The sequence below is a fragment of the Balaenoptera physalus genome (assembly GCF_965194825.1).
Source record: "Balaenoptera physalus genome assembly, chromosome: 4".
NCBI lineage: Eukaryota > Metazoa > Chordata > Mammalia > Artiodactyla > Balaenopteridae > Balaenoptera > Balaenoptera physalus.
Window position 1 is genome coordinate 136,131,101 of NC_138891.1, and position 60,948 is coordinate 136,192,048.

The 60,948-nt window shown below is 44.3% G+C and overlaps 2 protein-coding genes and 1 pseudogene across 6 annotated transcripts in view; 1 reads left to right on the plus strand and 2 right to left on the minus strand.

Annotated features, from left to right (window-relative positions):
* Window positions 1–7,874, minus strand: part of SMIM34 (small integral membrane protein 34) — a 14,555-nt gene extending 6,681 nt beyond the window's left edge. Inside the window, exon 1 of one of the 2 annotated variants that reach the window (XM_082459428.1) lies at window positions 872–7,874. In XM_082459428.1, the coding sequence (XP_082315554.1) occupies window positions 872–881 (10 nt within the window). In that variant the 5' untranslated portion in view covers window positions 882–7,874. Of the gene's footprint in view, window positions 57–871 lie in introns of those variants that run through there. The other variant, XM_082459427.1, reaches the window with a different exon arrangement.
* Window positions 7,875–25,614: 17,740 nt separating this feature from the next.
* Window positions 25,615–31,277, minus strand: KCNE1 (potassium voltage-gated channel subfamily E regulatory subunit 1). 3 transcript variants are annotated; one of them, XM_082459430.1, is made up of 3 exons: window positions 31,169–31,277; window positions 30,083–30,177; window positions 25,615–26,150 (listed from the first exon to the last, which is right to left on the minus strand). In XM_082459430.1, the coding sequence occupies exon 3, from the start codon at window positions 26,079–26,081 to the stop codon at window positions 25,692–25,694; it is 390 nt and encodes a 129-aa protein (XP_082315556.1). In that variant the 5' UTR covers window positions 26,082–26,150; window positions 30,083–30,177; window positions 31,169–31,277; the 3' UTR covers window positions 25,615–25,691. The 3 variants fall into 3 exon arrangements, with proteins under 3 accessions (XP_082315556.1, XP_082315557.1, XP_082315555.1); XM_082459431.1 differs by lacking the exon at window positions 30,083–30,177 and adding an exon at window positions 30,198–30,300 and having other exon boundaries at window positions 25,615–26,132; XM_082459429.1 differs by having other exon boundaries at window positions 25,615–26,132; window positions 31,169–31,276.
* An 8,958-nt stretch (window positions 31,278–40,235) lies between these two features.
* On the plus strand, window positions 40,236–45,381 carry LOC309659779 (ubiquitin-conjugating enzyme E2 G1 pseudogene; annotated as a pseudogene). The gene has a single exon. The product of its transcript is annotated as a ubiquitin-conjugating enzyme E2 G1 pseudogene (transcript).
* Window positions 45,382–60,948: the final 15,567 nt, after the last annotated feature.

A 60,948-nucleotide genomic window follows, 5' to 3' on the forward strand; every position in this document is an offset into this window, starting at 1 on the left:
CAACACCCACCGTGAGAGGTGAGAAGGGGCAGATTGGAGATCCTTCATGATAAAGGGCAAATGGGAACTTCCCTGGTGGCGCAGTGGTTAAGAATCCACCTGCCAATGCAGGGGACACGGGTTCGAGCCCTGGTCCGGGAAGATCCCACATACCGTGGAGCAACTAAGCTCGTGCACCACAACTACTGAGCCTGCGCACCTAGAGCCCGTGCTCTGCAACTAGGAGAGGCCACCGCAATGAGAAGCCCGCGCACTGCAACGAAGACCCAACGCAGCCAATAAATTAAAAAAAATTTTTAAAGGGGGGGCAAATGGCAGTGAGGAGGGCTGGGAGTCAGGGCTCTAGTTCCCAATTTGTCCTTTTTGTGTAACCCTGGACAAGTCCCCACCCCTCCTGCAGTTTCCTCCCCTGCAAGGTGGAGGAGCAGCAGGGTCAATATCCTCAGGTCCCAGGGAGACAGGGAGGAAGCCTGGGGTGTAGGGAAGAGCTGCTCCTTGAGAGGGTGTCTGAACAGGAAGGCTGCCAGCACTGGCCGCCTCGGGAGAGGAAGAACACGCCTGGGCAGCTGGCGCCCACGAGGTGCAGGCTTTGGAGCGTATGTCATCCGTGAAGTCAGAAGTTTTCGGCATTCAGCTCTACAGGATGTTAGTGTGGGACGTTGGGAGGGATAAGCTCCAGAAAAATAGGGGAGATGTAAGGAGAGGTGGCCTTTGGTCTCATCCGTACCACCAAGGGAACACTGACATTAGGAGATAGCTCTGTGCCAGGCGTTTTCTTCCTGGATTCCGCCTCTTAGAATTCCTGCAAGGCGGGAGTATCATTCCCAGTTAAAGAGGGGAACGCTCTTTCAGGCTCAGAGAAGAGACTTACCCAATGTCATACAGCTTGTAGGTGCCAAAGGCCTTCTCCTTCCACACCATGAATGTCATCTTCAAGTTAGACCCAGAGTCCCATGAATTCTCCCGACTGCTTGTCCTACAGGTTGACTTGTAGACTGTCATTGCTGAGACATATCCATGACCTTGAAACCCTCCCTGTTGGCCGAAATTAAACTGTTATGTTAAAAGTCAAGGTAATAGGTACCTTACAGTTGCGGGTGACTAGAGGGGGCAGGAGGGGGGCTCTAGGGTGCTGGTCATGTCCTGTTTCAGGGGTTTGTTCAACTTGGGGCACGTCCTAGAATTGTGTTCACTTTTCTGCATGTATGTTCTACTTCATTGCAAGCCTCACCTTGCTGTTTAACATGGAAAGCCCTGATAGGCGACGGGAAAATAAAGTTGAAGGCTTATCTAGAAAAATACAAATGGTGTTTTTAAAAAGGGTTCTATATTCTGTCATGGCTGTGGCCACATGATACCATCTAAGGAAAAGTGCCCTGTGCCTGGGGTGGGGATGGTCAAGATCATGGTCACAGGGGCTGGGCAGCTGCCTGCCTTCTTATGCAGTGTGGGTGATGCCAACTATTTGTCATTCCCGAATGCTTACATAACAGCGAAATGTACCACCACGTGGGCCAAGAATTTCCTTCCCACTTATGTTATGTCTCCTCTGGTCTTCTGGTTCAGTCTAGACAAATACCAACCTCAAGGCAGTCAAGGAAAGCCACTCACTCAGTAAATATTTGACTGAGCTGGGACAAATATCCTCCTTCCTCTGGGAGGAAGGACCCCAATACCCTCTGGCTCCTTTGACGTTAGAACCTGAACTCTCCCAGAGGGCCATGGCTTTTTTTGTTACTGAAGAGCCAGTCAGCTTAGAGAATGGCTAAATTGGGAACCAAGGTGGCAGTGATATGGATTTGACATTCCAAAACAGAGAAAAAAAGAAAAGAAACAAGTGCTTTTGCATTTCATAGGGACAGAAATGGTATTTTTAAAATGTCAATAAATAAATGCCTATATCTACACTTGACCTTCTTTCTAAGAAGTATTTTCTGGGTGTGGGAGGAAGACCCCACCAACCAAGTCTGACACCCTGCACTGTGAAAGGACATTAAAGCTGATGTCCGGGAGTCGTACGGCCAAGAACACAGATTCCAGGTGTTTCTGCCTTTGCAGGGGGTACAACCTCCTAGAGGACTTTTAAAAGATGTTTTGCATATTTTAAAAAGTCTCTAACTTATATGTCACTCCTGCCCTTCCTTTCACCTTCATTGTCGTCTTCTAGCACTTAGGGACATAACTCTTCTCTGCTGTCTCCAGGGAGTTACAGAGGAAAGCTCAGAGCCTTTGGAATTGGAGGACCCAGGTTCTAGTTGGGGCTTTCTCACTTATTAATTGAGGGACTGTGGTCAAGTCACTTCCCTGACCTGAACTTCTGCTGTAAACAAAGGATAATAAATTGTGATGACATGAAGGACTCCAAGGGGCAAATACAGTCACACCTCATTTCTTCTCCCAATTAATTACTTGAGCCCTTGGTTGTCTGATTCATAGGAAATCTTATATTTATTTCCCTCTTAAGGGCTCCCAGGTTGACCAGGACTCCCAGGAACTTTGTCCAGAGTAGGGAAGGAGGGCAGCCTGGCTCCCTCAGCCAAGCCCAGAGGACTAGAGTCTGAATAATCCTCTGCCGCTGTTGCCTCCAGCTGCCACATGGGGCCGCTGTTGAACACTGACCTTGCACAGTCTGTCAGATGAGGATGCGCAAGTCTTCAAAGACTGAAAAAACGAACCCACAAGAGAAGGCATTAGCTCTAAACACCTGCCTGTTGCTAGTTCACACCACAGAACTGACACAGAAGACTGTTCTGCTCCCTCTCTGGTTCCCTTGCTTCAGCCCTGGGGAGGTCAGACACCACAGTAACAAGGCAGGAGCAGAAACAGAAGAGCAGTGATGGAAGGAAGAAGGCGGCCCCCACTGCCCCCCTGCAGTTCTCCTGCCCCTGCAGCCTGAGCTGGAGACGGGGGAGCTTCAACCTGAGATCGAGCTCAGAATTTTGATTATGACATGAGACTGCATGATCTTAATTACCGAATTAAGGTTCCCCAACCTGACTATAGGGCAGGGGAGGTCAAACCCCACACTGTGTAGAGCCCACAGAGCAGAATTAAAGAAGTGGGAGCACAAAAGTGTGTTACTATTATGTCCCACGAGTCTTGTCTGTAATGATGGATCCCATGCTCTGGGATGCAGAGCCAAATTTAAACAAGAGTTAGCAGAAAGGGAGATTTTATGGGTTCAAGCAAGCAAGAGAGAGGGCGGTATAGAGCTGGCTTACAAAGCTAATGCAGGGAGGAAGGTCCATTTCTGTCTTCCTTCTCAGCCTCTCTCCATGTATTGTGGCATGTGGCACTCAGACGTACACCCAAATAGTTTCACCACCAGATGGGAAAGGGGGTACTTTTCTCCCTGTTTAGCCAGGGATATCCCAGGGAATGGCTCTGATTGGCCAGACTGAGTCAGGCATCTACTGTGGGCAGTCAGAATTGGGATGGGGTCCAGTAATTAAACCAGTCTATAGCACATGCTCAGAAAAAGACAAAAGTCACCTGTTCTAGATCACACAGACTGCATTGTAGAGCATGGGTTGAAGAGGGACAGGACTGGAGGCAGAGAAACCAGTCAGGCAGCTGTGGGCTTAATCCACGCAAGAGGGTAGTGGGAGTAATGCTGGAGAGAAGTCATGGATTCAAGAGACATTCAGAAAGAACAGAGCTTGATTAGCTCATGCAGTAGGTTGAATGATGTCTGCTATGAACTGAATTGTGTCTGCTCAAAATTCATTTGTTGAAGCCCTTAGCCCCCAGTGTGATAGTTTTTGGAGGTGGGGCTTTGGGAGGTAATTTGGTCTAGATGAGGTCATGAGGGTGGGGCCCTCATGATGGGATGAGTGCCCTTATAAGAAAAGACACCAGAGAGCTTGCTTCCTCCTTTTCTCTCCATCACGTGAGGACACATCAGGAAGGCAGACACCTGAAAGCCAGGAAGAGAGCTCTTACCAGACACTGAATCTGCTGGCACCTTGATCTTAGACTTATCAGCCCCCAACTTTGACAAATATGTTTCTGTTGTTTAAACCACCCAGACTATGGTATTTTGTTATGGCAGCCCAAACAGACTAAGACAGTCTTCCCTCAAAAGATAGGTTCACCTGGAATTTCAGAATGTGACCTTATTTGGAATAATGGCCTTTGTGGATGAAATTTAGGTAAGGATCTCAATCATCCTGGATTAAAGCAGATTGCAAATCCAATGGTGAGTATCCTGTTAAGAGACAGGAAAGGAGAAGACACACAAAGACACAGGGAAGAAGGCTGTGTGAGGGCAGAGCAGAGATTGGAGTGATGCTGCCACAAGCCAAGGAATGCTTGTAGCCACTAGAAGCTGGAAGCAAGGAGAAAGAATTCCTCTCTTGAGCCTCCAAAGCATGTGTGGCCCTGCTGATACCTTGATTTTGGATTTCTCACCCCCAGAATTGTGAGAGATTAATTTCTGCCACAAAGTCAGTGGCAATTTATTGACATGGTGCTTGGACACTAATATAGTTGGATATAAATATAAGTACTTGTATCTATCATTATCATGATTATCATATAGGGAATCATTGTTTATAAAATTGGACTAGTTTTGTTCCATTCATTCAAACATACATTCAAAAAATATTTATTAAGGACCTACTATATGCCAGTCAGACACTGTACTAGGTAAATGCTGGAGGTACAATGATGACAAGACAGATTCCCGGCCCTCAAGGAGCTTATATCTAGTGGGAAGAGAGAAAAACACAAATAAGCAAACAATAAACTAATAAAAACTGGACTTCAAGCCATAAAGGAAAGAAATAAGATGCTGAAATAGGGAACAAAGAGGTAGAGAAGGAGAAACTTCTTTAGAAAATATCATCAGAAAAGGTGGTCAGGATAGGCAGGACAGTTAGTATTCTAATTTTATTTTCATCCATATTAGATAATTAATGGGTATTGTTCAAGAAACAGGATTAACCACATTATAAAAAGTATGTTTAAAAATAACCAGTGGAACAAATGGCCAACAGACACATGAAAAGATGCTCAACAGCATTAGTAATTAAAGAAATGCAAATCGAAGCCACAATGAGATATAACTTCACAAGAAAAAAAAAAAAGGAAATGATCATGTGTTGGTGAGAATATGGAGAAATTGGAACCCTTAAACACTGCTACTAAGAATGTAAAATGCTGCATCCACATCCACTGTAGAAAAGAGTGTGTCGGTTCCTCAAAAAGTTAATCATAAAATTACCATGCTATCCACCAACTCCACTCCTATATATATAACAAACACTCATACATGAATGCGTACAGCAGCACTACTCAAATAGCCAAAAGGTGGAAACAACCCATATGTCCACCAATGGATGAATGGATAAACAAAATGTGGTCTCTATATACAATGTAATATTATTTAGCCTTAAAGAGGAATAAAGCACTGGTAGACTATACTACAAAGCTACAGTAATCAAGACAGTATGGTACTGGCACAAAAACAGAAATATGGATCAATGGGACAGGATAGAAAGCCCAGAGGTAAACCCACATATATATGGTCACCTTATCTTTGATAAAGGAGGCAAGAGTATACAATGGAGGAAAGACAGCCTCTTCAATAAGTGGTGCTGGGAAAACTGGACAGCTACATGTAAAAGAATGAAATTAGAACACTTCCTAACACCATACACAAAAATAAACTCAAAATGGATTAAAGACCTAAATGTAAGGCCAGACACTATAAAACTCTGAGAGGAAAACATAAGCAGAACACCCTATGACATAAATCACAGCAAGATCCTTTTAGACCCAGCTCCTAGAGAAAAGGAAATAAAAACAAAAATAAACAAATGGGACCTAATGAAACTTAAAAGCTTTTGCACAGCAAAGGAAACCATAAAGAAGACGAAAAGACAACCCTCAGAATGGGAGAAAATATTTGCAAGCAAAGCAACTGACAAAGGATTAATGTTCAAAGTATACAAACAGCTCATGCAGCTCAATATCAAAAAAACAAACAAAGAGGGGTGGGATAGGGAGGGTGGGAGGGAGATGCAAGAGGGAGGAGATATGGGGATATATGTATATGTATAGCTGATTCACTTTGTTATAAAGCAGAAACTAACACACCATTGTAACGCAATTATACTCCAATAAAGATGTTAAAAAAAAAAAACCAATCCAAAAATGGGCAGAAGAACTAAAAAGACATTTCTCCAAAGAAGACATACAGATGGCCAACAAACACATGAAAAGATGCTCAGCATCACTAATCATTAGAGAAATGCAAATCAAAACTACAATGAGGTATCACCTCACACCCGTCAGAATGGCCATCATCAAAAAATCTGCAAACAAGAAATGCTGGAGAGGGTGTGGAGAAAAAGGAACCCACTTGCACCGTTTGTGGGAATGTAAATTGATACAGCCACTATGGAGAACAGTATGGAGGTTCCTTAAAAAACTAAAAGTAGAACTACCATACAACCCAGCAATCCCACTACTGGGCATATACCCTGAGAAAACCATAATTCAAAAAGAGTCATGTACCACAATGTTCATTGCAGCTCTATTTACAATAGCCAGGATATGGAAGCAACCTAAGTGTCCATCGACAGATGAATGGATAAAGAAGGTGTGGCACATATATACAATGGAATATTACTCAGCCATAGAAAGAAATGAAGCTCAGTTATTTGTAGTGAGGTGGATGGACCTAGAGTCTGTCATACAGAGTGAAGTAAGTCAGAAAGAGAAAGACAAATACTGTATGCTAACACATATATATGGAATCTAAAAAAAAATGGTTCTGATGAACATAGGGGCAGGACAAGAATAAAGACACAGATGTAGAGAATGGACTTGAGGACACGGGGAGGGGGAAGGGTAAGCTGGGACGAAGTGAGAGAGTAACATTGACATACATACACTACCAAATGTAAAATAGATAGCTAGTGGGAAGCAGCCGCTTAGCACAGGGAGATCACCTAGGTGCTTTGCAACCACCTAGAGGGGTGGGATAGGGACGGTGGGAGGGAGACACAAGAGGGAGGAGATATGGGGATATATGTATGCATGTAGCTGATTCACTTTGTTATACAGCAGAAACTAACACAACATTGTAAAGCAATTATACTCCAATAAAGATGTTTAAAAAAAAATAAAGTACTGGTACATGCTAGAACATGGAAAAATCTCGGAAACATTATGCTAAGGGAAATAAGTCAGACATATAAAAGGTCACATATTGTATGATTCCATGTCCAGAAAAGGTAAATTCATAAAGATAGAAAGTAGATTAGTGGTTGCCAGGGGCTAGGAGAAGGAGGAATGGGGAATAATGTTTAACGGGTATGAAATTTTCTTTGGGATGATGAAAATGCCTTGAAACTAGATAGAGGTGATGGTTGCACAATATTGTGAATGTACTAGATGCCACTGAATTGTACACTTTAAAAGGTTAATTTTATGTTTTGTGAATTTCACATTAATAAAAAAAAGCCTACTGGAAGCAGATTATAAAGATTTCAAATTGTCAGAAGGTGCACACATGCAAAGCAAAGAAAATACAACAATAAGAAAAATGAAAAATAAAAAAGCATTGAAAACAAAAAGTGGGCTTCCCTGCTGGCACAGTGGTTAAGAATCCGCCTGCCAATGCAGGGGACATGGGTTCAAGCCCTGGTCCGGGAAGATCCTGCATGCCATGGAGCAACTAAGCCCATGTGCCACAGCTACTGAGGCTGTGCTCTAGAGCCTGCGAGCCAGAACTACTGAGCCCACGTGCTGCAACTACTGAAGCCTGCGTGCCTAGAGCCCGTGCTCTGCAACAAGAGAAGCCACCGTGATGAGAAGCCCACACAATGCAACAAAGAGTAGCCCCCGCTCGCTGCAACTAGGGAAAGCCCACAGATAATAAAACAAGACTAAATAAATTTGTCCTATCTATATATTGCAGATGAAAAAAATCAACACAAACAATAGCTAATTATACTTTGCATTCAGGAAATGCAAAAGGGCTTTGTTTGTTTTTATCTTCAGCAAACTCTTAATTAACACTTACTACGTGCCAGGCATGTTCTAAGTCAGCTTACAATTATTAATTAATCTAAATCACTTAATTATATCAAAAGAAAAAGAATAGGCACAGATACACAAAGTAAATACAAACATAAAGAAAGCAGAAATATCCATGTTAATATCATGTATGTTGAACTCAATACATAAAGCATTAAATAAAGTAAAAGGAGGCACTTAATAATCTACTCTGATCATCTAACATCATGAGTATCTATGCACCAGATAATACAGCATCAAAATTCATAAAGCAAAACTTACTGAAAATAAAAGATGACAAAAAATATAGAAGCAGGCAATTTAAATTTACCTCTTGGTCCATAATAGAAAAAATAAACAGGATATTTTAAGTAAAGTTATAGAAATCAAAATACATAATTGATATATTTAATAAGGCAGAACTAATTTGATATATATATATATATTGAACTCTATGTCCTGAAAATACAGAATACAGGTTTTTTTCCAAGAACCGTTAAATTTTCACATACACAAAAATCATATATTTGGCTGTAAAGGACACTTAAGGACATTTTTTTAAAGTAGAAATATTCTCTACTAACAATTATTAAGAACAGAAATTAATTTAAAAAATTGAAAAATATAAGTCTTGCTACTGGAAATTAAGGCTCAGGAAATTCTTAGTTAAAATGAAAATCAAGACTAAAAGTAAAATGATATCTAGAAAATTAATTAAAAACAGTGCATATCTGAATCTATACAATATGGTTAACATTAGTAAAGAAGAAAAAATAAAAGTAGATTTACCAAAAAATGGGGAAAGTCCAGTCTTTTCAACAAATGGCAGTGGAACGATCAGATATTCATATTTTAAAAGCAAACTAAGACCCTTACCTTACACTATACACAAACATTAACTCAGGATGGATCATTTAGCTTAACCTTAATGTAAGAGCTAAAACTATAAAACTTCTAGACAAATACATAGAAGAAAATCATTGTGATGTTGAATTAAGCAAAGATTTCTTAGATATAACTTTAAAAGCACTATTCATGAAAGAAAAAAACTGATAAAATGGACTTCATCAAAATGCAAAACTTTTGATCTTCAAAAAACACTATTAAGAAAATGAAAAGACAACAGACTGGCAGGCGATATTTGCAAGTCAAGTGTCTGATAAAGGACTTGCATCCAGAATATATGAAAAAGTCTTACAATTTAATAATAAGAGGACAAACAACTCAATAAAAAGTCAGAAAGAGATTTGAACAGACATTTCACCAAAGAAGGTACACAAATGGATGATAGGCACATGAAAAGATGCTCAACGCCATTAGTTGTTAGCGAAATGAAAATCAAAACCACAATGATGTATCACTATACACCCACTAAAATGGCTATAATTTAAAAAGTGGACCATACTGAATGTTGGCAAGGATGTGGAGCAACAGGAACTCTCATACATTGCTGGTGAGAATCATAATGGTACAGCTACTCTGGAAAACAGTTTGACAATTTCTTAAAAAACTAAATATATACCTACTACATGATTTTGCAGTTTCACTCCTAGGTATCTACACAAGGCAAACAAAAATATATGTCCACACAAAGACTAAATGTTCATAAATATTTATACATAAACATAATATACATAAATATTCATATCAGTACCTTTCATAATAGCTCCAAATTGGAAATAGTCCAAACGTCCATCATCAGGTGAATGGAAAACCAAAATGTGGTATATCCTTATGAAGGAACACTGTTCAGCAATAAACATGCATGAACCTCAAAAGTATTATTCTGAGTGAAAGAAACAAGACCCATAGGACCACACATTGTAATGTTCCATCTATATGAAATTTCTAGAAAAGGCAAAATTACAGAGACAGAAAGCAGATCAGTGGTTACCTGGGGCCAGAGGTGGGAATAGGAATCGATTCAAACAGGAACAAGGGAACTTTTTAGGCTGATGGAAATGTTCTGAAACTGGATTGTGGTAAGGGTTCACAATTGTATAAATTTACTAAACATCATCAAACTGTACCCTTACAATAGGTAGATTTTATGGTATGTAAATTATATCTCAATAAGGCTGCTTTAAAATTGTAAATTAAACACCTAATTCCAGATGTTAGAAAAAGGAAAACAAAATAATCCTAAAGAAAGCGGGGGTGGGGAGTGGTTTATTAAAAAGGATAAGAGCAGAATTTAGAAGCCAGAAAATTGATAATGCTAATAATACATCTAAGACCTGCTTCCTTGAAGAAAGAAAGAAAGAAAGAAAGAAAGAAAGAAAGAAAGAAAGAAAGAAAGAAAGAAAGAAAGAAAGAAAGAAAGAAAGGAAGAAAGGAAGGAAGAAAGAAAGAGAGGGAGAGATGGAGGGAGGGAGGGAGGGAGGAAGGAAGGAAGGAAGAAAGAAAGAAAGAGAGAGAGGGAAAGAGGGAGGGAGAGAGGAAGGAAGGAAGGAAGGAAGCGGGGGAGAAAGAGAAAGAGAGGGAGGGAGGGAAGGGAGGAAGGAAACGGATAAACCATTAGCTACCCTAATAAAGAAATAAAGGACAAAGAACAAATATACAAAATAAGAACTGTGATTGGAATAGCAATAGATATAGAGAAAATCAAAGAAATGATTCCTCAATTCATCTGCTCAATTCTGTGCAAATAAATTTGAAAACTTTGACCAAACTAATGATTTTCTAGGAAAATATAGATGACCAAAATTGATCCCAAAAGAGATTTTAAAAATCAGAAAATATCGGTTACCATAGAAGATGCTGAAAAACTTGTGAAAGAGTCATCCACCCAGAAAAGAATCTGGTTCTGCTGATTTCACAGGTGAATCCTACTAAACCTTTACTGATAAAGAAGGCTGCTTTTAATCAGCTCTAGAGCATGGAGAAAGGAAAAATCCTCCCAATTTTTCTGATGAAGCCACTACATTGGTGATAACCTAGCCCTATAAAACCACCATGATAAAAGGTAACCACAGACCAGCTTCACTTCTGGATAAAGATGTAAGTATTCTAAATACAATATTAGTCAGTAGACCCCAATAGTACACTAAAAGAATAATACACCACAAACAAATGCAGACATGCCAATTATGAATGAATTGTTTAATATTAGGAATCCATTAATGTGATTTACCACAAGAATAGTCAAATAAAATGTGTTCATCTTTATAGATGATAGATAGGTATTTGTTCAACTTTAATTCCATCCTGATTTTTAAAATCTTGATAAATAAGAAGATAGATATTTCTCTAATATGCTAAATTAAATATATCTAAAGTCAGAAACTGGACTTATGCTTAATGGTAAGACACTAGAAGGACATCAATACAGTCAGGAATAAGACACAATCACCCCACACCTGTCAGAATGGTTGTTAACAAAAAGACAACAGATAATTGTTGGCAAGGGCGTGGAGAAAAGGAAACCCTTGTACACTGCTGATGGGAAGGAAATTGGTGCAGCCACTGTGGAAAACAGTATGGAGGTTCCTCAAAAACTTAAAAATAGAACTACCATACAATCCAGCAATTCCACTCCTGGATATTTATCCAAAGAAAACAAAAACATTAATTTGAAAAGATATATACACTTCTGTGTTCATTGTAGCATTGTTTACAATAGCCAAGATATGGAAGCAACCTAAGTGCCCATTAATAGGTGAATGGATAAAGAAGATGTGATACACACACACACACACACACACACACACACAGAGGAATATTACTGTGCCATAAAAAAGGACCAAATCTTTCTATTTGTGACAACATGGATGGACCTAGAGGCTATTATGCTAAGTAAAATAAGTCAGAGAAAGTAAAATACTGTATGATTTATGTAGAAAATAAATCAAATATTAAATCAAATATTAATATTAAACTATTACTGTATGATATATGTGGAATCTAAAAAACAAAACAAATGAACAAACATAACAAAACAGAATCAGAGTCATAGATACAGAGAATAAACAAGTGGTTGCCAGAGGGGAGGAAGGTGACAGGATGAGAGAAATAGGTGAGGGAGATTAAGAGGTCCAAATTTACTGTTAAAAAATAAATGAATCCTGGGTATGAAATACACAGTGTGGGGAATACAGTCAATAATAAGTAATATCTTTGTATGTTGATAGATTGTAACTAGACTTATCCTGGTGATCATTTTGAAATATATAGAGATATTGAATCACAATGTTGTAGACCAAGAACTAACATAGTTATAGGCCAATTATACTTCAACAACAAACAGACTCATAGAAAAGGAGTTCAGATTTGTGATTACCAGAGGTGGGGGACAGGCAAATTGGATGAAGGCAGTCAAAAGGTACAAAATTCCAGTTATAAGAGAAATAAGTACTAGGAAGGTAATGTACAACATGATAAATGTAATTAACACTGATACATGTTATATATAAAAGTTAAGAGAGTAAATCCTAAGAGTTCTCATCACTAGGAAAAAATATTTTTTTCTTTTATTTTGTATCTGTGTAAGATGATGGATGTTCCGTAACCTTACTGTGGTCATCATTTCATGATGTAAAGTAAGGCAAACCATTAATTATTCTGTACACCTTAAACTTGTATGGTGCTGTATGTCAATTATAGCTAAATAAAACTGGAAGGAAAAAAAAGAAAGAAAAGACACAATCACCCATTATCACCACTGTCATTTAATATTATACTGGAGGAATTATTCGATTCAATTAGACAAGAGGTACTAAAACTGGAAAAGAGAAGGCAAAAATTATCATTGACTGTATGATTAGAAAAATAAAGAGAATCAACTGCAAAACTATTAGCAACTATTAGCAAACTATTAGTAGGATAATTCAGTAAGCTGAGTGGGTACAACATAAATACTAAAAAAAAATCAATATCCAAGAATCTATATTAACGGCAATAACTTTGTAAATATAATTGAAGACAAGATTCTACTTACAATTGGAACCAAAGAAGATAAGACAGCTACGAGTACAATAAATGCATAAGATTCATACAGAGAAAATCTTTAAAAAGAGGGACAAAAAGGAAGATTTGACTAAATGCAAACATTTCATGTTCTTAGAAAGACTCACTTGTGTAAAGATGGTAATTCTTTCCAAATTCATCTATAGATTTAGTACAATCCCAACAAAAGATCAACAGAGATTTTTGGTTTTTTGTTGTTCTCATTTTGTTTTGTTTTCCAAGCTACACTGAATGCCAAGTTTTCAGAGCCCTTACTCCATTTGTTAATGATCTTATTCTTGTCTTTTCCTTTCCAGTGATATATTTCGTGTTTTCAGGCCCATCTTTCTTTCAGTTTCAACGAATAGATTTCCAACTTTTAGGCTTGAAAAATCACAGCAAAATCAAAAGGAGAAAATGGTCCTTCTTCCCCTGCAGCTGCAGAGAGCAGCAGACAGCATCCTTCATCATAAACACCCATCCTTTCAGGTATTATTCCAACAAACGAATAGGCGAATCCCCAGGATTTTCAAGGTTGCCTCTGAGAAAAGTAAACTTGACTTCCCCCAAAGCTATCATTCGAACTGGTCGTTTTACTTAATTATGTTGACCCTGGCAGAGACATAAATTGATAACTGTTTCCTCAAAGGAAATATCTTTGTTAACTTTCTTTGTTTGGCTTCCCTCCTTTCACCAGAAGCATGAGGTAAATAAATTTGCTAAATTTCTTATTTAGACAAAGACTTTGAGAGCCTTGCTCCATTCAAATTCACACAGACAAGTTGAGTCTAAAATTTACATGTAAAATTGAACATGCAAGAATAGCCAAGAAAATTATAGGAAAAAAACAGTAATGAAATATCCCTGCAAGATGTTAAAACATATTGTAAAGCCACAGAAATTAAAAGGGCTTGATTCCAGCATATAAACAGGCAGACAGACCAGTAGAACAGAATAAATTCCAGAAATAGATTCAAAAACATTCAGGAAAATAGTATAAAATAAAGAGAATGTTTCAAATCAGTGTAGAAAAGATTGGTTATCTAATAAATGCATGAGACAACTGGGTAAACATCTGGGAAAGAGTAAAATTGGATCTCTGCTATACGAAAATAAATTCCAGATGGAGCTAAATTATAATTTTTAAAAATAAAGCTATAAAAGAACTAGAACAAACATGGGAGAGTTATTTTTATAATCTCAGACTGTGGCAGTCTTTCCAAGCATGACACAGAAGTCAGAAGTCACAAAAGACAAGACTGATAAATCCAACTACATAAGAATTAAAAATGCCTTCATGGGGACTTCCTTGGTGGCACAGTGGTTAAGAATCCGCCTGCCAATGCAGGGGACATGGGTTCGAGCCCTGGACCGGGAAGATCCCACATGCCGAGGAGCAATTAAGGCTGTGTGCCACAACTACTGAGCCTGCACTCTAGAACCCACGTGCCACAACTACTGAGCCCACGTGCTGCAACTACTGCAGTCCGCCTGCCTAGAGCCTGTGCTCCGCAACAAAGAGAAGCCACCGCAATGAGAAACCCACGCACCGCAACAAAGAGTAGCCCCCGCTCGCCGCAACTAGAGAAAGCCCGCGTACAGCAACGAAGACCCAATGCAGCCAAAAAATAAATAAATAAATAAATTTATTTAAAAAAAAAAAGCCTTCGTGGCAAAAGCAAAATACTGTCAATCGAGACAAGATATAAATAAATGATAAACTTGGGGGAAGCATTGGCAACACATATGGTAAAGTGTCACATTTGTTAATATTTTTTTTTTTTTTTTTTTTTTTTATTTTATTTTTTTTTTTTTTAACATTCAGGTTCTTTTACTTTTATTTATTTATTTATTTATTTAAATTTATTTATTTATTTATTTTTGGCTGTGTTGGGTCTTCGTTTCTGTGCGAGGGCTTTCTCCAGTTGCGGCAAGCGGGGGCCACTCTTCATCGCGGTGCGCGGGCCTCTCACTATCGCGGCCTCTCTTGTTGTGGAGCACAGGCTCCAGACGCGCAGGCTCAGTAATTGTGGCTCACGGGCCCAGTTGCTCCGCGGCACGTGGGATCTTCCCAGACCAGGGCTCGAACCCGTGTCCCCTGCATTGGCAGGCAGATTCTCAACCACTGCGCCACCAGGGAAGCCCCACATTTGTTAATATTTAAAAGTTTTTTAACATTAAATAAAACACGTCAGCCATTCAACGGAAAGGTGGTCAAAGCACATGGACAGCTAGTCACAGAAAAAGAAGCCCAAAAAAAAAAAAAAGATTTAAAAAAAGAAAAGAAAAAGAAGTAACAGTGTCTTTTAAACAGAAAAAATATACTCATTCTCACCCATAACAATATAGATGCAAATCAGAATTATAAAGAGACCTCATTTACTACTGGTAGACAAGTAAAGATCATTTGCAAAGTGGGCCTATCCACAGTGTGTTCGCCACGGTATACAAAACAGTCTGAACAGTGTCTGACACGCAGTGACAGCTCATAGAAGTCAGTTTTTATTATTATTATTGAGGATAATTGGCATTATTAAAATTTTATAGCACACATACCTTCTGACCACTCAGTCATCTTCTGGGAACTTGGAGGACTTAGGTGTGATGTGAGCATATTTCCAGGACATATGTACAGGTCTGGTCATTGCAAGCAAGAGATTTGAAACCATCTAAATGTCCATCAAGAGAGGACTGGTAAGGACAGTACGGAAATCCACGCGATGGGATCCTAGTCAAGCATTAAAAGGAATGAGGCAGATGTCTGTGTACTGAAGAGGAACAATCTTCAAAATCTTGATAAGTAGGAAAAAAATAAGCGTGATGTAGATTGGTGTGTTGTCCACCATTTGTATATAAAAGCTGTATATTCTTGTATATGCAAAGAATATTTCTAAAAAGAGAGCTAAGAATCCTTTTATTGTCCTCTGGGCAGTTTCCTTTTAAATGATTTGTTTGTTTGTTTTTTACTATGTGTCTGTTACCTATTGAAAAGGCAAATCTGTTTTTTTAAGAGTGAGGAGTTTGCAATGAACACATCACCTCTTTACAGGGAATCAGCTGTTTCTATGCTAGTATGTTTGAAAGTCTTGCTTCCAAACATTTTAAATCCAATCCCCTAGACGTCCATCTCTGTCCCTGATTTGCATCTTCCTGTAGAAGTGTTCCCTTGTGTAAGAGAAATAGCCTGCCTCACAAGAGAGAATCACAAGAGGTGTGAAAACTATGTATGTGCAGCTTGCCCTGACTTTATTGCAAAAGCCCTTTGAAATTCAGTAATTCCTTCTCCCTCTGATTCTGTGCCCCCGGTAATTACTGATTCAGTAGTTCAGTGTAGGCTGTCCTGATGTTACCACCACTAGACGTTCTCTCTCCAAGGGGCTCCAAGAGGCCCCTGAAGACTCTGGACTCCGGGATTCTTGCGGGGCAGGGCTCCGAGGTACCCATGGATGCTCTGCCACCCTGTGGCGAGAGGCTGCTATAGCAAGCAGTCCATCCCCAGGGAGATGCCCCAGACGGATTCCCTGGGTGACCAGCTCAAGGGTTTTCAGTAGAGGGCGCTGATGAGACAGCCACGCGGAAGCTGCTTGTGTTTTCTAGAACAATAGTTAGATACGTGGATTTCACACATAATGCACACAAAAGCATTAAAAAAAATTGTAAAGTACATAACTCAATAGTCATTGATTTTTTAAAAAAAATCCAATTCTGGTATTCCATGCTTAACAGACAAAACTTGGAAGAACTGGGCCTGCCTCAGTTTGATCCCAGAGAGTGCCTACCTGCCTCTCACCTGTGGCTCCTGTACTTGCATGCTCCAGAATGTGCATCCCCTGAGCCCTATGGTGCCAACGTTACCAAGTATGGCCAAGTCATCAAAAAATTCAGGATCGTTCTAGAACAGGGGTCAGCCTCCTTTTTTTCCATAAAGGGCTAAATAGTCAATATTTTTGGATTTGTGATTCAATATGATCTCTGTCGCAAGAACACAACTCTGCCTCTGTAGCAGGAATGCAACCTTACACAATATGTAAATAAATGTGTGGTTGTGTTACAATAAAACTTTATTTACAAAAACAGGGGAATTCCCTGACAGTCCAGAGGTTAGGACTCAGCGCTTTCACTGCCGTGGCCCGGCTTCAATCCCTGGTTGAGGAACTAAGATCCAGCAAGCCCTGTGGCGTGGCCAAAAAAACAAACAAACAAAAAAACCCCCAAACCAAAACCAAAACAAACAACAAAAAATAGGTGGCTGGCCAGATTTGGTCTGTGGGCCATAGTTGGCCAAACCCTAGTCTAGAACGTTCCTCCTGTCTCCAAAACCCAATGATTCTGTACCTTACCGGTGATGTGCGTTTTGTGGTCTGCTGTCCGACGGAGTTGAGCGCTGTCCAGTAGTGGGACATTCACAGGGTCAATGGCTGTGGTTTGCCCTGTTAGTACAACCACTTTGAGTCTTTCCCAAGTTCAGTGTGTCCTGACATCTTGTGACCTTTATGAGCTGGGGGAAGTGACACCCTGAATACCTCAGTGCTCTATAAGGCCCCAAAGTCTTTGATCCAAGAAATCAGCTTGAAAAATGCAGCCATCAAATATTCTCATCCTCCTCTGGCTGCATCAAAAAACAAAATTTCCATTTTCAACTTCTCCCAAAGGTCCTGTGAACACGTGGGCACAGGGAAAATGCACCCTCTCCCTCGTGTCCTCCTTGGCACTGCGTGGGCCTCGCTCCTGCCCTTTGACTTGACTATGTAGCGATGTTTTGCTTTCTCTCTTTCTTTTCCTCCTTTGATGCAGCGTTAGCCCACGTGTGCGTGCCCTCAGCTGCTCCCTGAATTCACACATCCCTGACCAGGAGGGGTTCAGTCTTGCCAGCTCTTGAGGACTTGCTTAATAGCTGAAACTTTGGAGTTTTCCTTTTCTTTTCTTTTTGCCACAAATATCAGAAAGGCCACCCTTTAAAGTAAAACAGGCAAGAAGCTTTGACCTAGCATGTGTCCAACATGGAACCTTGGAAGGCAGCTTCTGACATACAAGGCCCCCATGGATTAGTTTACATTTTAGCCCCAAATAAACAATCTTCCCTCCAGTTCCCTGCTTCAGGCAGCCTGTGGGAGGATTTGCAGGGCAATCGGCTTCAAAGAAGAGACAGGGTAACAAGACCCTCAACCTTTTCCTATCTTTCTGTTTGCTGGCTGCTGTCTGCCATTAGGACCTCCTAGTTTTCTCTGCCTGTTTTCCCATTTTCACCTTTTCAGTTCTTTAACACCTGCTTAAGCAATTCTTCCTATTAATTTCTCTGCCAAAACAGTGAGGTTTCTCTTTTCCTGATTGGACCCTGACTGATCAGTCACAAAATAAATGAAAAAGTCCGTGGTTGAAGGATGAGAATATGCAGTAAAAACATCACTTGAGAAAAATCACAACTGGGTTTACAGTAGCAACTGGGGTGGTGTCCTAAATCTGATGGCTGATGTCCTTATAAGAAGAGGAGAAGACACACACACAGAGCAGAAGACCAAGTGAGACAGAGACAGCGGTTGGAGTGATGTGACCACAAGCCAAGGAGCCACCAGAAGCTGCAAAAGGTGGGAAGGGTCCTCCCGCAGAGCCCCAGAGGGAGCGAGGCCCTGCTGACACCCAGACTTTGGCCTCTGGCCTCCAGAACCATGAGAGGATACCTTTCTGTTGTTTCAAGCCACCAGTTTTGTGGTCATGGTTTATGGCAGCCACAGGAAGTTAATATGATCGCCCACTGAATTCTCACAGAAAAGCTATGTTTAAAAAGCAGTTAGGGGCTTCCCTGGTGGCGCAGTGGTTGAGAATCTGCCTGCTAATGCAGGGGACACGGGTTCGAGCCCTGGTCTGAGAAGATCCCACATGCCGCGGAGCAACTGGGCCCGTGAGCCACAACTACTGAGCCTGCGCGTTTGGAGCCTGTGCTCCGCAACAAGAGAGGCCGCGATAGTGAGAGGCCCGCGCACCGCGATGAAGAGTGGCCCCCACTTGAGGCAACTAGAGAAAGCCCTCGCACAGAAACGAAGACCCAACACAGTCAAAAATAAATAAATAAATTAAAAAAAAAAAAGCAGTTAGGAAACCTGGGTTCTTTTCTATGGCTTTCCCGGGTTTTCTGCAAAGAAGCCACATTCTCCATTCCTCATGCTACCTTAAGGTCTTTCATTGCCAAGTTAGCCCAGAGCCCCCTCCTCGTCCTGGGGGAAGACTTCCTGCCCCCGGGGCTGAGCCCAGCCCCCATCCTCCCTCCTCACACTCCCTCCCACTGCACTGGATCACTGTAGTCTGAGAGGAGCCTGCTTCTGGGGACTGTCTGGTGTGAGAGGGACAACACCCAGTTGGGGGGGGGCGGGGCTGCCCTGGTGGCGCAGTGGTTAAGAGTCTGCCTGCCAATGCAGGGGACACGGGTTCGAGCCCTGGTCCAGGAACATCCCACATGCCACGGAGCAACTAAGCCCATGAGCCACAGCTACTGAGCCCACATGCCACAACTACTGAGCCTGCGCTCTAGAGCCCGCGAGCCACAACTACTGAGCCCGCGTGCCACAACTACTGAAGCCCGCGCACCTGGAGCCCGTGCTCCACAACAAGAGAAGCCACTGCAATGAGAAGCCCTTGCACCGCAACGAAGAGTAGCCCCGACTCACCGCAACTAGAAAAAGCCCGCACGCAGCAATGAAGACCCAACGCAGCCAAAAATAAATAAATGAAATAAATTAATTAAAAAAAAAAACACCCATGGGGGGGGGCCCTAGACAAGCGACCACTTTCCCCATTCCTCCTCCCTGTGACAGTATCTGAACGGGGTCACTTAGGTTACTGTCACCCCAAATTTGCTGAGCCTCTTCCGTGAGAGCCTGAGTGGTCACGGGCCTGGAATGGAAAGGGGCTGAGGTCTGGGTGAGAGATGGTTTCCCAAAGGCTGGAAAGGATGATGAGGAGATTCCTAGAAAGGGGGTTGGGGGTGAACAGGTTCCAGCACAAAGGAAAGGAGAAGGGGTCCTAGCAACTTCCTGAGAACTCTGAGCCCCCAGGGCCCCTGCTCGGAGGAGGTGCCTCCCAAGGCCCTTCCAGAGGCCTGCTTCTCTCTCTCCCTCCTGTTTCGTAATAATGAACATGGTGGGCTCTGTCCTGCTGAACTTGATGAGTGAGTAGAAGTTTAGCCTCCAGAGAAGGTCTGAAGCCCACCCGGAGAACCTCACCGGCCCCAAGCAGGCACCCACCTGGCTCCAGGTGCTCAGGGCTCCATGTGCATTGGAAATTCTCAACCTGACCACCAGGGGGCAGCCACACCCAGAGCACCTTCCTCCGCCCGTGGAGATTGGCAGACAAAACCCCGTATTTCTGGAAATATCTAAGACACCTGGCTTTATTGACCTTAAGTAGACACACCGAGGAAACTGAGGGGCAATTGCTGTAAGTCCCTGACTCCTTTTTGTATTTGTATTTAGATTTGTTTGTGTATCCAATGAATCAGTTAAAGAATTTACCACCCCTTCTCAATCCATCCTTAGCTTTCTGTACATTTCTTTTGTCCTCAAGCTCTCATAGCCTTTGGCTATCTCCCTTAATCTGATTTAGTATTCACTTCTCATTTTTTTTTAGTGTTTATGTGCCCATAGAGAAGCCATCTACTGATGTGGATTTAAGATCGGGCATCCTCTGGAGGAGTCACACGCATTAACACACAAATCACACACAGGCTTGTCTGGAGATTCAGAGATTGTGGAATCCATAACAGTTTTCTCTGCCTGTCAGCTTATTTCTAATTCTTGTTATGGCCACTATCGAATTACCATAGTATCCTGAGGGAAAACTGAAGTTCAGAGCCAGGGCAAAGACAATATTTCAAGCCATATTATCAGAATTTGCAATTGGCTTCTTTTTGGCTCAGTTTGCCTTTTTTTTTAAATGGCCCCGCTCAGATGCTGGACTACCTTCTGTCTCTCTAAGCAGACCTCCAGGTATACGGTGCAGACGGTATTAGGATACTTGTTTTTTCAGGCAACGCTTTATGGGGCCCCTGCTGCAGCAAGGGGGAGCGAAAACAAACAATAGTTTCCCTTGCTTGCTTGCTCGCTGAGGGGGGGCGAGCTTGTTCCATATATGGGCTGAGAATAAGGGTGTGTCCAGGGGTCGGGGCGGAGTGGTGGCTTAGGTGCTTTGCCCACCCCTGAGATGGTGTTGCGGGCAGGAGGCATGCACAGTGCCCTGGACCCCCTGCTTGTGGGCTCTTCAAAATTGACAGTTGAGTTTTTTGGTCTCTTTGTAGCTTTTGTCCAGAATTTTCCCTAACTGTGCATGCATGCAGTTATACTTAGCCCATACAGTTTCTTTGTATTTTGTTGCCTGAGGAGAGGTGTGTCCAGGTGCAAGTACTACACGCAACACTGCAGCAAAGGGTCCCAGGTCCCAGCCTGTCTCATTCCCCCCTGAGAGACCCTAAACCCTTATTCTTAAGAGGTAAGGGGCCGAAGGTCTCTTCTTCTGAAACTTCTTCCTGCTGGATGGGGGCCACAGACCCTAGCCTATCCTAGAGGTATAGAAGTCCCTCACTGACTGTTCCAAGGACCTGTAGGGACTTGGGCCACTCTCCTCTGGAATTGGCTGAATTCCTTGAGCCATCATGAGCCTTACTTCAAACTGTTGGAGCCCAAAAGACACAAACTGAACCAAAAGGTTAAACAAACAAGGGCTAAAAAGAACAACAATAGCCATTAAAGGGCCAGAAAGGGAGGGAACCAGGAGGATCCTTTTGGAGAGTAAACTGTCTGATATTACTAAATGATATCCCATAAAGAATGATCAAGTCGAAGTTAGTGTGCATAAGTGAATAAAATCAGAGCCCCGTCCTTCCTTCTCCACCTCACAGACCCCCCAGGAGACCCTGGCTTGTCAGCGAGGGCAGAAGCTAGGGAAGCACACCTCCTGCTGGCTTCCTCCTTCAGGCAAGCCATGACCTTGGGTGTGTCCTTGAACCTCGCTGAGCCTCAGTTTCCTCAGCAGTTAAGCGACAGCCGTGGTCTAGTTAAACCTCAGGGAGCTTGCTCTCCAAGGCCAACTGTCTGGTGAATTGCACGTGGGGCATATCTAATCTGGAGCCATTCGCCTAGCCGGGCTGTGTGCCCCCAGGAGAGGTGAGGTGCCATGCCATTCTTCGTATTGGCTGGTGTACCCCAGTCCACGGTCAGCCCTCAGTCTTGTAGACAAGCCTGGTTTGTCTGCTCATAGAGTGGATCCACCTCTCCAGGGCGGACTCCACAACTGGATTCAAGACTCTGCAGAGCAAAATTGGAGTTGTAATGCCCTCTTCTATACGGACAGAGGGTGAGGGGCCTGGCATCTGAATGGGAGGTGCCAGGTAAAGACAGCCCGATGCAGCATCCCATCAGAGGGCTGGGATCTGAGGGTCCACTGGCCAGGCCCGCACCTCGGGGGTTGCTGCCACTGATTCCGCCTGCCTCTGCCACCATGGCGGGCAGTCCTTCAGATGCAGGTTCCCCTCCCTGACTCTGGTTTCTATCAAGTGTGGCCTGGGGCTGGCCCAGAGCTATTCTTTCTCCTTAAAGCAGAGGTTGTAAATCAGTGGTCTTTGAGCAGAATTCAGTTCAAGGTCATAGCTTGTTTGGCCCACACATTTAAAATTGAATTAGTTGCTCATATTCAAAAATCAGGAGATTTCAAATAAATATCCAGATTTCCAACTTCTCGTAAAAACTCACAAGTCCATCAAGAGTCTGCCCAAGCTGCTGGCTGGCTGAGCACGTCTGGGATTCAGCACCAGTGGCGGCCTCTCACCCCCTTAGCAGGAGGCTTGGGTGATAGGGGAGGGGGCCCTCGGCAGTCTGCCTGCAGCTCCACCTGGGGCTTTGCTCCCTTGCTTTCTACTTGTAGGATCAGGGGCGTCTACGGCAGAGTTTATCCACGGGCAATCATACTTCCTTATTCCGGAGCCCCCCCAAGAACTCACGTCCACTTTCTAAAAGGATCATAGTGGTATTAACAAAACACACACTACACATCATGATAAAAGACTCTAATTTTTTAAAAAGATGTTTTTAATACCTCAAAAGGCATGTTGTCCTATTCAATGAACACATAAAATATTGCGCACAGAGCACTGAGATTCTAGTTTGAAAGGCCTTAGAACAGTGCCTGGCTCATAGGAAGCATTCTACGAATGCTCACCCAAAATTTTAAATATGGTAACAAGCATTTGAACATGTGCGGCTTATAAGAGGTTTGAGGGGTGTGGGGAAGTGAGCTGAATGCCTGGTCCTTCAAGGACGGGGAGGACTAAAGCTCATGGGATCTCCCTCTGCCTTAAAAGGGGCAGGAATCTCAGGGGGAAAGTGAAGCGGTCATAAAGAACTAGTCTGTGTGCCTGGAACACCCAAGTCTGCCTGCCGCCGTGAATCACGCTGTGGACCACGTGCGCTCTGGGCCCCTCTCCAAACTCTCGCGCCCAGCCTGCTTTCCTTCACTGGGGGCCAACTGTGTCTGTCACAGCAGGGAAGTCACACGCGGCCAGGAGATGCCAGCAGTCATAGGTGGGCTTCCAGGGACCCAAGAACCCCCGAGATTGTGGGTAAAATGTGTCTGTGTGCAATTTGGGGGGATCATAGCTTTCATTAGATTTTCAAAGGACTCTGACGCAGATAACCACTGGTCTCGAGGACAGTAGTAGCTCTGCCAGGCTTCTGCCCAAGAGATGTCCCATTGGGAGCCCTGCCCCCAAGCCCACAAAGGAATCGCTGTCTATTACATGAAGCAAGGACTGGGCCCCATTCGTCTACTGGAGGATGGCCAGCGATGCTTCCGTGTTGCTTCTAATTTATATTATGTGCAGGTTTCTAACAAGTATGTTTTATTTAAGTATTCCACCCTCTTAAGGAATGCCTAGGCAGGCGAGCGTCCAGGACGGCGCAGGTGACCGAGGGCAGCCGGGGAAGAAGGCTGAGACCCAGGTCACACGTCCTCTGAGTCCCTCAGGCCAGGCCATGCTCACGAGGTTCCTTCCACTACCGTGAGCAAGTCCCTGGTACCGTCTGCCTCCACCCCTGAATCCCTTTCCCACCTCTCAGTTGGGAGGGAAGTTTCCAAGGGAATCTCTGTCTTGTGAGAAGGGCCAGGAGGAAAGCACTGTCTCTGGAGGCGTGGTCAGGGGAGAGGCACTGCGTGAGCTTCCCATGGCTGCTGGAACAAACTAGCCCCACCTGAGTGGCTTTGAGCAAGAGAAACCCCTTGTCTTACCGTTCTGGAGGCCAGAAGTCTGAAATCACGGGGTCTTGGGGCCCTGCTTCCTCTGAAAGCTGTCCGGGAGAATCCTACCTTTCCTCTCCCAGCTTCCAGTGGTGGCCCTCAATCCTTGGTGGTCCTTGGTTTGCAGCTGCATCACTCCTATCTCTGCCCAAATTTCCCTCTTCTTATAAGGATGTCAGTCACATTGGATTAAGGCCCACCCCAGTGACCTTACCTTCCTTGATCACATCTGCAAAGACCTTATTTCCAGATAAGGTTGCATTCACAACTTGAAGGACTTGAAGGGCTAAGAGGATGTTTTGAGGGGTCACAATTCAACCACGATGGGCACGTTACCTCAAAAGGCCCTGCCACCTCAGTCCCGTGTGTTGCCCCTTGCCCACACCCACGCCTTCCCCTGAGATCTTGAGGTGGTGGATGCAACCCTCCCTCCTGCCATGAAAACTGAGTACCTGCCCCTTGGTACACATTCTGAAGCAGGATTTTTTTCCTTCTGCATCTCAACTGCGCTATGTGAGTAGGTAGTGTGTGTGTGTGTCCTTGTGTATCTGTGTGTGTTTCTCTGTGTGTTTCTGTGTGCATGTGTGTGCCTGTGGGTATGAGCGTGTGTTTGGGGGTGTGTGTGTGTGTGTGTGAAGGGTGGGCATGGGGGGGAATAGGAGGCAGGAGAGGAAGGGGAGGATAGAGCCACCATGGTGAGGGTATGAGTGAAAAGGGCAGAGTAAGTCTTGTCCCGTAGCAAGTGGGGAAGTGTGCTTGCAACAAATATGGAAACATTATGCCTTTGGTCTCAGTCCCATAAGGAAGGCGTATTCGTTAAGATATTGATTCTGTTACTTTAACAAAAATGAAAATAACACTGGCCCAAGGAAAATCGGAGTTAGTTTCCCTTTCCTCTAAAGTCTGAGCTGGTGATTGACCAGACCCTGCCCCATGCCATGGCCCAGGGACCCAGACTCTTATTGCTCTGCCATCTGTGAATACACTGTCCTTTTCCAGAGTCAAAGCTGGCTCACCACCTCATCCATGTCCCAGCCACGGGGAAGGGGGAAAGGGGAGTGGAGGACACATCCTTTCCTTTTCAAGGCTCACTGGGAAATTGCACTCATCATTCTCACTTCTACTGGCCATAACTTCATACACAGGACCTTGCTAGCTGCAAGGGAGTCAGGGAAATACAGCTCTTATTCTCAGAGGCCATGATCTCAGGGATGTTGCTGAAATTACCAAGGCAGGCACACATACTGGGGAACGGCTCACAGCCTATTATAGAAGGAAAGTGATTTTAGAAATATAGTGTTACTAACCCACCTTTCACCCCTTACGATAGAAAAAACAAAACAAAACAAACGAATTATACTCATGCAATAAAGAATATAAGGAACATGTAATTGGAAAAATCAGATCATCAGGGAGGCTTTGTCCAATTCCGACCAGTCTCGGGGTCAGGATGACAGCTTCATCTCAGGAAGGTATGCATTGGGTCGTTCTACAGCCAGCTGGTTTTCAATGACGTAACACGCCCTGCAGCTCTCCAGAATCCGGGCCTGGAAGTACGCCTTGTCCTGCTCCTGCCAGGTGTCAGACTCGATGTACACATTGTACGGGTCGTGGGAGTGCTCCAGTTTCTTGGAGCGGATGTAACTTAGCATGATGCCCAGGGTGAAGAAGCCGAAAAAGCCAAGCACCATGAGGATGTAGAGTGCCGCCAGCTTGCCGTCATCGTGGCCCAGGGACCTGCGGGCCAGGTTGGATGTGTTGTTGCCCGGTTGAACTGTCCCCTGCCACAGCTTGGTCAGCAAGGGTGTCACAGCCGTGGCGTTAGACAGGATCATCCTGAGAGTCAAGGTTTCACTGCGGGAGAGTAAACTTCCCGGGAAAACTTTCTAAAACAAAAGTGCAACCTGAAATCAAAAAATATGTATTGGCCCAAACACCCCCATCCCGCCACACACACCCCCCACACAGTTTTTAAAAATCTCAGTAAGAGGGGTGCCCTACCAGAGTATGACGGAGGAGTACTCCGTCATGGTGTGTGCCACCTGGGATCTGCATAATGCCCTCTCTTGACTGATCAAATGATAAACTGATTCACTGTTATTTCTATTCACCACTCCCAGTCCCTACCTCCATAGGTGATCACCAGAACGAGTTCCCTTAATACACACATTGTGTCGTACGTGTGCCTTTTAATTTATACGCTATGGGCCAAACTGTGCTCTCCACCAAGTCACATGTTCAAGCCCTAACCCCTAATGCAGTTGAACCTGGAGGTAGGGTCTTTCAGAGGCAATTAAGTTAGATGAGGTCATAAAGGTAAGGTCCTAATCTGATAGGACGGTGGCCTTATAAGAAGAGGAAGACAGACCTTGGTCTGGGTTCCTGTCTGGCATTGGGACTTTTCAAAGCTTCTCAGGTGATCCTACTTTGCAGTCAAGATTGAGAACCACTGGGCTATGATGCGGGCCCTTAGGAAATTAACCAATCAGTCTTTTGTGCTGCAGAGTACCCGGAAGAATTATATAAGAAGAGAAATAATAACTTCATAGCATAATTTCCCAATCTTGTTTGTTTTTCAGATTTTCTTTTTCGGTCTTGCATGTCCCTGAGAAAATCTGAACAGGAGTTGTGGAAAGAAATTCTCAAGTCATTACCATGACCTCAGCTGTCCCTGTCCTAACTCACGTTGGCACCTCAAATTATGATAAGCCTGTCGTAACTTTTTGCTGGACCAGAAAAGCCAAGTTACTTAACTGCCTTTCAAATAACAACTCTGCATTTTTAACGAAAAATCTTTTGCTGACTTTACACTTAATTTATTGTATCGCTTTTGCTAAATGCCTTCTGTGCCCCCAAGGCCTGCATGCTGGGTCACATGGTGTTTTTGCGTAATGAGTCACAAAATGAGTTTGGCAACGTCCTCTAATAATCAGCATGGTGTAAACGACACAGAACCCAATCCGCACAACAGCTGTGGGTTTATGTCCCATTCTCCAAGTTCACATCCATTATAATGCCAAAGCACTGCCTAGTGGCCACAGTTAAGACTGTTGGACTCAAATGGATTTGGAGACCAGCTGATCCAACAGTCTTAACTTCATAGAAAACTGGTTTCCACAGAGGTGAGCTGACTTGCCCAAGGTCACGTCTCCGATCAAAAATACATCTAAACTTTAATCTTTTAGCCATGGACTCACATTTTATTAGCATAGAAAAAGGAGTTCTCAGGACCTTGCAGAGAGAAGGCAGATCTGTATTTAAGCTCAAAGGAACCAAGGAGCCGGCTACTTGTATCAGGTAAAACTGAGTCTACCTAATTGGGAACTGGCTTCTGACCTACATATGCCATCAGGAGACCCCTCTGCCCCACCGGCGAGAACCACAGCTTTTTGTAGCTCGCACAGGGAATAGGGGGCTGGAGGAGGAAGAAGCAGCAGGAACCAGGGAGGTCCAGCTCCGATCACAACCAGTTTGATGCTCAGCCTGTGCTAAACATTCTCAAACTGGCCTTAATGGGCCCAGAAAGAAGGAAGTGGGGTGGGGCTCTAGAAGTTTCTGCTTCTGCCTGGGTTTGAGCCTCTTCAGGAGGCATAGGCACTGCCCCCAACGAAGGTTAGTGCAATTTTTTTCTGTCTAAGCTTGGTCCCAGAGCTGCTGGTCTACTGAGAATCACTCAGGGTTCGGGACTGTGGGCAGCCGAGCTGAGATGCAAATGGACGGCAAGTGGGCCTCCAGCACCCTGGGCTCCTGCAAACGCTCCAACTGCACCCAGGGGAGAGGGGGAAGTAGGTGATGTCACGCTGTTCCAGGCACACACCGCCCCTTCTGCCTTTCTCCCAGGAGTTCCAGATCCGTCTCATATCAGCACCGATAACAGGCTTTTAGAACTGATTTCCTAGTACCGCACTCTCATTCTTTCTTACGCATTTACTGAAAGGGCAAGGCTTTCATGGCTGACTCCAAGCTCTCTACTGAGAGGGACAGATTCTGGGGGCAAGTCAGGGAAAGAGGAATGTCAGGGATCCGAGTTCCAGCCCTGGCTCAGTCCTAGCTACTCCTCGCGGCTCCCAGACGGTACCGTAGCTTGCTTATCTAGGTGGGATGGGGATGACATTCCTGCCATTCTTGGCAGCGTTTCCTCAAAAGGGCATCCAGTTTGGAAATCATCATTTTTTGTTTCAGGAAGCAGAATTAGGGTAGAAACAATTATGGATAAGCTTAATTTGGGGGAATATGATCTTACTGAGTCAAGAATTCTGTGAGCCAATTTTCCTTGGAAATAACTGTCAACTGTCTTCATCTTTATCGAAACGCGATGTCCAAATTCTGGAGATACATTTACCTCCTAGCAGCAAAGAAGCAAAGAGGGGCCCAGACTCTTCCAGGCAGTCAGCTGGCTTTGCCTTGGGCTTCTCACCTTCCTCTCTCCCGGGAGAGGAATCACTAAGGTGGCCAAGGTCTCAGAAAGTCAGGATGAAACCTATACAAAGGCACCGCATTTGACTGTCCTCAAAGGTCTGAAAAGGGCTTTCTGCCACCTCCCTGCTGGATGTGCGGTGTGGCTCTTGGGTCTGGTCACAGGACTAAGAGCGTCCCAGACCTCTCTGTGGGTGACAGAGAGGAGCTCTGGGCTGTGAAGGGTGGAAATGTGAACCAGGGAGCTGACGAGAGGGACCCGGTCAAACTCAATATGGGAAAAAGGATGAGCATTTCGGCACGGAGAACGGATGGCAGCAGGATTCCCAGATTCTGGGAAGGGAGCTGAAGTCACATAGAAGGAAGGATCTCACCCTCAGCAAATTAAATGAATTTGGGGAGCCCCAGTTTCCTCATCTGAAAACTGGGGATGATGGGACGACTGGGGAGGCAGGAAACAAGCCCACAACTTTCCTATCTCTTGCTTTTGCTGCTCTCTCTGCAAGAGAGTCATGACCACCATGTCTGCCTGCCAAAATTCTACTGGTCCTCCAAAAGGCACACTCCTATGCCAACCTGTGAAGCCCCTTCCAGATGTCCCGTCCCCTGCCTTGAGCCCTCATAGTGCCCAGTCTGAAGCGCTCAGATTCTAAGTTGTGTTGTAATCATTTGCAGGCTTGTCTATGCATTTCCAGGAGCTCAGGAGGATCAGAGACTCTCGTTCACCTTGTCCTCACTCCAGCCCCCAGAATGAGTCCATATGGGTTTGCTGAATTAAATGGGCATGCAAAGTATTAAATTTAATACAACTACAATGTGAGTGTGAGAGCAAATAATCAACAAAGTAGAATACACTCTGGAAAGAGCTTGGTGTAACCAAATGAAAACCTCTTTCAATGTAGTCTCTTTTGATATAATAAAATTTAAATTATTTTTAATGTATATTTATTTTATTAGCATTATTTATTTTGTATATTAAAATTTATATTTTTAATATAGTTACGTATAACTATATTAATAACTATATGTATCTGCAACCCACCTTACTCCTAAAAAGGTTTAAAGCCATCAGTAATTGTCAGTAATACAGCATAATTTTCACCCATCCTCCCCAATTCCCGTAACTCTTATCTTGCTCTCCTTTTTATCCATAGTACTTGATCACCTGCACCTAGTATAGTTTTTCTTATTTATTCTGTTCATTGTCTATTGTTTGTCTTCCCTATCAAAATGTAAGGTTTTGAGGGCAGGGATCTTTGCCTGTGTTGTCCCCATGTATCCCGAAGACTAGAACAGTGTCTGGCATGTGGCAGGAGCACAGTAAATATTCACAGACGCAGGCAGGCATGCACGGATGCGTGAGTGAGTAAATGTCCCACGCAACTACCGGAAAGCCCGAACCACACAGAAACTGGCTCACCAGCTCTGCCTTCAGAGACTTAAGATGACAGGAGTGAATCCCTCTGATGTCTTCACAGGGTACTTTATTTTCAAAACAATCCACTTTGGAATAACCTGTCAAAAGCAAGACATACCTGAATATTCTGGAAACTGAGAATGCCTTCCTCAGACCCATCCTCAGTTCATCTCTGTTGAGCAGCATGAAACAGAGCAGAGCGTGCAGAGGGGTTTCGCCCCCTGGTTAGGAACCCATAGATCAGTGTCAACAGTGCCTTCTGGCAATTCACTCATCACATGAATTAAAGCAACGGTGTGATCACAGCAAAGTTCCCCACCATGGTGACCGTAAGTGACACCTGTGGTTATTGACAAGGCCCTTCCTCAAAGGAGCTGGAAGCTCCTTCTCAACCTAAAAGTGGACTCAAACAGTTCACATATAGCAGTCTGAAAAATCGAGGGTCGGGCGGGGGCAGGGGCCGGGGATGGGGTGGGGTGGATTAACATGTGATATACTCAGCACATAACACGTGACTGCTACTGGGTCCACCGTCTTCTAAAAGTTCCACATTTTCCCCTGTTACTTCAATCAAGATCAGATACCAGTAACGTTCTGCGTGTCCCACGCCTTTTCCCTGGGGAGATGCCAAGGCCCAAGGAACTTTTCTGGTCCAAAAAAAAACCCCACAAAAGATTCCCTTTGAGGCCGGGTGTGTTTGCAAATATTGCCCCATCTGGAGGTCTTTGAAACCAAGCGGGGGACTGGGATCATGGGCGGTTTTAGTTTTCTCTGGATGCTTTTAAGTATTTTCCCAATTTTCTCCAGGAACGACTGTGATTTAATAATAATGGGGAAATGTTGTCGTTGTTTGGTGGTGAGATGATTTTCTAGGCATACGTTCTAGACGTGTAGAAGGCAGAGGGAAAGGAAGCGTGAGGCCGAGCCACCTATTCTGTCTCCCACTAAGGGGGGTCGCGGCGCCTCCTGCCTGGGGGCGCCCGCTGTGGCCCGGGGGCTGAGACTGGGTGCCTGGAGCCCGCTCAGGGTCGCCGGCCTGGGGCATCGCTCGCCGGGCGAGCAGCCGGGAGGCAGGAGCCCTTGACTTACCAGGTCTGGGGCGCGGAGAGAGCCGGGAGCGCAGCGGGGTCCACGGCAGCCAAGCGCAGGGCACCGACGGCCGCGCCCCAGGCGGCGCGCTCCGCGGGCAAGTGCGCGGCGGGGCGGGCGGGGCCTCCGGAGCCAGAGGGCGCCCCGCCCCGTCCCCGCGCGTCCCCGCCGAGCCCGCGGCCCCCGGGCCCCCCCAGGCCATCCCGGGGCCCCCGGATGCTCCGCACCCTGCGTCTCCAGCAAGCGCTCTGCACGCGGGGTAAGCGCAGAGCCGGCAGAGAGTCTGTATAAGAACTGCCAGCGAGCCAGCCAGCCAGATATACCTTCCTGAGGAAGAAGCCGCAGTGGCCAAAAGAAGTCCGTCCCGGAGACCCCCCACTGTCGGCCAAACACTCCTTCACACATCTCCAAACAAGAACTTCAAATAAGCTCAAAACCCCAGCAGACTCCTTTTAGCTGCGTCCTGAACCCCAGCAGTGGCCATGCACCTATTTGGCAAGCATTTATTGAGCATCTACTGACACGTGTCCCGTCCTGACCTGGGGGTGCAGCTGTGGACCAGACAGACAGGTGTCCCAGTGCGCAGGTGTCGGTGGCTGGAGCCACCCATGCGCTGGCACCGCAGCTCCGAAGTTCCTGGGGCAGTGGGAACAGCCTTTCAGGCCGCCAGGAGCAAACTGAGCCTTGGCCCCAGGAACCTCCAGGCAAATTTCACAGCAGCTGCCTTCCAGCTTGGGGGTGGGTAGGGGGCTGGTGAGCGTGAGACGAGCAATTCCCAAACGACAGGTCCAGGCTTGCGGTCTGCAGGCAGGGAACAGAGAAATTAGATTCCTGGCCTAGAGATAGAAGACATTTTCTCGGACCCCCCTAGTCTTCCTGGGCCAGTCACTTCCGCTTGGGCCTCCGCCTGGCGGTTCTTTGGGGAGGAGGCCACTGAAGGCTCTGGGAAGGGGTCCATTGGATGTGGCACTTTAGGACGCAGCCCAGCTAGCACAGGCAGAGCTGGCACTCCCCTGCACCACGGGTGCTAGTCTAAACCCACACAACCACTCTGGAAAGTTCTAAAATGTCCATAGCCTTGATGTGTACTTATACTGTGTGAAATCTATTCTATGGAGGGGATCTGAACTGTAGAAAAGCTTTATGCATAGAAAAGTTCTTTGTAGTTTTACTTAAAATAACTAGAATCTAAACGTCTCAAAATAGAAAACTGGTTATATTATGGTACGTATGATAGAATATTATTCTACGTACTGGAATGTTTTATGTGGTCATTAAGATAATGTTTACAAATAGTTTGTAATGCTAAGTGAAAAATACAAAACCCTAAATTGTACATACAAGATGCTATGCATTATTTCAAAAGACCGTAAGAAAACACATCATGATGTTAATACTGTGTTCTAGTGATGGGCTTACATGGTATTTATTTTCTTATTTATACATTCTATGTTTTCCTTTCCTTTTTTTTTTTGCAATAACTATATTCTTTAATATTTAGGAAAAAATACATAAACTTTATCTGAAAATTCTCTGGACTCTACCCCCTCAAGGTCATGCTGGATGTATTTAGTATCGTTTTGCTCACCTTTCCACAAAAGGACTCCACCAGGAAGGAAAAAATGGATCATTGAAGCAAAAACGTTTGTCCTGTAGAATTTATGTGCTACCCTTTCAGTAATAACCCAACATGCATGGACAGCGTGCTCCAGACCAACTGCAGAGACCCCCCTGTCAGGGGACGGGGCGGTCGATGTCTGCCCACCTGTCTCCCAGTTACTGTGCAGACTGTGTGTTTGGAAGTGTCTTCGAAAAGGTAAAGTAGGGACTTCCCTGGTGGCGCAGTGGTTAAGAATCTGCCTGCCAAGGCAGGGGACACCGGTTCGAGCCCTGGTCCGGGAAGATCCCACAAGCCGTGGAGCAACTAAGCCCGTGCGCCACAACTACTGAGCCTGCGCTCTAGAGCCCGCGAGCCACAACTACTGAGCCCGTGTGCCACAACTACGGAAGCCCACGCACCTAGAGCCCATGCTCTGCAACAAGAGAAGCCCCTGCTTACCGCAACGAGAGAAAGCCCACGCGCAGCAACGAAGACCCAACGCAGCCAAAAAAAAAAAAGTAAAGTATTCTGTGAGTGGTGATTTTTTTTTGCAGCATGCGGGATCTTAGTTCCCCCACCGGGGATCAAACCCGTGCCCCCTGCAGTGGAAGCAAGCACAGAGTCCTAATGAGTGGTGATATTCTTATTTCTCTCCCTGGTTCTCTCCATCCCACGTGTGATGAATTATTTTATTGCAGTGATACCTTTGTTGTCATTCCCTATTCGTAATGATAAAACACAATTACGGATAAGAGACTGTATTCTGTTGCCTTTGGAGAACTTGAAATGGCTTCTCTTCTTCTTCCTTCTCCTTTTACTCTTTCATTCTCGCCTCTTCCCGTCGTACAGGTGTGATTGGTCTTAAACAAACATAACAACAGAGCAACAAAGTCCTTGGGTCATTTCCCTTTTTTCTCTGGCTCCTCCACCTTCTCCACTCCTCTTGGTCCCCTCACTGGCAACTGTCCCTTGGGAGAGGAGATGGCAAATGTGGGCTCTGCTCCTCTTGGTGGGTTTAACATCATCTTCCATGAGCTCCCACCTCAATGCGGGTGACATCCAAAGCCAGAGCTCCAGCCGCTTCTCGTTCTTTCTTAGGAAGACCTCAAATCTCAACTCGCAGCTTGGAATTCCTGCTCATGTTCCTAACCCTTTCCACACGCTGCCAGAGAAATAAAGGCCCCGTCACCAGAGAGGACTGTCTTCATTGTAACCCACCCAGGATGCACATACGGAGCCCAGGATCATGCCGATAGCTCTTTGCCGTTTTCTCTGGCTGCTGTTCCATTGGCATCCAGATGCCCCTGTGTTAGCCTGGGGAACATTCCTTTCCCTTAGGACCCCTTCCGTCTTTGTTTTTGACCCTTACTGCACAGCTTCTAGTATCCTCGAGGGCAGCTCTCACCTGTCAGTGAGAAACACCTGGAAAGCCAGCAACTTTTCTTGAGCAGCCACAGAGCATAACCTGGGTGCCGTAGTACGCGAAAATTGCAATACTTCCTCCTCACGAGAAAGACAAGGAGGGGGAAGGTCACTGAAGTCCCCATCCTGCCCCCGGTGACGGGTGAGGAGGTACACAATGATGGAAGAGAGCCCGGCCCTGCTGCCTGGGGCGTGGCCCCCCCAGTGCCGCCCCAGCTCCATCACCATCCCACGCAGATGGCGTGTTTGCGTCTTCTCTACTGGCCATTCAATGCTCGCGTCTTTTCTGTCCCCCTTCCTTAGCCCACATCTCGCGCCTGATTCACCTGGTCACAGGAGGCCAGCTTCAGTTTCCTCCCAGGACTCCTCTTTAGGTGGGAGCCCTGCACACAGGGTACATCCTTCCCAAACGCGGCATCTCCTGGCATTCTCCTAAAACCCTCTCGAGGGCCGATCCTGTTCCAGAAAGAAACCACTCCCAGCCTGCTTGGGGCCCTACAGGCCATTCCAGCTCCCCAACCTCACTTCCAGGTGCTCTGCTCCTCTGAGCTCCCGGGCCAGCGAACGAGGCACCTCCATCCTCTGTGCACTGCCCATCTCTTCCCCCTGCTCCAGGCCCTTGTTCATGGGGTCGACCCTCTGCTTCCAGCTTAACAAACCAGAGGTTGATGATCGTCCTCCAGCTGGAGCTCAGGACTTTTTCAAATCCCAGATCTTCAGCAAAGGTCTAAGACTAGCGAATGCTGGTCTTAGACTAGCTGCACCGCACGGCATGTGGGATCTTAGCTCCCTGACCAGAGATCAAACCCGTGCCCCCTGCAGTGGAAGTGCGGAGGCTTAACCACTGGACCGCCAGAGAAGTCCCTGTTTGCTTTAATTTTGAATTGGTTTTTTAGATTTAAAAAATTGAGAGCTCTTATACTAAATACCTAGACTTTGGCTTCTCTCACAAAACCCAGTGGATTTAGAAACTTATGCCCATATTTGGCATGAGAAAAAGCGGCAGGAGCTGAGGGCACCAGCCCCCTTCCAGAAAAATGCAAACTCCACACTCTCCCTGACAAGGACACTCAGCAGGCCCCGCTTATGGAATGTCCTGCCCAGTTCTGTAGGTATTGAGTTTGTCACTTTTATTCTAGGCCCTTCCCTTCCAGGAAAAATTTCCTGCAATGCCCTTTCTCTGGCTGTTCCTTCACTTTGCACACCTGGGCACTCACTTCCTCATTGACTTGTTTTGGCCTTGCTCAGATGTCGTGTTGCACGTGCTTTTTGGCTGTTTCAGGTGTGTATGTTCTGTTTGTCCTTTTAGAGCAATGGTTCTGGATTTTTCAGGATTCCTTTGGGAATCTGAGAAAAGCTATGGCTCTCCCCAACCCTTACCCCAAATGCACACGTGTGCAACATTTTAGCTACAATTCCGCAGACTTATGGACCCCTGATGTGCTAGATGATTCTTGGCTGCTGTGTTAGGAGCTGCTGATTTAGGGTAAGGACTGTCTTTCCCATAAAACAAATTCAACTCTATGGCATCAATTCTATGGGGCTCTACAGTGCACAGTGCCACTGAGTGTTGCCTGGTGGGTGGACGGCAAGATTGTCCATTAAAATAGTCACTTAAGCTGCCTCTGCCCAGGTCTCGGGGGCACTTGCTCTAATTTTTGTCACCCTCCAGTCATTCAAAGAAGACGACGTAGCTGGCTACAGACCCATGGCTTCAGGCATCCCAGCTGCCCTTGCATTTGACAAATAACCACAGCCTTCACCTTGTTATGAAAAGAGCACAAATCCAATTAAGAAAGCTTTTCCAAAGGAAATAACAGTGTTGATTTCTGCCCCCGCCCCCCGCCTCTCTCCACCCCTTTATGTCCTGGAATAATGCTGTGCTGATAGGAACATGGATAAATTAATTACTGCCTGGAATGTTATTTATGGCTAAGAAAGAACACTAAATCTACACATACAGTGTTTAACATTTGAATACAAGCATAGTCCTTATGTTTTAAAAAAAACCCTCAATCCGTCCAGTTTACACTGACATATGTCTAATCCTTTTAAATGCTGTGGATTTAAAAATCACAGAGGTAACAATATGCTGGCTGTTCTACTCAGCCAAAGAACAAGGAGACGCAGGAGTGAGATTAGCATCTATTCAGTTCTTTGCATGTCTGAGATTATTTCAGTGTACCTCCAATTCCTGATAACACAGAAGCACTCTTGTGGCCAATGTGCCTGAAATGGAAATGCATTGGCAAGCCTGAATTTAAAACCAGTGCAGGCAGCCTTTCTGGGAATGTGTGTGAAGGTCACTTTTTTTTAGAAACGGACTGTCCACAGTCATTGTCATGGTTTCTGTGTTATTTCAACCAGGACCTCAGCCTGGAAGTCTGGATTCATGTGGGTTTCTGCAGGTCCTCCACGGGGATTGAAGGAAAAAGTGAAGAAATCAGGGGTGGTGTCTGGCATGACTCAAAAGGGGATGAGAGGAAAGATATTCGAAGGAAATCTTTAGAAAAGCAAATTCCAGAATATTGGGTTGGCCAAAAAGTTCGTTTTTAAGTGCAAAATGTGTAAACAGTGAAAAGATTTTGATAACAGTCTTTTGTTTGTTAATTTTTAAAATTGTCGTTTATTTTATTTAAAAATTTTTTATTGAAGTTGATTTATAATATCGTGTTAGTTTCAGGTGTACAGCACACTGATTCAGTTATATTTATATATTCTTTTTCAGGTTCTTTTCCCTTACAGGTTATTACAAAATACTGAGTATAGTCCCCTGTGCTGTACGGTAGGTCCTTGTTGGTTGATAACAATCTTGATTTTCAAACTGAATCCTTACTCTAAGTAGTGTCCTAGTTTAAACTCGGATCCCTTTCCTTACAATTTTTCCCAATAAATAAATCTTTTCCGTGGATGACTAGTCAGTTCAATTCAGTATTTATTGAGTTCCTCTATGGGTAGGTTGTAGAGTACCCAATCAAATAGATGTTCAAATTCACCCATCTTGCAGGTTAGAGCTAAAATATCCTTTCTCTTGCTAACCTCCCCCATGTCCCCACAAACACACACAAAGACTTTCTGGCAGGGCTTCCCTGGTGGCGCGGTGGTTGAGAGTCCGCCCGCTAATGCGGGGCACACGGGTTCGAGCCCTGGTCTGGGAGGATCCCACATGCCGCGGAGCAACTGGGCCCGTGAGCCGCAACTGCTGAGCCTGCGCGTCTGGAGCCTGTGCTCCACAACAAGAGAGGCCGCGATAGTGAGAGGCCCGCGCACCGCGATGAGGAGCGCCCCCCGCTTGCCGCAACTGGAGAAAGCCCTCGCACAGAAACGAAGACCCAACATAGCAATCAGTCAATCAATCAATCAATAAATCTTTTAAAAAAAAAAAAAAAAAAGACTTTCTGGCAGAAGTGATCTTCTCTCTCTGCTGGGGACCGCTGTGCAGGTTCCAACAGCACCAGGTTGTCACCTATGACTACGCCCTCCACCCCCAACAGTGATCTCAGGACTTCTTTTCATTTCTGAAGCCCCTACCAAAGGCCAGTCTGTATCGACTTTTACCACGAATCTCACAAGAGTTTCTGGGCTGATCTCCTGGCCCGGTCCAACCCTCTTCATCCATCCTTGCATGGTCCACTTCACCACTCTTCATTTTCTGCCTCACATGTCAGTAATCAATGACCATGTCGGCTGTCCTCCAGCAGTAAGCTCTACCAAGGGACAGGCACTACCAAGGGACTTGCCTTTCAGTCATCTCCTACGACCAGCAAGGAGCTTGGCGTGTGGAAAGAGATTCCTAGATATTTCTTGAGTGGAAAACTAGTTGCTCATCTATGTGTGATTTGGGGGACGCCCCTTTCCAGACCAGTCATTGACCAGACCATACCACCTGGTGGTGTCTGAGCATGACAGAGCCTCAATGAACATTTGCTGAATTGAACTGAATTGAATTGAATTTTGGAGCATGGAAATTTGTACTAGAAAGGTAAATGGGAGGAATAAGTGGGAATGACACTATCTAAATTAAAATCCAGTGCCGTGACAGCAGATCAGACATTTTCTCCTCTGATACTATTCTTGAAATTACAAAATGCTCAAGGTATCAAAAGCATTGAAAAATTGATCAAAGGAATTGTCTTTAATGAATGCCATGATTGTTCAGTGTTCTATTTCTCTTGGCGGCAAGAATGAGTAAAAAGTAAAATTGGGATGGGCTCTGGGGGAACAGGCTCTGCAGGTAACCAGCTATTCCCTAAACCTGAACTAAAGCACTTGAACTCTCTGTTCTTGTTTTGCTCATTTGTCACTCGGGGTGATAGGAATACCTGCTCTATCTGACTCATTGCATTGGCATCATGAAGTAAAATAGTTTCTTTAAATCCTTGTGAGACAAGGCAGTAAATTGAAAATAAGAAAGATAGGGAAGAGTGTTTTGAACAAGGCAGCTCAATGAGTTCTTGCTTTGATTCATCCTTTAGCCTGAACACAAAGCCATGACAGATAAGGTATAAAAATAGAAAGCTAAAAAGAGATATCTGGCTCAACAGAGGCAGAAGAAAACTCCTGGAAGCCTCTGACCCAGGGGGCTCTTTGTCTAAAATCAGCAGGAGTTTGGCTCCTATGGGATAAACCCAAGACACAAACACCCAAGATGGCAGACAGGAACTAATAAGTACCTTGCTTAAGTCAAGAACTGGGGTGGGAGCCCCATGGCTTTCCATTGCCTGGAGACCAATATTTTAGAAGAATGAGAGTCTAGGAATGTGGGGCTGGAGACCCAAACCCCAGCCAAAAACAGAGCCTAGTCACATGCTGGCCTCATGACGGCATGGATGTCCCCACAATCACTATGGGATGGAAACCCCAAACTGCCTTTATAAAATCTGGTCCAGGATGAAGTCACGGAGGCCAGGTGAAAGCTATCACAAAATGATCATCAGGGAAAAGCTCATTGGGTGGGGTGGAGGCAGGTGAGCAGAAAAATGAAAAGAATAAAAACAAAAACCCACTCAAAATGAGCCTAAAAATCAAAACTCTGAAACATGTGAAGAAATATAATATGAAGGACAGTCAAAAATCCTTGACTCATTTTATGAAGCTAGAACACTCATACCAAACCGGATAAAAAAGGACAAAAAAGGAAAATCACAAGCCAATATCACTTCTGAAAATAGATGCAGAAATGCTAGATACAGTATTAGCAAACTGAATCTAGCAATTCTAAAATAAGCACTATATCACAATAGAGGTAGGTTTATCCAGGAATGCCAGGTTGGTTTAACACAGGATAATATGAGAAAAATCAGTGGGTGTAATTAACATGTTAGTAGTATTAATATTAATATTATGATGTGATGGTTAATTTTATGTGTCAACTTGACTGGGCCACATGGTGTACAGATAATTGTTCAAACACTATTCTGGGTGTTTCTGTGAGGGTGTTTTGGGATGAGATTAACATTTAAATCTTTAGACTGAATAAAACAGATTGCCCTTCCCCAAGGTGGGTGGGCTTTACCTAATCAGTTGAAGACCTGAATAGAACAAAAGACTGACTCTCCCATAAGTAAGAGTAAGTGAGAATACTTCTGCCTGGCAGCCTTTGAACTAGGATGTCACCTCTTCCTGGTTCTACTGCTCTTGGTTCTTCCATGGCAGCACCTGTCAGAAGAGAGCACAGCATCCATTCCCAGGGCCTGAGAGCCACACCTACCAAAAGTAGTCTAAGCAGAGGAGAAATTGGTTCCCTTGACTCCTAGAAAACATCCTCCTGCCACTTCAGAGGAAAACTCCTCTCCCAGCACCGTCTATGTTTCTCAGAACCAGCAGAATCACTTCCCGGTGATTTAAGAGTAGGCACTCAAAAAAGGTCTGAAGACTTTAATTCAGAACTTTCCAGTTGCTCTTGGGGCATTATAAAGTGAAATCATACCACGGTTCCAGGCTACCAAACTATGGAGCGACATGGAGACAGGAGCGTTAGCGCGGCGACGTGGAGACGGGAGCGTTAGTGCGGCGTCGTGGAGATGGGAGCGTTAGTGCAGGGAACATTTGAGTACATAAACGAAGAGAGCACAGACCCATGTAATATGTGAACTTTTTCATCTGCACAAAAACATCTAGAATATTCTTTAAAAGAAAAAAATGCTGCCCTGTGCGCACCGCAGCGGCACGGGCACCCTCCCCTTGCGGGCGTGAGGCGCTGTGAGGAAAGCAGAAGCGAGCGGGCTCCACGGGCTTCGGTGCTCCCGTCGTGTGGGCCTGGGCTCCTCAGCACACCCAGCTCCAGCAGCCCCAGAGCCTGTCCCCAGTCCTTCGCAAGCCCCGGCGCCAGCCCGGGCCCTTGGCGGGGAGGATGAGGGAGCTGCAGTCTGCACTGCTACTGCAAAGACAGCTGGCAGAACTCAACAGAAATCCAGTGGAAGGCTTTTCAGCAGGTTGAATAGATGACAATGATCTCTATCGATGGAAAGTCATTACTGGTCCTCCAGATACACTTTATGAAGGTGGTGTTTTTCAGGCTCATCTCACTTTCCCAAAAGATTATCCCCTTAGGCCTCCTAAAATGAAATTCGTTACAGAAATCTGGCACCCAAATGTTGATAAAAATGGTGATGCATGCATTTCTATTCTTCATGAGCCGGGGAAGATAAATATGGCTATGAAAAGGCAGAGGAACACTGGCTGCCTAGTCACACCGTGGAAACCATCATGATTAGTGTCATTTCTATGCTGCCAGACCCTAATGGAGACTCGCCTGCTAATGTTGATGCTGCGAAAGAACGGAGGGAAGACAGAAATGGAGAATTCAAAAGGAAGGTTGCCCGCTGTGTAAGAAAAAGCAAGAGCCTGCTTTTGAGTGACATTTATTCAACAGCTGTAACTTCACTCATTTCAGGGTCTCCGATTGAGAAACGTGGCACTGTTTTTCCTGCACTCCACCCACCTATTGCTGGACTTCTGTTGTAACAATTTGGCAAACACTGGCTGGAAATGGGCTGCAGTAAAACATGTCAGTATCAATGCTGACAAGAGTCTAACAAGTGTCAACTTACAGATGATTACGCATTTTGAATTCTAAAGAACTGTTTTAACCTTCAGGAAGAATTGTAAAGACCTGTACATAGCACAACATGATCCGGAAAATATATATACTGTTCATGTACATCCACAGACACACCTTGTACCCAATAATGCTTTCTTGTAGTAAAATAAGAATCATGTAAATTCTAAGAAGATTTTAGCAGGTTTTCTTTCCCTATTCATTGTTTCTTACCAGTTTTAAAAGACTCCTTAAAGCATGTCAGATAAAAAGCAACTAGGATTAAAAGTTTCCATTTAATTTCCTTTAAACTATTGAGGCTTCATTAAACTCTTTTCACTTACTAAACTTTGTATCTTCTTCATTTTGACACACTTCCCTTTGCTTTTATCTCTTCTGTCTACCAGGAAGTTTTCAAATCATTTAGTGCAAATACTGAAACACTCAATAAGCAACTACTTGATTTTTAATGATGACTTCAGAGGAATGGTTGTCACTAGGTGCTTTGTCCCTTTTGTATTCTACTCGCATCCATCTCTTGGATTGGATAGTTCAATAACATGTTTTCGTTGTTGAGAGCTCTTGAATTCAGTCATTATCCCCAAGAACTAAAAAGAGTTGGTTCTGAATTCAGTTCAGATTTAAAATTATTGAAATGTACCCCAAACAGTAAACAATTCTGATTTGGTTTTATTTTTGCCCTCAGTTACCTAATGTGAATATTGGATGAATAAATCATGCACAGCTACAGGCTTTCTACTTAACTTCTGGGTTTGCTATTTAAAATGCTGTTTACGCACATACCCTTTTCCTCAACCCTTCATATTTCTTTGCCTCTATTCTCTATACTGCAGATTTTTCTCACCTATTGTACAAAGAAATTGTGATGTATATTTTCATGTAATTTGATTTTGGAATTTTGTCACCTTATGTAGTGAGTTCTTCCAAAATATAATTATTTTCCAATTAAAAAGAAAGAAAAAAATGCTGATTTTTTTTTTGCCTTGTAGAAAGTTACAATTGTTTTTACCAAGAGTCTACATGGGGCTTGATTTACACTCCATGCATTGGCTGGAACATGGATTAGAGATTTGATAGAAAAATAAATCCTGTTTCTTATTTTTTAAAAAAGTTATGCATCCATAGTAAATACATAGTCAATAAACCTTATATCTGATAACCAAAAAACCAATATATGTCTACTTAACTCATTGGTTGAAGAAGTAAATACAGTAGAAACAATAAGATATTAAATGACATAGAGAGTGCTATATATGAAAACCTCTGGGTTCATAAAGTGGTTCTTAGAGGTAAATTTATAGCATTAAATACATTTTTAAAAAGAAAAATAATATGAATAAATGAAACTTAACTCAAAAGCAAAAGAGGAGGGACTTCCCTGGTGGTCCAGTGGTTAAGACACCATGCTCCCAATGCCAGCGGGGCATGGGTTTGATCCCTAGTCAGGGAATTAACCTGGGGCACAGGCTTGATCCCTGATCAGCATCCTGCGTGCTGCACAGCGTGGCAAAAACAAAACAAAAAAAACAACTATGAGATACACTAAAGGAAGTAGAATAAATTAAAATTTAAGCCAACAACAGAAATTAACAAAAAAGAGAACAAAGAAAAATAGAAAGGATCAACTAAATGAAAAGCCACTTGAGAAACATAATTTGAATATTTAGATGAAATATTTCTCCAGCAAAAAATAAATTCCCAAAGTTAATTCATAAATAAATACAATTTCAGCAGAAAGCTAGAATCTATAAAAAGATATCAATTCAGTGAATAGATTTAGTAGTAGATTAGACACAGCTAAAGAAAGAGTTCATGAATTAGAAGAAGTAGGTTAAAAATATCTAGAGTGAAGCACAAGGAAAAAATAATAATGGAAAGTACAAAAAAGGAGTATAAGAAATAGAGGGAAAAGGACTAACACAAGCGCAGCTGGCGTCCTAGAAGTAGAGACGAAAGTAAATGGAGCAGAAGAAATATTTGGAGAGGTAGAGATTGAGAATTTCCCCAAACTGATTTCAAAAAATCAAGCCACGGATTAAAGAAATATTAAAAATGTCAGGCAGAATTACTTCAAAGAAAGTCACCTGTAGGCACATCATAATACAAATGCAGCAAACAAAAGACAAAGAGAACATCTTAAAATGAGATGGGGGAAGAAAAACATACATAACTTAAAGAATCACCAATAAAATATATGTCTTATTTCTCAAAAGGAATGATAGAATCTCCCCCTCCAAAAAAAAAGAAATGACATTTTCAAAGTGCTGAAAGAAAATAACTGCCAACCTAGAATTCTATACCCAGTGAAAATATCCTTTAAAATTGAAAGCAAAATAAAGATTTTAATAATTCAAGGAGCATGTTGTAATCTCTGGTGTTGTCACTAAAATAATAATGAAAGAATGCATAGATAATAAATTAATTATGGGGAGCATGTTGTACTCTCTGGTGTTGTCACTAAAATAATAATGAAAGAATGCATAGATAATAAATTAATTATGGGGAAATATGAAATAAAAACTTCAGTAATCCAAAAAAGGAAAGAAAGAAAAGGAACATTTGACAAGTGAAACTAACAGAAAATAATTATTTAGATGGTAGATTTAAACCCAGATTCATCAGTAATTATATTATATATAAAAGACAGAATACTTCAATTAAAAGACAAGGATTATCAGGCAGGATAAAAACATAAAGCCTGCTATATGTGCTTCATAAGAGACACCTTTTAAATATAAGGGTACAGAAATGCTAAAAGCAAAAGAACAGAAAACAATATGCCATGCAAACACTAAACAAAATAAAGTTGGCATAAGTATGCTAATAACTGACAAAATAGACTAAGAAGCATATTAGAGATAAGGAGGAGCATTTCATAATGACAAGACTCAATTCATCAGAGAGATATAAAAATTCTATATTTGTATGTACTAAATGTATCATCAGTTTATAAAGCAAAAATTGTAGGGAAAAAAAGAAGAAAAAGACAAATCTATGAACAGGGTGGAATTTTAACACACTTTTATCAGGAACTGATTAAACAAACAAATAAACCAACTGTGGTGCCTCCATACAATGGAATATTACTCAGCAATAAAAAGAATGACTATCAAACCATGAAAAGACATGAAGGAAACTTAAATGCATATTGCCAAGTAAAGGAAGTCTGTATGAAAAGGGTACATATAGTATGATTCCACTTATATGACACTCTGGAAAATGTAAAACTGTAGACACAGTAAAGTGATCAGTGGTTTCCAGGGTTCAGGAGGAAGGGGGGAAGGATGAATAACACAGGGGATTTTTAGGGCAGTAAAATTACAGTAATGGTGGATACAAGATACTATGCATCTGTCAAAATCTATAGAACAAAGAGTGAAATTTGATGACTGCAAATTTTTTTACAAATCATTTAAGAAGTTGGGGGAACTCAGGAAGGAATGCAGACTGTGACAAGAGAAGTTAACTAGTGAACTTTTTTTTTTTTTAATTTTATATTTGGCTGCATCGGGTGTTCGTTGCTGCACGCAGGCTTTCTCTAGTTGTGGCAACCGGGGGCTACTCTTCGTTGCGGTGCGCGGGCTTCTCATTGCGGTGGCTTCTCTTGTTGCAGAGCATGGGCTCTAGGTGTGTGGGCTTCAGTAGTTGTGGCTCGCGGGCTCTAGAGCGCAGGCTCAGTAGTTGTGGTGCACAGGCTTAGGTGCTCCGCGGCATGTGGGATCTACCCGGACCAGGGCTCAAACCCGTGTCCCCTGCATTGGCAGGCGGATTCTTAACCACTGCACCACCAGGGAAGCCCTAACTTGTTAAGTATTGCAGTTCTCAAGTTAACTATTACAAACATGAAACAACCTCACTGAAAGGGATGGGTAGGTGGGGTGGGGAGACGTGTTGACCTAAGTGTCTTTGGAAATGAATGAGATCTCTAAGACTAAAGGCAAAAGGAACTGCATATGAGCTCTGTACACTAGTGGATAAAGCTGTTTCCCTCTGGGTACTGGTTAACAATTCTGATACAGCTATATATGTATACTAGACTGGAACAATCACATCAACGTATGGCCGATGGTGGAGCCAGGTTTCTCGTATTAGAATGGGAGTTTATGGATAAACAAGGGTAGGACCCACGTGGTAATGGATTTGAGATATCAATACGAACTCATGCTTTGCTTAATATAGATACAGACGGTTACATACACAAGGGTTTATAGTTACACTCTATGTACACCACTTAGTACGCATATATTTTTTGCTCTGTCATCGGAGAAGTCTAACAAGAAATGACACCCCAGTATCAACAAGCATGGCTTAGTACCCAAATTTTGGTTTCTAACACCGTTCTCCAATAAGATGAACCAGGGCTCCTTGGAGAAATGGCTGATTCTAAGACTAGGCAGGACATATACAAGATGAGCCTGGATAACTTGGTAGTCCCTGAAAGTGAGGAAGAGCTCAACACAAAACAAAATAAAACATCGACCGGTATGTCAAAGGACAAAGGACCACAGTAGCCCATTGAAAGAGTTCCAGGGGTCAAAGGATTATAACCCAGGAAATAAAGTAAATATCTACAAGTCCATACTGATGTAAATAAATGATTGAATAAATTAGTAAATGAGGAAGAAGAGACAAATCTCCCATACAGAAGAATTCCAAGGAATTTATGTAGATACTCTGCCTCCAAGGAGAGGGAGTAAAACTCCTCACTCTGTAAGTGAGGGCTGTGCAGAATGACCTCCTTCCAAACTGTACAACATAGAAAGGGAGAGAAAAGGAGTCACTTTACAGGGGATAAACCAGACAAACGCTACCTCAGGCAGGTGACTAAGGCCACCATCAGCAGTCATCAATAATGTTGGCAGTACATATGCTTTCTGTGGTGTCATGAAAATAGCACTTCACCTTTGTGATCTGGCTCCCACAAACCCAAACCCCAGTCTTATCATGAGAAAAACACCAGGCAAATCCCAATATTGGGGCACCGTACAAAATACCTGACCAGACCTTATAGAAACTCTCAAGGGCACCAAAAGAGGGAAAGTCTGAGAAGCTGCTACAGCCACCAGGAGCCTAAAGAGGCCTGACAACTAATGTCATGTGGGATCCTGGAACAGAAAAAAAGAGCATTAGGTAAAGATTAAGAAAATCGAAATGAATTATGAACTTTTGATAATAAGGTATCGATATTGGTTACATTAGTATGTACCATACTAACGTAAGAGCTTAGTAATAGGGGAAACTGGATGAGGTATATAGGAACTCTCTGTACTATCTTCCCAATTTTTCTGACAGTCTACAATGGTTCTAAAAGTAAAGTCTGTTAAAGGGAAAATTTTAAATGAACAAAGTACCTCTATACAAAAAACATAGATGAATCTCTCGAATATAAAGTTGAGCAAAAGACGTCAGACACAAATCTACAAACTCTGATTCCTTCCATACAGAGTTCTTAAACTGGCAACTATGGTGTGAGAAGTTAGAAAGATGTTTTCTCTGGGGAAGTGGAGCAGATGATGGCCAGGTGATGTCATGTGAGGGCTTCTGGGGTGTAATTAATATTCAATATCTTAATCCAGTTTGTGGTCACATGGATATGTTCACTTTATGAATATTGATTGAGCTGATGCTCATTATTTGTCTACTTTTCTGTACAACTCAATAAACCTCAGTGATGGAAAGAAAACAAGGATGCATGAAGAATGAATCAGACTATGTTTCCACATGGGTAAACGTAAAAAACAATGTTGAATTTTAAAAGTAATTTGCCAAATAATACCTAAAATATACCAATTTAAAAAACATAACATCAGTAAAACAAACTATATCTTACTTACAGACTTATAAAATTTAGTCTAAGTACAAAAACAAACAAAAAATAGTAAACTCATGATAGCAGTTGCCTCTGCAGAGGGAAGAATGGAAATAGAATGAAGGAGTGGGGTGTGGAGGGTCTTTATAATGTTTTATAAATATGAAATATCTGGAATACATGTTGCAAGATGTAAAGTTGTGATATAGCTGGGTTCAGCTACGTGGGTAATCATGATTTTAACCTCTATTCTTTTTCCTAGTACACTTGCATATATTTGTACATACATATACAGAGAGAGAGAGAGAGAAAGTTGTATAAGAACATGCAACCAACACCATATAGAACAATAACAACCTAGGAGAATTAATAAGTATTTTGTGATCAATACTTGGCCTCAGTGTTTCTGAGGATGAATGGATGCATAAATCTTTTGCAATATGGAAACTTTGGGCTTTTTTTTTATGAAGAGCCTAACTCAAGATTAATTACCTTTACATTTCACCACCCCCTTGTTAATAACAAATCTTTCATGAAATGTAATCTCAAATTTTCCTGGAAGATAAATTACATCTGCTGACAAGTCTCTTTAGAACCACTGGGAACAGTCAGATATTGGAGGTCGATGAGAAAGCAACCCAGCTGCTTGTTCATTCACTCTGTAGCACGGACCATGTGAGATATGATGGGGTCTGAACTCGGCTGGTAGCAGAGGAGTGGGGGAGGGGAGAACAACAGACAAATAGAGAGAAACGTTTTGAGGCTGAGCTGTCAGAAGTCACTGAATGGCTCTGAATAATGTGGCAGAGCCCAGGACTCCAACAGATGAGAAGAGGCATCTAGGACGTCAGCTAGGGTTGACAGCAAAGTTTGAGTGGCTGCATGGAGGTTGGTGTCATGAAATGAGATGGTAAAGATGAGAGAGAAATTTAGGAAGTTTGTCTTTTGAACATGGGAAATTTGGGATGCCTTTCAAAGTCCAAGTCTAGAAGTGGGCGCTTGTATATTGAATTTGGAGCTCAGAGAGGAATCAGGCAAGAGATATACACTTGGTTGTCATCCGTATACCGATGGTACTTCATGCCAGGGGACGTGATGAGACCCCCCCCATGGAGAAAGGGTAGCTAGGGAAGAGAGGTCTGAGGTTCAAGTCTGGAGACACTCCAGGGATTCGAGCTTCACAGAGGAGTGTGGAACCAAATGAGAAAAACAAAGGCTATTCCAGAGCTTTCTGCAGCGAGGGAGTTGGCCACCATCACTTGCATTTTGGCAGAGACTCAAAGGCAGGCAGAAGAGCGGGAAAACCTCGTAGTGGAAGAAAGGGATGGCTTCAGTGTCCCTGATTTGAGGCTGTGGGCCTGGGGAAGCTGGAGGTGGGGTAATTAGAGCGGGGCATCCCATGTGAATGCTTAGGGTGCATATTTGGCTTTCTCTGTTGGCCTTAAGTTGGAAGCGGGGACAAAAATTGGAAAGCTGTCAGTTATTAAGTCCTGGCCATTTGGGGTCAGTTGTTGCAGAAGTTATTGATGAACTTCCTGTATCGTTGCTGGAGATGGCAGTCTAGCTGCCTACACGTCGGACTGACAGCAGGCTGGCTTCCTGGGCTGGTCACTGTAGTCAAGGGGTTGGTTTCCTGGACAGTTTGCTGCTGATTGTGGGTCAGAGTTCTCTTTATGTGTATGATCTGACTATTGTCCATTTGTATATTCAGTCTCTCCGGAGAGTAAAGCAGAAGAGGAGACTAAGAGGGAACAGCAAGAGGTAGGAGGAAGAGCAAGGAAAAACACCATCCTGGGAGTCAGGAAAATAAAGCGTCTCCAGAAGGAGGGAGTGGTTAACTGGCAAGGGTTGCTGAAATGTCTGATAAGAGGAAAATGCAAAAGTAGATCGAGGTTTTCCAGATGAAAAAGAGATGCAACCATCATTCTTGCTGAATTCTCACACAGGAGAAACATTTTCCTGTGGCAATGGTTGGAAACAGGACCTAACAGGATTAATTAGGAAGAGAAGATACCAGTCAGTCCCTGCAGGTGGCACCTTACATCATTGTGGAGGACTGAGCAGCAAACACTGCCCCCTACTGGGAAGAAATACTGGCTGATTAGATCACACCTGATATTTCCGTGAACCTCAGCCCCCTCCCAGGACTTAAGCCCCACACTAAAGGCTCTATTATTCCATTTTAGGGAATTCTACTGTCAAGTAGATTGGGAAACTGGTCATCCTCCTTCACAGACTGTTAGAAACAAGGCAAAGAAAACTGAAGACAGCAGTCCCGGGTTTAATCTCCAGCATTCCATCCCAGGAACTTCAAATCTGCCACAAGAATGTTAACCACGAGAAGAAATTGTTTAATGATGCTTTTCACTATCATGAATTTGGTTTTCCTATACCTACGTAATGTAACCATGTTACAAAAACACGTACAATTGGGAACAGATAAAATTATCCAGAATCTCTCTCCCTTAGCATTGCTCTGTTAGAATTACCTTACACTTGAATTTGATGGATGACATAAGCAGATGTTTCTGCCCCTTCATGAGGGGACATTTGCCTCACTTCTAGATGTGAACACTAACTCCTGTTCTTCTGGAAACTGACTTAGAGGCTGCGGAAACCTAAGAGCAGAGAGACAGGGAAAGGACGACCTTGAGGTTCTTCTTCTTTGTCCTGCTGCCTTCACTCCAGCCCAGGCTCTCATCTGGATCACCCAGCAGTCTCCTGCCTGGTCCCCTGGGCTTGTTCCTCTCCTGTGCACCCTTCACATGGATGCCAGAGCATCTTTCAAAATCCCCAATCTATCAGTACTATCCTTCTCCCTACGAAAATTCAAAGGTCTTCCCTTTCTCAAAAGGCTCCAGTCTGGACTCCCTAATAATACACAAAAGATCCCTCCACGTTCTGCCCCTGCCAGCAGTTTTCAACCTTGGCTACATTTTAGAATCCTTTAAAGATTTGGGAGCTTTAAAACCTGTCCAGTTGGGACTTCCCTCCTGGTCCAGTGGTTAAGACTCTGCACTCCCAATGCAGGAGGCCTGGGTTCGATCCCTGGTCAGGGAACTAGATCCCGCATGCTGCAACTAAGACCCGGCACAGCCAAATAAATAAATATTTTTAAAAAACCAAAAACTAAATCTGCCCAGTGGTTCTGATTTAATCAATCTGGGGAGGTTCCCGGGTATCCAGAGTTTTAGTTCACTTCCCCAAGACCTGGTGACACCTTCTTGAACTATTTGCATATTCCAGTGGCTCAAAAAGAAGAAAGACTTTTGTGTTTCCAAGGTCACTCCAAGAAGCATACAGCAGGTTTCAGACAGAGAAATGGGGATGGGGATGAGGAAGGGAAATGTGGGAACCCGGATCTGGGAGGGTGCTTGTGAGACCTCGATAGACAGCAGCCCCCGGACTGACCAGTGGCCCGAGAAGTGAAGCAGCCAGCGAACAGGAAAAGGAGGGCCAGTCCTCCTGGACTACAGGGGCGCTTCCGCTTGGGGGACCATCCTCCCAGGCAGCTCGGCCCCTCAGCAGATCTTCGCCTGCTCCTTTTTCCCTAGGCAGTGTAAGGGTAACTACAAATGGAAAGAAAAGATTTTCCCTGGTGCCAAAAGGGAAAGAGAACTCCCTCCCTCCCTTTCTTAGGGTGTTTCCTTTACAATCCTTTCTCTGTCTCTTTGAGATGTGCGTAAGCCTTTCAAAAAAACCTAATAACCCTTTACCAGTTTGACTCCCCAGAGACGTCTTTCTTGGGGGCCTTGGAGCCGTGTCTCTGAAATGTGAACATCAAGGAGGATGGTACCCTGACTCCCTGTCTCTCTGGCTCCAAGTTGTAACTTCCTGCTTTGACAAAGGCATGAGAATTTTAATTTTTCTTAACATTAGGTGTTGCCTGCCAAATTCTGCTTGGGAGTGGAGGAGGGAGGTGAGACTTTGGGGGCATCACTCCAGACTCAGGCACCCTCGACCCAAAGCTACAGGACTGGTTCTGGTCTGCCACTGCTATCTCCTGCTCTAGCGAAGTGGGATAAGCATGTGTTAATGCCAGGTAGGAGCTGCACTGCCATGGAAGTTGGATTGCCCAATAAGCACACATGAGCTGACCAGTGGAGGCCATCCCAAATCTCATGGAAGGGGGATCAGGAACTCATATACATATCACAGCAGAGAGTAGGACCAGGCAAGTCAGGGTTACCCGCTATAGTAAGTTACTGCCCAAAGAAAAAGCAATGGAAAAAGGTCCCCCACATTCTTAAACGCAGAAGTCGCCTGCTTCAGGAGAAGATGAGAGCAACTTCCCAGGTAGAACTTGAGGACTGCTGCTCACAGCTCTACTGGGAATGGGAAAGGGTTTTCTTAGCATGGAAGTGTGGACAGGCCCCCACTGGTCTGGGAGGAAATGCCCATCTCCTGGACTCCACTCTTGTTATTGTCCTAGAGGTTGATACTTAACTGTCTGAGAAAGAAGATGAGATCATGAGATCTTGCAGGTTACAGGGCCTGCAAAATAGGTTTCAGGACCCCGAGGGCCAGGTGGAGGTGGATGAGAAGGGTTACAGTCTTTGGGTCCAAGAGGGGTGGTTGGTGAGAACAGGGGAGTCTTAAAGAGCCATTAGAGCCTGGGACCGTACGGGTGGGTACACAGAAGAAAGCTCTAGGTCCATGGGCTCCATGCTAGTGCTCCAGGATCAAGCCCAGACAGAGAACCCACCCCTGAACTATGACCTCATCCCTGCAGGCCCCCACTCTGCAGTCGGAGTGTCCATGACTTCTGCAAGCTAATCATGGGCAGCATCTGTTACTCTCCAGTCAAGGTACACCTCAGCTACACTCTGGACTCCAGGAGGAGTGAGCTCAATAATAATCTGGAACCTCTGTAAGCCTTGGGGAGCACTAGATCCCAAGGTGGGCTTTGAACTTGGTGTTATCACCAACCAGTGGGTGTGGACCTGGAAGTCCCATACCTCGGTAAGAGTGGGAATGTTGATGCCCTGGGAACTGGGGACAGACGAGATTAGCACTCCATTTCTATGAGTTTGCTTTTGTGCCAACCATCTAAAGCACCTTTCCTTTTTTGATCCATGTGGCAGAGTCCTTCCTGTCTGCCAAGAGTCAACATTAGCATCACGTTGCTGAAGGAACCTTTCCTGGGTCCCCTTAGGTCGAATGGCCCAATCCTTCCTCTTGCATTCAGTCCTTGTTGACGAACCCAAGTTTGTGTGTCCGATGCACAGTGAGGCCAAACAAACCAAAACATCAGAGTTTGGAGCAGAGAAAAGTTTATTGGAAGTCCAAGCAAGGAGAACAGGCAGCTCATGTTAAAAAAGCCCAAAGTCCCCAATGATCTGGGGGGAAGAGTTTTTAATGGCAAAATTTGGGGGTGGGCTGCAGTGTATGTGACTTTCCTCTGATTGGCTGGTGGTGAGGTAACAGGCTGGTGTTCAGCCTTCTGTTTCCAACCAGTCTGGGGTCCTCATGGGTGGAGGCCTTGGTTCCAATAGAAGAACTCAGAGGCATATTGCCATGTATATCCGCCAGGAGGAACCAGGACCCTGCCCCATCCCTGCACTACTGTTTCTTGACTGCTTTTCCTTTGTTTCTGCATTGCCTCATTCCTCTAATTAGTGACTGTTTGAATCTGCCCTTTGGAACTCAGGGAAGGTCTAAGAGGCTGAAACCATTTTCCTACACACAAGAAATGGGGGACACAGAAAGGCTTTTGTACTCGGGAGGGTCCCACAGGGTCCTGCTGGGTTTCATCCTGTCTGGATTATAAGGATTTTGACTCATCTCTAGCTCCATCATTTTGCCCTGTATTGGGCACCTAGCAGGTACTCAGTAACTGTTCAGAGATGAATGAATGAATGAATTCAGGTGCAGAAACTAGTCTGAGGGTGGTTTGCCTATTTGACAAAGTCACCCAGCTTGTTAGTTTCTCATCTCTTTGAACCAACCAGGAATAGAGACCAAAACTCAGATTGGCCTTTTCATTTCAGGGCATGTCCTGTCCTTCATACAGGTGTAGAATTACCATAGAGTTTTGTTGTTGGTCACTCCTGATAATCCCTAGTGGCTACCTGGGTGGAGCTCACATTGTGCGACAATGAGGAAAACCCATGCCCCACCCAACCCCGTCCCCTGTACTCACTCACCTGACCCCACCCGATGACTTGGTCCCTCCATCAATCAACAAGAGTACATTGAGGACATACTGTCGATTATTCTCTACCGAGACAAGTGAAGTGCAAAGAGTTGTTAAGGGCACTGGCCTGAGACTGGAACTCAGCCAAGGCTGGTCAGATGACCACATGATCAGAGGTCACAATACTCCTTATTAAGCCAGGCAGTTTGCCTTAAGAAAGGTGGCTCTAGAATTTCTGAGTTTTCCATACAATCTCACCATGGCTACTGTCAGGCATGGGTGAGGTTCTCATCTTCCAAAGTCTCCTTCTTTAGAAAACCACGTGCTTTACTTTAAGGGAAGTACATCCTTACAAAAAGTGAGCTCTTTGAGGGTCCAGAATTTCAATATATGCCACCAAACTCTTTCCTTCACTCTGAAATTTTGGAGTAGCTCTTCACCTTGTGAATTTGTAACACTCCAAAGCAGGAAACACACACATTCAAACACATGTAAATACCAAGAGTTATTTCCTAGTAAGCCCCTCCCATATTCCAGTTACACAGATGCAACAAGATAGAGAAATTTTCATCTAAGCAGCTGGTGTCAGAAGTCCAGCCTTTATCAGGTGAGCCCACAGGTGACAGACCCTGAGCCCTGGACCTTGTGTTGACTGGCGCAGGGCCTTCAGAGGAAGAGGAAGCCACCCTATGTAGTTTGGACCTAGGTGAGCGTTTGTGGGTGGGTGGGATTCAGGAGGATACAGGGTGAGGAATAGGGAGAGGGAGAGGGAGATGGTAGAATGTTCTGCAAGATGAGACCCCCTTCTCTCAAATCAAAATGAATGGCCAATTAAGTAGAGGAAAAGATGCTCAACATCACTAGTCATCAGGGAAATGCAAACACACACCACGATGAGATGTCACTTCTGCCACTAGGATGACCAGCATGAAAAAATCAGATAACAATAAACAATAAGTTTTGGCAAGGATGTGGAGAAATCAGAACCTTCATACACTCCCGGTGGGTGTATAAAAGGGTTCAACTGCTTTGGAAACCAGAAAGGCAGTTTCTCAAATGCTTAAACATAGAGTTACCGTATGACCCAGCCATTCTACTCTTGGTATCTACCCAAGGGAAACAAAACTTCATTTGTCCACATAGAAACTGCACATGAACGTTTGTAGCAGCATTATTCATAAAAGCCAAAAAATGGAAACAGCCCAAATGTCCATCAACTGATGAATGGATACACAGAATGCTGTATATCTATACAATGAAATATTATTCAACCATAAAAAGGAATGGAGTACTGATACATGTTACAATGTGGATGAACCTAATAAATGTTATGCTAAGTGAAAGAAGCCAGTCACAAAAGATCACATATTATATGATTCTGTCTGTATGAAGTCCCTGAATAGGGAAATCTATAGAAACAGGAAGTAGATGGCTGGTTGCTTAGGGCTGGGCTGGGGGCGGGGGCAGGGGAAGGATGAGGAGATAAGGGAGGTGATAATAAAGGGTTTGGGGTTTCTTTCTGAGGTGATGAAAATGTTCTAAAATTGACTGTGGTGATGGTTGCCCATATCTGTGAATATATCAAAAACCATTGAATTGTACACATTAAATGGGTGAATTGTATGTCTGTGAATTATATCTCAATAAAGACGTTTAAAACAAACAAACAAAATCAAAGACCTTCTTTCTGTCCTTTTGATTTCTTGTGGCAGCTGGTGACTGAGGCACACTTTGTGACCTGGGAGGTGTGGGTCCCAGTAGAGGCAGAGGCAGGTGGGGAGGGAGTGAGGTGGGAAGCAGCAGGCACCGTACAAGGCTCAGGGCTTCCTAAGCTATGGAGTTGGGGTTTGAACTCACCCAGGTCTTAGAGACCCGAGCAGGACCAGTTGACATCAGGGTGCAAACATGTCCTCTAATCCACACTGCAATCCCTAGGAGCTGGGAATGTGCTGGTTCCTCTGTACTCGCTTTGTCAATGTGTCCTGAGTACCACTGACTATCATCTTGTAGATTTCTCCTTCTCCCCTCTTGTCTGAGAAAAAGTGAAATAAAGTGCATGCAAAGACTCCCACTGGTTACTCCAGCTCAAAAGAGGCCAGACTACACCCCTGAAAACACATTGGTTTGGGCTGTCTCCTAGTCACTCCCACCCCCAAGACACCTAGCGTCCACCTCGAAGTTGGTAAAAATTCCTGTGTGTTGAGCTTAGTGAGACAAGACAGAAGTTTCTGGGAAAAATCAAAAACAAAAACTTTTTAACGGCAGTATTTTTTTTTTTTTATGGAACATTGTTTAAAAGTAATTTCAACATACAGTCTTTGTCAGTTGAGTTGTATAGCACTTGTATGTTAAACGCCTCACATTCGGAGATCATTTTGTTTTCAGACCCAACAGGGAATTCCTCGGGAATGAATCACTATTGTGCATTCAGAATTCTGTGGCTGCATTGTTTTTTATCTTTATACATACAAGTCTTCAAAACCTGTTTATTCCATTCTATTTAGACAGCAACAATAACAAGATTCTTAATGCATATCCCACCCCCCAACCTGTACTCTTTCCCTATGCTACCATTTTGGTGCTTACAAAAGAACACCTCAATTCAGCAACCAAGTTTTACAACTACTATTCCTACCCATCAAATGGTGATGCAGAAGGTCGTACTTCTCCTGAGTTTTAGTATATTAAGAGTACATTACTTACCTAGGACCGAAGGACTGTGCCTTACTTTATAAGAAACAAAGATAGCCACGTCAGCTGAATTCCATATATGTGATGCTACGTATTCAATTTATTAAAAATTGAAATAAACATCATAATCAAACTAAGGCTCCAAACTCATGCTCTTCATGTGGAAGACAGTACAAGAGCAGACACGCTAGAGACTGCCTTGCGACAAGCAAAATGGGAAGGTGTTTGGGTCCCCTGTTGATTTTTGAGCCACTGTGCCAGATCTGATCTGCCAGTCTTTGGGCTTCTGCGTATATGTGAACAAATAAACCCTTATCTATTTAAAATAAATACATAAATATTTTCTTCTTAAAAAAATAAATAAAAGCATTATGTGGCTGCAGTGGTTCCATATTGCAGGTCCAGGTCAAAAACTCAGGAATGTCCCTTCTGTCCCAGCTCCTTAAGGTGGGCCCTGCAGATCCCAAGGGGACAACCTTTCAGAGAACTGCTAGGTGTCTAGACTAATCATATCTTTGAAATGTTTTCTCATCACTCAGTGATTTCTTGCTTTAGCTTAACTCCGCTGGTTGGATAGATCGGGCAGATCACAGTGTGAACACAGCTGGGGGCGTGGAGATAAGAACCAGCCTCTCTCGGATGCATCTGGGGAAAGGCAGGCCCGCGTTTCCATGTTGGTACACAGAGTCTGCACCCAGAAAACACCCCGGTGAAATATTCGTGTGCATTACCTGCCTTAGGTTCTAGCCTCCCACACAGACACGGCCCACTCAATAGTGCTTGAGGGAACTACATCCATACAGAGTTAAAGAAAAAGGGTTCGAGCTGGGTTGTAAGCAATTCATTCAACGAATAGCTATTGAGTGATGATTTCATTCCAAGCCTCTGCTAGGTGCTGAGAAACCAGAGACAAATAAATCAAAAGAGCTGGCGAACTGGCTGGGGGTTGGAAGGGAGGCCAACCACCGGGGTCTCGATCAGTGGGGTGAGAGCTGTGCTGGGAGCTCAGTGGGTCTGCAGGAGCCGGAGCAGGGACATGTAGTTCCCCGACCAGGGATCAAACCCATGCTCCACCCCTGCAGTGGGAGCTCGGAGTCTTAACCACTGGAACACCAGACAAGTCCCAGGGACACACAGTTCCATTTGATGGGACAGGCAAGCGGCAGGCAAGTCATCCCAAAGGACATGATGCCTGAGAAGTTCCCTGAGAACAACTAGAAGCTGGAAAGTCAGAGAAAGGCATCGCAGGTGAAGACAGAGGTGGAAGTATGGCACGCACGTCCAGAGAAGCGCAGATGCCCACTGTGCTTGCTGTCTCTGCGGGAGGTGAGAAAGAATTCCCAGTGTAAATGGATGCACCTTAGGAGACTGAGTTTGGACTTTAGGATGAAGATGAAGGAGGTATGAAGATCAGACATACGTGTTAGAAAGCTCACTCGAGGGCTTCCCTGGTGGCGCAGTGGTTGAGAATCCGCCTGCCAATGCAGGGGACACGGGTTCGAGCCCTGGTCTGGGAAGATCCCACATGCCGCAGAGCAACTAAGCCCGTGCGCCACAACTACTGAGCCTGCGCATCTGGAGCCCGTGCTCCGCAACAAGAGAGGCCGCGATAGTGAGAGGACCGCGCACCGCGATGAAGAGTGGCCCCCACTTGAGGCAACTAGAGAAAGCCCTCGCACAGCAACGAAGACCCAACACAGCCAAAAATAAATAAATAAATTTAAAAAAAAAAAAGAAAGCTCACTTGAGCTGTTTGTTGTGTGGAGAATGGATGGGCGAGGCTTTGCCTATAATAAAGTGAGAAAGGGTGAGGGTCTGATGGGGTGGCAACACAGGGGGCACATCCTAAAGATAGAACAGAGAGGGATCGGGACTTGCAGAAGTGACTGAAGTCGGGGATAAAGAGACAGAGGCTGCCTTCCATGGCCCTAGCTTGAGTCACAGCCTGGTAGACAGGGATGAGATCTGGAAGTGCAGATGGGAAATCAATGAGCCCTGCCGGATAGGCAATTCTGGAGTTCCTGAGAGAGGGCTGGGTGGAAACGTGTGCAGGGAACAAGGGCCTGATCCACATAAGCATGTCAAGACTTCTTTCTGAAAGAAGGAAAGCACATCTCTGATGGTGCGAGACATAAACACACATCAGCGGGTCAGCCTCGAATATCTTTCTTGGGGGGATTAAATGATGGGGCAGGGGTGACGTATCCCAGGCTCTCCCTTGCCCATGAGAGGACCTGAGTCGGTGATGAGAGGAAACTGTGAGCAGGTCCTATTCAGTTTAATACAATGCTTGGCCTTAAAACTGCATCGCAAACCATGTAAGAGGTGAGAGGACCACTGATGACCAGCAGCTTTAGCATCTGAAAAAATTTAGAGACACTTACTCTGGCTTTTAGAATGTTTTTAGACCAGGGACTGCACAACGACAGCACCATCTAGAATCACAGGCCTAACACATCGCCTCAGGTCTAGGTTAGCTAATCGGTTTAACTCATGATTTGGTGTTTTCTGGAAGGACATCTATGAGATAACTCTCTCTTGAAAGGCTTCAGAATAATCAAACGTTAGGACAGAATATATTTTTTAAAACATGGGAAATATGCAAAGAGTAAGCAAGCAGTCGCTGGACACCTTTATAAAAATATCCATAGAAGTGAATATATATGATGAAAAATGCAATACAGCTAGAGGTCCTTCTTCACCCTTTTTTATTGATATATGAGTATATTCACCCAAGTGTTCTTCTCACCCAGAGAGAATTAGGTCGTATTCCTTACTACAGCACTGGTTTGAAGTATTTATGCTTCGCTAATGGTACTGATATAAAGTTAGCTAAGAGAAGATATAAACTGGAATTTTAATTATGTAGGAGTAAAAAAATCACCCCAAAACTTAGTGACTTAAAACAACCACCACTGTATTCTCTCAACCATGAGGTTGGCTAGCAGTACAGTCTCTGAGGGCTCTATTTTGCTAGAACATTCCAAGATGATGTCTCTGCCATCTTGGTGCTCCTCCCTGTGGCCTTTGTCTCCACGGAGGGGTCTTACCCTCTAGGGTCTCTTCGTGTGGCCTCTCTCCACAAGAGGTAGTTGGACTTCTTACACAGCAGCTGGCTACCAAGAGGGCAGAAGCAGAGGTTGCCAAGCCCTCTTAGGATCAGAGCAGGCACAGTGTCACTTTCAGCATGTTCTGTTGGTTTAGTCAAGTCTTAGCGGCGATGCAGACTCAGTGTGGGAGCAGACGTCACCAGGGCACTGATGCCGGCGGGTGTGGCTCCTTGGGGGCCGTCTTTGCACACTGGCTGCCACGGTTCACAGGGCAAGAGGGATGAGCAGTGAGGTGGTCAGAACCACAGCTCTGGAGTCAGATTAATACAGGTTGAAATTTTGACTCAACCACTTCCTGACAATAGATGTGACCATGTGGTGTAAGACATAAAATGAGACTCGAGATCATGTGGTCTTGACATCTGGTGAAATTGGTGGCCCTCTTATGGCCCAACAGCAAGTTTCCCTCCCCACTCTGTTCCTGTGGATAAGGTCCCCCAGCTAAACACCTAGCCCCCCCACCCCTTTATCAAACAGATCAGGCTCAGTTCCTGCTTACTCCTAAGTAGTGGGTTTCCGTTCCCTCCTGGCTGGTAGAATTGCTCAGACAAGCCCGTCACATCCTCCCGGGGGGACCAGGGGCCACCCCACCCCCTTGTTACTACAGAGCCTGCCTTCCAGCGCCCTGCTTGTTCACTCTGTTCTGAGTGTAACCCCCATGTGCCCCTGCATGGTATTCACTATCCCCCTCTCCCGGGCTGTGAGTGTGTGTGACCAATAAACTGCTTTTTATCTCATCTGTCCTGTGTTGGGTGTTGTGTGTTCATCCATCCCCATAACCCTGGGGTAGGAATCCCTCCTTCATGAACAGGGTGAAGGGGAGGTGATTAAAACAGATGACAGAAGCAAACGCTTGGTGTGCAAGGAAGGGATCATGAGCCAAGGAACACAGGTGGCTTCTGGAAGCTAAAAAAGGCGAGGATTCTCCCCTAGAGCCTCCGGAATGAATGCAGTCCTGAGGACACCTTGATTTTAGAAATCTGATTTCTAGAACTGTAAGATAATAAATTTATGTGGTTTCAAGGCCCTGCGTTTGTGGTAATTTGCTACCAGCAGCCATAGGAAATGAATGCATCTTGTTTATCTTCTTCACGGCATCTCTCACTATCTGAAGTTATTTAATTTATTTATTTGTATGTTTATTGTCTAGTTCCTCTTACGAAGCTTTGTGAGAGCGGGCTCTGTGTTGGTCTCCATCACCTCATCTCCAGCTCTGCCAACAGTGCCTGGCACATCTGGATGCTGAATAAACACTTACTGAGTGAGCCTTGAGTGAAATATGACAATAGTGCAGTGGCCTATATGTGGCATTATCTGGGCTTCTACTCTTCCACTGGTTCTGATAATCATGGGGAGCCTGATTTTAAAAATCATAGTAACCTTACTTTGCACATTTTATAACAATGCTTTGTACTAAGAGTATTGTATCCTTGAAAAAAAAAAAACCCACCCAAATTCAAAGCTGTATTTTGTTGCAAAATTGCTTAGGAAAGAGCTTAATGTAACTATTAAAATATATTTATAAACGCCTCATTAAAGGGGAGAGGAGAGATCAGTGTTTGAGTCCACATGGCCTGCAGCGTGCAGTAAAGGGATGCCCTGAGGAGAGATCAGGTTCATTGGGGGCTGACAGCTCACAGGGCCACACAGGCTGCCCCAGAGGAGCTGGCCTTGGACGGGCCATGTGGCGCTGTGCGTCTGGCCCGATGAAGATGCCACACCTCCCCTCTGAGGTTACACCTTACACCTCTGTATTAGTTTTCTATCACTGCTCAACGAATTACCAGCAACTTGGAAGTTTCAAAGAACACATTTAGCATCTCACAGTTTCGGTGGGTCAGGATCCAGGTCTGTGATGGCTGCATCCTCTGCTCAGGGTCTCTCCCCAGGTGAGACCCCCTTGGAGTCAAGGTGTCAGCCAGGGCTGAGATCTCACCTGAGGCTCCGAGTTC

Coding starts and splice junctions, on each gene's coding strand:
- KCNE1 (XM_082459430.1), bottom strand. CDS start 26,081: ATGATCCTGTCTAACGCCACGGCTGTGACACCCTTGCTGACCAAGCTG.